At 42.6% G+C, this 72,089-nt stretch overlaps 1 protein-coding gene across 3 annotated transcripts; it reads left to right on the forward strand.

Annotated features, from left to right (window-relative positions):
* Positions 1-9,250: 9,250 nt before the first annotated feature.
* LOC149280826 (gastricsin-like) lies at positions 9,251-38,982 on the forward strand. Of its 3 annotated transcripts, none has more exons than XM_089500062.1 (10): positions 9,251-9,306; positions 10,897-11,053; positions 11,136-11,253; positions 13,377-13,495; positions 21,946-22,145; positions 23,217-23,232; positions 25,569-25,672; positions 29,954-30,101; positions 32,956-33,054; positions 38,830-38,982. In XM_089500062.1, exons 1-10 carry the CDS (start codon positions 9,251-9,253, stop codon positions 38,980-38,982), a joined length of 1,170 nt encoding a protein of 389 aa, XP_089356188.1. The 3 variants fall into 3 exon arrangements, with proteins under 3 accessions (XP_089356188.1, XP_089356187.1, XP_089356189.1); XM_089500061.1 differs by lacking the exon at positions 23,217-23,232 and adding an exon at positions 23,327-23,344 and having other exon boundaries at positions 25,565-25,672; XM_089500063.1 differs by lacking the exon at positions 23,217-23,232 and having other exon boundaries at positions 25,565-25,672.
* The last annotated feature ends 33,107 nt before the right edge of the window (positions 38,983-72,089 follow it).

Genomic DNA, 72,089 nt, shown 5'->3' on the forward strand with positions numbered 1-72,089 from the left:
TCCTAACTGTAAAAAAAAACCCTTTCCTTTGCCTAAGACTAAATCTCCTTTCTTCCAGTCTAAATGCGTGACCACGTGTCCTATGCATAATCCTGTTTATGAATAGATTTCCACACAATGGTTTGTATTGGCCCCGAATATATTTATATAATGCTATCATAATAATAATGTATAATGTATCATAATGCTATCATAATGCTATATCACCGTTTGTCTAAACTAAACAGATTTAAATTAATTAACCTTTATCCATAACTAAAGTGTTCCATTCCTTTTATTAATTTTGTGGCCCGCCTCTGCACCTTTTCCAGTTCTAGAATATGCCCAAAATTGCACAGCATATTCAAGGTGTGGTTTTACCATTTATTTATAAAGGGGCAAAATTATATTTTTATCCCATGAATTGATGCCCCTTTTTATACATGACAATTCCTTACTGGCCTTAGCAACTGATGACTGAAATTGCACATTGTTTCCTAGTTTGTGTTCTATCACAATTCCCAAATCCTTCTCATTTGTTGTTATCCCTAATTCACTACCGTTTAGGGCAGACCTGGGCAAAGCACGGCCCGCGGGCCACATCCGGCCCGCTGAATAGCTCGGACCGGCCCGCAAAGAGTGTCCTGGTGACTCACCAATGAGTCCGGTGTCCCCCCCCCGCCCCGGTCACTTACCTTAAACTCCTGTGTTGGAAGCGTTTGTCTCGGGTGCCGGCGCTTTACGCTGGGCGCCGGCATATGACGTCAGACGCCGGCGATCAGCAGTGAAGCGCCGGCACCCGAGACAAACGCCTCACGCTTCCAACACAGGAGTTTAAGGTAAGTGACCGGGGCGGGGGGGGAGATCCTGAGAAGGGGGGGTTAGGGAGTTAGAGGGGAGATACTGAGAAGGGGGGGTTAGGGAGTTAGAGGGGAGATACTGAGAAGGGGGGTTAGGGAGGGAGGTCTTACTGTGTGTGTGTGTCTTACTGTGTTTGTGTGTGTGTGTGTGTGTGTGTATCTTACTGTGTCTGTGTGTGTCTCACTGTGTCTGTGTGTGTCTTACTGTGTCTGTGTGTGTCTTACTGTGTCTGTGTGTGTCTCACTGTGTCTGTGTGTGTCTTACTGTGTCTGTGTGTGTCTCACTGTGTCTGTGTGTGTCTTACTGTGTCTGTGTGTGTCTCACTGTGTCTGTGTGTGTCTCACTGTGTCTGTGTGTATCTTACTGTGTCTGTGTGTGTCTCACTGTGTCTGTGTGTGTCTTACTGTGTCTGTGTGTGTCTTACTGTGTCTGTGTGTGTCTCACTGTGTCTGTGTGTGTCTTACTGTGTCTGTGTGTGTCTTACTGCGTGTGTCTTACTGTGTTCATAGCTTATTCAGTTATTGTAATAAATATTTTAGCCCATTTTTTAGCTCAAAATATTTTTTCCTTTTTTTTCTCCTCTAAAATCTAGGTGCGTCTTATCAGCAGGTGCGTCTTATAGAGCGAAAAATACGGTATGCACTCCGAAGCCTTGTTCATTTTGTTCACTTCTGTGCTGTGCTAATAGTTATTCAGGCCTTACTTATTCAAGCACCTCTACCAATGACGTAGGCTTGAATAACTTTATTAAACAGCACATAAGTTAACAAAATGGACAAGGCTTCGGAGTTTGTAGTTTGTAGAGGTCTGGCCCTCTAAAACCATTCCAATTTCTCATGTGGCCCCATGGGAAAATTAATTGCCCACCCCTGGTTTAGGGTGTAAGTTACTGTTGCATTCCTTACCCGGAAGTGCATAACTTTGCATTTATCTACATTAAATTTCATCTGCCATTTGTGTGCCCAGCCCCCCAGTCTATCTAAACCTGGAGCAGTTGCCCCACTCGGCTCCATTGTTGGGCCGGCCCTGTTCACCCGTGAGTAGCTTCCGGAACTTTGTTGACATTAACTTTCTTTAGCTGCTGCAGCACCTTGTCCTGAGTCATCCAATCACAATGTGTCTGCAATGTTTTGCAGTAGTCATTTGCATTTCCATTGCCATAGGTTCCTCCTTAATATATACTGAGGAAAAAGTTATTTAAAGTTTCTGCTTTATCTTGGTCCCCGTTAAGTAACATTCCCATCTACGCTGTTTTTTTAATTTTTTATAGAATTTATGTACTTATGTATAGAATTTTTGGGGGTTGGTTTTGCTCTCATTGGCTATCCCTCTCTCATTTTCTAGTTTAGCCCATCTAATCACCTTTTTTGCTTGCATTATTGGCTTCCTTATATCTTACATAGGATGCCTCTGATTTGTTTGATTTAAATACTTTAAAAACCCTTTTCCTATTTTTAATTTCTTGGTTTACTTCCCCACTAAGCCACATTGGTTTCAATCCGTTTCTTTTATATTTATTACCCAATGGTACATACTGAGAAGTGTACCTTTCTAATATTCTTTTGAAGATACTCCATTTTTCCTCAGTAGCAGACATCATCATCTCTTTCTCTTCCTGCAACTTTTCCTCCTCGGACAGCATTCCTGTTTTCCACTGCCAGTCACGTACCCTTTGGATGAATTGCTCCCTGTATTTACTAAAGAACATTCAATTTGATTGCTAGCTTTCCCTTAATCCTTTGATCACAAAGGCATGCTAGCATCGGGACTTTCTTCCATTCCTTTGTGAAGGTGAACTTTTAGCAGATCCTTCATCTTCCTCACTATGGCTGCTATGTCAGGATGTAGAGTGCGACCTTGAACAGCCTCACGGTTTTCAATGAACACACCCATCTTGCTGCCTAGATGGGAGAACACTTGGATTACCTAGCCGGGACTGGCAGTGCTTACATTGTCAGTGGCATCCCTGAATGGTTTAAGGCCTGCCAGTAGCTGGGCGATCACTGTCCAATCCTCTCTATTTAATGGAGATGTAATACCAAAGTTGTGCTCTGATTGCCCTCTGCTGCTCCAAAATCTTCTCCAGCCTATCTAAAGTGGAGTTTCACCGCGTACTCACATCTTATCATAGACAGTGTATGGGAAGACACTCTTGCTCTTACCTCAAAAGCTGGCTATATATATATATATATATATATATATATATATAGAGAGAGAGAGAGAGAGAGAGAGAGAGTAGTATAGGGTGCCTACCCAGAATCCCTTGTGGTTGTGGCAGCACCATGAGATTTCTGAGGGAAAAACAAGCCTTCTGGCTTGTCTGGTATCTGTAGATGGGTGTTTAATAATGTTTCTACTACCCCCCTACATTTTAGTGGAAGGGTTTTCCATCACCTTTACCCACCATAACTTATGTAATGGTGTATATATAAGACCCCTGGTCTTATAATTGGGGTCGTCTTATAATCAGACCTCAAATAGGTCTGACTATGAGACTAAGATCGAGATCCCCGCAGTGCTGCAGGGGACCTGGATCCTCCTGTCTGGTAACCTCCCCCCCAACCTTACCGGTGCTTCTGACTCCCTGGCGTATAGTCGGGGCAGCGGGTAGACGTCTATGCGATTCGTGTAAGTAAGGAGTGCCGTTAGCAGCGGGGGTTGTCTGCGTCCATCGCGCAGACCTTCCCCGGCTGTCAGAGAGGAAAGTTCCCCGCACCGCTGCCGGAGGGTGTATGCGCGCTGGCTGCAGCGGAAGTTGGGGTGATCCAGCCCCACCTTCAATTTGGGAGTGGATCCGGAGGGTAGAGCAGAGACGAGCCCTTGAGGAGCTGATGTGCTCAGCTGATGACAGGTCTGACAAGCATCACCGTCTCTGGTTTCATTGGGTGCAATACCTTTCTAGTCCTGATATACGGCCCCACCTGTCGCCCACGCCCACCTTGTAACTGGCCTGGGATACTGCATCCGGGTGATTCTCCCCCCATTGCCCCCCTTTCCCTCCCCACCCCCCCTTTTTTTTTCTTCTTCTTTTTCTCCTTCCTCTTTCTTTCTCTCGTCCATGCACCCCCTCTCCCCCTGTGTTCCTTGATATCCATCCCTGCCCCCCCTTTTTCTTCCACCCCTTCCAGGTTTGCCACATATGCTGCATACTGATAAGCACTCTATGCCGCCTGTACTGTGATGAACATGGATTGTATTCCTCCCCCTCTCCCCCCCCTTTTGCCTTCTGTACCCTCTCCCCTCTCGTGTTACAAATAACTTGAAAAAGTAATATATTCAATATTGATTTACCAAAAAAAAAAGAAAGAAAATGAAAAAAAAAATCGACATTGGCAGATCTTAAAGACCTACCCAAACTTGGATGATATTCTAGGACCATGTTGAGAAAAATTTTTTGGGGACCACCAAAAATTTAAAATAAGTTGGTGAGGCGTTTACTAAAAGGTGCCTTAATTTAATTTAAAAACTCTTCTGCCTGATGGTTTAAACAATGATTTTGAACTACATCATTTTTTTCTAACTTCCAGATATTCTTCTTTTCCAGACATTTTTTGGATGTGAAATACATATCAGATTTTTAATATGGATATTCGTCTGTACATGAACTGAGAACAACCCGATAAAGAGAGGGACTTTCGCTTTAACTCATTTATATGCTAATTGGAAACGGCACTTATGTCATTCCAAGGAGGACCTGCAGTAGAAGACCTTATATGCACTTAAGGAAGCTGTTACAGAGAAACGTGTCTGTGTGGTACGTGCTGACGTCATCGGACGGGTCATCGGTGTCCGAAGGAGGAAGTACTTGGAGCCACTGCTGATTGATATCTGCCCTTAGCAGGACGCTACTATATGGATTAATTATATGGTCGCAGTGAAATATTTTTCTACTTACCTTTCAGCTTTCTGTCTTCTACGTATACTGCCTTGAGGGAGTCCATATCCTTCTTAAAAGGCTATTCTATGCTCTATATCATATGAGGGTCTGTCTTTGTTGGGGGGGGGTTTGATCCATTTGAGTTTCTTCCAGCACTTCAAACATTTGTTGTGTATGATTTTTTTATTATTCACTCACACATGTGTATTAGCCACCACACAGAGTGAGCAGTTATTTATTGTTTATTTTCACTAACGGTGGATGTTCTTCTTATTGGCACAGTTACAGTACTGGTGGTGGTAACCGTGCCAGTGCAAACAGGAGTAATGGTAGCAGGACTGGTAATATTTTTACTTCTAACAGATTTTGCTGATGGTGGTGGTGGAGAAGGTGGATGCTCAGGGGGAAATTGTGTAATTCGTAGACTGCTCCTTGAGGAATCTGATTCCTGACCACTTATTTCCTCGATTCTCTCCTCCACTTCCTCTGGCTCATAGTCATATTCTTCATTAGCCAGATCAAATGGAATTCCTGCTAGGCTGGAGCTAAGACTGATATCATGACTACTACTAGTAGTAGTATTAGCAGGAAGAACAAAGCCTAACTCTGCACTTGGCCTCTCAGTCTCACTCTCCTCTTGTACCTCGCCACTTTGGGGCCTAGATGGAGTTCCACTACATGTAGCCCTCTGTCTAACTATCTTTACAAAAATATTGTAAAGACTTGGTGCCTTGCTAAGGGTGGTGCTAGGAGGAAATTATGTGGCGGTACTGGTGGTAAAGGTGGTGGTCTTGGGAGGCGGATCACCTTGAACGCCGCATGGAAGAATTCGCCGATGCTCATAACGCACTGGCAGATAGCCAGACCTCGACGCTCTCAGAACTTGCGGCGCTACGTTAAAAAATTATGGACTTAGAAGATCGCTCACGGCGTAACAACATTCGCCTTAGAGGCATCCTGGAGGAGGTGGATCAAGAAGCCCTACCTGGGTTCGTGCAAGAACTCTTCAAACTTCTGCTGAATGACGCCTCCATCACGGACGTACACCTGGATCGTATTCACCGGGCCTCACGCCCGAACACACTGCAATCCAAACTTCCATGAGATGTCCTTACCAGGATCCACTTTTTTGATGTTAAGGACAAAATAATGCAATCCGCCAGACGTAAACGGGATTTACCTCCTCGATATCAAAATATACTGCTACTCACAGACCTTTCTCAATTTACCCTCCAAAGACGCCGATCTTTTGCACCAGTTACGAGCCTTCTGCATTCACATCAGATCCCCTATCGTTGGGGATACCCCATCCGCCTCCTGGTCTCCAGAAACGGGTCCACAACGGTCTGCAACTCGCCGGAAGAAGGCCTTGCCCTCCTGAAAACGTGGGGCATAGACTCTACTGAAGATCCTCCACCTCTCCCCCGAAGAAATTGCGAATAGACTGGTTGGTGAACACCTGATGAGACGCAGACCTCCTCCTCAATCGCTTAATGATAAGTTAAAACGCTCTTTATATTACATTTTAAATTTCCTTGCCATACGGCTGAACCCACTTTTCTTTTACACATATGTGCCTCCATCATCATTTAAATTCAGTCCTTGCCTTCTGCCTTTTCCTCTCCCTCTCCTCCCTTAATGCCGATCCCGGCGAGGCATTCATCACATCACACTTTACACTTTAAATTACCATCATTCTCACATACAAGCCGGTGCCCAGTTCGTTAAAATCTCCAACCCCGGTCCTGGGAAGCAGACCTTTATTAGCCTTTAATATAGGTTTAATCCCTTCCTCCATAGACTGAGCGGACTCCTACTGAGTGAGTCTTTTCTGTGACTTACCTCACACCCCCTTAGTGCTATTTACAGCCTTAGCACTTTCTTTCTGTTTTCCGAAAGGAAAGTTTGTTCTTGTTTTTATTGTTTTTCATATATGATTTTTGTATTTTATTGTTTTGTGCTCCACATGCCTTGGATAATCTTCACAGTGCAATGTATTTTGTGTCGGCCGGGTGTGGCCCTGCTGCTTTCCCTCTCCCTAGATGGGGTGTCGCCCCCGCGGGTCCTTTTTCCACTGTTCACTCACTAAATGGCTGAACTTAAGTTACTCTCCATAAACGCCAAAGGCCTCAATACACCTCAGAAACGCACCCTCCTTTGGAGTGAAGCCAAAAAACTCAAAACTGACATCATATGTGCCCAAAAGACTCATTTTAAAAAATCACACAAAATTCCATTATTTTGTAAACGATATACTTGGCAATTCCACTCCATGGCCATGATTAAAACGGCCGGTATTTCAATTTTACTTTCTAACCATTTATCATTATTACACAAAAGCTTTGACCCGTGGGGCAGATACTAGTATGTATGATCAACTCGATAAAGTACACAATAGTTTTTTTTCACGCTCCTAATACTGCTCAGAAAACATTTTTTTCCTCCTTTCTCCAAAAGTTAGACAAATATAAGCAAGGTCAGGTGATCCTTTGTGGTGACCTTAATGCAACCCTGCACCCCCAACTTGACAGCACGACTCAGAGCAGACCCCCTCATGACAATCACTCACTCAAATTAGGCTCTGATTTGTCTTTTCTACTCCACTCTCACCAACTTTTTGACTCCTGGAGAGTATTACACCCCTCTGATCGAGATTCCACTTTTTTTCCACTCCCCACAATTCCTTGCATAGATTATGTTTTCCTTGAAAAACTCACAAGATATAATTTGTAAAATCAAGGAGCTCGCCCCTGTCACTGATTCCGTCATGCACTGCACACAGGTATTAGATTATAAAAGCTTCACAGGAACTCGTGTAAAATGCTCCTGGAAGGCTGGACAAATTTGCGTGCTTACAAAATGCCCACTTTATTACCGGTAGAAGTGTGTTTTCTTTTTTTTTTTTTTTAAACATCTTCTGCATATGTAATTTTATGTCGGTTGCACTGATAACTTTATGTTTTTGTTCTAACTTCCTAAATTGGCCTAGCTCTTTTAATACATGATCCTTGCTGTATTAAACACACTCTTATCACTTACTTCTGCGTACACCATATTTGTAGAGTTGGAATTGGTTTCTAATAATATCCTTTTAGTTGTGACCTGATTCATTTCAAGATCCCCCTGAGATCAGAAACTGCTTTTGAAAGGAAGCAGTCACTGGAGCATGGTCTGACCGAATATTGAAACCCGCTGTAGATTTAACAGTGTCTTGCAACATACAATATGTTTACAGTGATGTGAAAAAATATTTGCCCCTTCCCAATATTTCAGATAATCAAACTAATTTAAACATTAGACAAATATAAACAGAGTAAACACAAACAAGTTCACCTCTGAATGACTCAAAAGAAACAAAATTAACACTTTGGAGTTGCATAATCAAAGTCCTGATTATAATCTGATTGAGATGCCTGAAAAAGGCAGTCCATACCGAAAAATCCTCTGAAAATGTCACTGTGACTGAATTAAAATAAATCTGCCAAGAAGAGTGGGCAAAGGTTCCTCCAAAGTGGTGTAAAAGACTCAATGACAGTTTTTAGAAACGTGAATGCAGTTGTTGCGACCAAGGGTGGCACAACCAGTTTAGGGGGCAATAACTTTTTTTACATAGGTTTTCATGAACTTTTTAACTTCAATATATTAAATGATCATTTAAAAGCTGCATTTGTGTCTATTCATGTTGTATTTGTCTTATAATTAGTTGGATGATCTAAAACATTTAAATGTGATACAAATTAGCAAGATCATTATAATTGAATTTGGCAACCATGAAAATAAAACACTTGGTGGTAAACCAATTTGTCTACTAGTTCAAACAGACTATTTTTTTATCTATCAAAATGGACACACCTTTAGATTTCATATTTGGTGGTTTGAGCTTAGAAAAATGTGTCACCTATAAACAGTCTATTTATAAAGTCTTTTGCTTTAGATGGGACACTTTTGGCTTTCAGAACTATTCAGGCCCTTTACATTGATTGGAATAATTTAAAGGACATAATTAACAGAGAAACCCAAAATTAATGATAGGATTAATACCCATTTAGAAAACAAATTTTTCAATTTTTCATTAACCTTTGAGGAGAAGCTGAGCACCTCCCCCAAGCACATTGAATGCTCCTTTCAACCACCATAAAACAGAATAAACTACCTTGGTTACTTACCTTTCAGAAATAGTATTTTAGGAGCTGAAGGTCCAGATCTGGAACTTCATAAAATTGAGGTTTGAGTTTTCCACGTCCACTTTATCCAACGAACAAAGATAGACTTCAGGGAAAAACAATACCAAATGTGAAGGTGATTAGAAAACATTGGTTTTGGCAACAAAATGGTATGTGTCCTTTTGTCACAACTAGGCAAATATCTCTTATCATAGAACTGCTGGAAACTAACCTGGAAATCTCTGGCACAGATAGATCAGATGTTTCATTGGTAGAAATGGTGAGAGGTGAAGCACATAGGGGCATTTTTCCACTATAAGAGAGAGCAAGTTCCTTGTCACCTCTTCATCTTCCACTAAGTAGAGGAAACATGAAGTGGTTGGTTGTTACCTTTATCTGCCTCCATCTGGCAGAGGGGCTGGTGAGGTGAGTATAAGCCACTGGATTTTTTTTCTCCCGTGCATGAATCATAGGTATAGAAATAGTTAGATACCAACCTCACCAGGGTAATTTGTAGCACCAGGTATTACAGACAGCTGGGGAGCATGAATCAGGGGGCACCAGGCAACATGTTTTCCTAGTCTGCCCCTGGCCTACTTTGCTCTCACTATTGTGTCTATGAGTTAGACTAGGTCTAGAGTGGCACCTTACAGGGGGTGGCATAATAAGCGGCCATTACCCAGAGCCAGCCCTTACATGGTTCGCGTGGTTCATTCTGGATAGATTCATGGAAAAAGAGGAGTATTTCTGCACCTCTCTTTTTTCTATCTACATTATCGGCCACTTGGTGCACTTCCGCAAAAAGGTAGAAACACGAGGACAGCCACTTACACATGCATGTTCATGCTGGACAAAGTTGGCACGGTTAAGCTTTTTGGGAAGAAACATGGCAGAGACAAACTGTCTAGTGACAAATATGGCACTGGGAAGCTGTTTTGGGACAATGATAGCAGGGGCATGATGTATGGGCAGGAAGATTCTGTTGTTAAGCTTTTTGGGCACAAGAAGGCACTGTTAAGCTATTTGGAGACATATGTCAGAGACAAGCTGATTGGACACAAAGATGACACTGTTAAGATGTTTGGGGTCAAAGTTGGCACTGTTAAGCTGTGTGGGGATGAAGTTGGCACGGTTAGGTTGCTTAGGATGTATGGCTCAAATGGCGTGTGAATGTACAGTAACAGTGGTTGCTGTTAAACTCATAATGCTCACATCATGGACCAACAATATACTAATTCAACCAATTTGAGCATTTGTGATTTTGTGATCTAGTTTAGTTGACATGGAGGACTGATCTTGATAAAAATGGGCGATTTTAATTAAAGATTATAATATTTTAAAATAATAGATAAAAAATTGATATGGTGCAGAGACCAAATGAGGAAAATGTGGCGTTTACAGTGTGGCCTGGGCAGCAAGTGGTGGGCAAATTAAGATTAGGGAGTGCATGAGTTTAGTTATGCCTAGGGCAGAACAAAACCTAAATAAGTCTTATTGATTTGATCTGTTCTTGATAAAATTATGACCTTTTGCAAATAGAGTAGTGGACTTCAATGGTAAGATTTAAGTAAGAAAAGACAGATTGAAATATTCAATATGTTATTGCATATGTACCTTTATGGATTTTCTATGCTTGCTGAGACACGTGGACAATCTGACTGACCTGGTTGTATATTAGTACAACTGGGTTGCTGCAAGCTTCCAGTTTTGTTAAAGGACCATCAGACAACCTATATTTGTGCCCAACAGATATCTATAGTGGAACATAGACTATTCTTGTCCTCAAGAATATAGGTCTCTCAAATATCTCCATCAAATCTTATAATGGAAACATGGATATATAAAAAGTAAATGGCCAAGTGATAAGAAGAGTGGGTAAGAAATCACTAAAATATTACATGAAATGCAGCACAAAAACAGTCTCAAGAAACCACAGTGACCCAGTGAAAAATAGTTTAACACCTTCCTGAAACTGTCCTTCTTTGTCTCATTGTCCTCTTTCACTTTTGTCTAAAGAGTTCCTCTAAAAAGATACAAGTCAGCCAGAGAAACTATGCGGGAAAAAGGAATTTTGAATGAATTCATGAGGACTCACAAGAAAGATCCTGCCCTGAAGTACAACTTCAACCAGAAATATGATTTTGCTGTAGCCTATGAGCCGATGTACATGGATGTGAGTAAGACATGGGTATAGGTACATTGCTATGACCATTTAAAAGGTGTGCATATTCAGTTCTTCTCTACACTCTTTCTAGACTTACTACTATGGTGAGATCAGCATTGGAACACCACCTCAGAACTTCCTGGTTCTTTTTGACACTGGATCATCTAACTTGTGGGTGCCATCAACTTACTGTCAAAGTGCAGCTTGTGGTAAGTATTGTTTCAATGTGTTGTAGCATTTTTAAAGTTATAAAGTTTTGCAGTCTTTATTTATGGCAATGGCAATAAATTATTGAGAGATAGGAACTGCAACTTGTGCAACAGAAAAATTATAAGGATTAAATCAAATCCTAAAAAGAGATGGTGCCTATATGTAGAGCTGGTGGAAGGACTTTTGCCACTTTAGGCAAAACCTCATGTTGCTGCTTCTTAGTTCTCCTAGTATCCTACCCTTGGGGGTGGAGTCATGTGAGTGCATCATACACGTGACTTGCACCCCTGTGTTGATGGCATCTAAGTTTCCATCTCTCCTCGGTCCTGGAGCTGGGAGGATCTAGATGTATAAAAAAGTAGCTTTCTGGCACACTAGCCGTTGCATCACTCATTTGGAATGGCAGGATGCTTTCGTGAAGCTTCCTCATTTAGAGCGCTGCCTCCATCTCCTCTGTGTCGGGGACTTGCCCAGCACCCAGGTTGCATCCACAGGATTTGCCCCATCACCCAGATTACATCCACAGGATTTGCCCCATCACCCAGATTACACACATATGACTTGCCCCAGCAACCAGATTGCTCACAGTCTCAAGACTTGCCCATATCCCATCAACAGGACTCTCCCATCACCCAGGTTGCATCTACAGGGGTTGCCCACCACCCAGATTGCACCAACAGGATTTGCTCCAGCAACCAGATTACACAAAGACATGGGACTTGCCCAGATTGCATCCACAGGATTTGTCCACAGGAGTCTTAGGGCTCCTCTCAGTCAGGCTGCTCTCAGTCTGGTTCATCGGCATCCTTTATTCATTTTATTCATTTTATACCCTTTAGGACAAAAACAGTAAAAGTAATGGGTAGACTACATAATCAAAACACACACATATACTCTGCACTTACAAATGCCTGCCAATGCACACATATATACACAAGCACAGTCACGCTTACCCCTACAGATAAACATCCTGGCTTTCACTTGCCCTTTGCATCCACACACATACTTTATTTATTTATCTCTCCCCTTTCTCATTATCACTCTTTTCTTTTTATCTTTCCCCTTTCTCGTTATGTCTCTTACTTCTCTTCAGGTCTCCCATTTGTCCCTACCTTTTCACTTTCACTTTCTATTTATCTACCTTGTCTTTGATCCCCCTTCTCCTTTATCTCTCCCCTTTGTCACCATCTCTCCTCCTTCTCTCTCCCCTTTCTCCCTATCCCTTCCCCTATTCATTATCTTTCTCCTCTCATGTTATCCCTGCAACTTTTCTCCATCTCTCAACTTTCTCATTATCTCTCCCCTTTCTTTACATCTCTTTTCTTTCTCACTTTCCCCCTCTTCTCCCATCTCTTCTTTTTTCTCATTGCCCCTTCTCTTCTATATCTCCGCTATATATTTGACTTATTCACTCCACTTTTTACTATCTCTCCCCTTTCTCATTATCTATCTTACCCCTGTCTTGCTATCTACCTTTCTCTCTCCTTTCTCGGTGTATATATATATATATATATCCGCTTTCTCCCCATCAGTTACCTTGCAGAGGTCCTGTCATGGGAGCGCAAGGCCACTGTCTCACTGTTTTGTCGCAATGAGAGTGGCTTCCATGCTGAGCACTGGCATATGATGTCGTATTCTGCCCCTCAGCATCAATCACCGGCATCACAAGGGAGCAGTGAGACAGAGGCCTCACGCACCCACCACGGCAGTCCTCCTCTGTACTGCGGCAAAGGAGACATCCCCACGTAGATCTGCTCTATAGGCCAGCACCTACCTTGCCTATAGATAGCGGCGTCCCTGTTTATATGTTAAGGTAGGACAGACTAAACAGAAATAGACTAAATTAGACTAAAATAGACTAAATTAGACTAAACAGAAATAAGGGAGGGTGGACAAGAATAGTATGTACTGTGTTAATAGCCATGTCCTAGAAGCAGATAGTGGCTGTGTTGACTTTGTTGGTCAGCTTTAGGGAATTTTGGGATCACCAATTCCCAAGCTGCTTATAGTATGATCAAGCTGATTTAAGCCATATTAAGTCTACTTAAAGGTATACTTTTGCCATCAATGGTTTTGAATATGATTATCCAAGATACCAACGCATATTGTTTTTTAAATGCAGGCAATCACAACCTATTTAACCCCAGCCAATCTTCCACCTATACTTCCAATGGCCAACAGTTTTCCATGTCTTATGGAAGTGGCAGTGTCACTGGTGTCTTTGGTTATGACACAGTATCGGTGAGTAACTTGCATTTATGTTTCTAGGACGGTAGGGATAAAATGTGTCTTTAAAAGGAAAATGGGACAGTTTTCATTACCAATATTTTTTTTGTCTACTTTTCTGTTTTAAAATAATTCTATTTTCCAAGAGGCCTACACACATACATATAACTGCAACAAAACATTCTATACTAGGAAAACAAATATGTGCACGCTACACAAAAAAAGCTCCTCCTCATTAGTATTAGCATTGTCATAACAAGTTAGAACAGTGTCATAGTTGAGCAGGAATGAGTCATCCAAAATAGCCACATGAATACCAAGTTACTGCATTCAAAATCACAGTACAATGTCCCTGACAGCCTCAACTAAATAATATGTATTCTTTCAAAATAAATAAAAATAGAAATTAGAGCTGCAGCTCCCTTCCTTTGTGGTCCAAAATGTTTTGCCTCTGATGTGAGATACTTATTTGTGTATTACTTATTTTTCAGTTGAACACATCTCCTACCATGTGATATACCTACTATATGTCAGTTCCAACACTGGCTCTGTAGCATTACATTTATTTATATAGTGCCAGCAGATTACGTAATGCTGCAAGAGGGTTCTAATGAGATCCTCTTTGTATATAAAATAACACATCTCCTGCATAGACATAGTAAGGGGGGTGGGGGAAGAGGGTACACATTTGAAGAGACCTCTCACTGGATACAGATGCCCAGTATCTGTGGCACCCAGCGAGGTCAGGTAGAGGTGGCAGCAGCACAGTGTAAGTGTATGGTGTTTGAGTAAGTGTGTATGGTGTCAAAGTGAGTGTGTGTTACTGCATGGGGATAGAGTATGTAATAGTGTATGGTGTGAGCATGTGTGTACATGTTACTATATAGTGTTTGCTAGCGTAGGGCATTTCCATGAGGGGTGTGTGTTAGTACCGTATTTGCTCGATTATAAAACGACCCCCCAAATCTGAATATTAATTTAGGAAAAAAGAAAAAGCCTGAATCGGAGACAGGAGGATCCAGGTCCCTTGCAGCTCTGCGGGGGATCTGGATCTTAGTCGTCTCATAGTCAGACCTATTTGAGGTCTGATTATAAGGCGACACTGATTATAAGACGAGGGGTATTTTTCATAGCATTTGCTCTGAAAAAAACCTCATCTTATAATCGAGCAAGTACGGTATTTGGTGTGTGCGTGAGTGTGAAGGTGTTAGTATGTGGTGTCCAGCATCTGTGTGTGTCTCAGTACATATATAGATATAATATATATATATATATATATATACACATATAATGTATATATATATACTAAGGTGTTCGATGGGGTTGAGGTCAGGGCTCTGTGCAGGCCAGTCAAGTTTTTCCAAACCAAACTCGCCCAATCATGTCTTTATAGACCTTGCTTTGTGCACTGGGGCACAGTCATGCTGGAATAGAGAAGGACCTTCCAATACTGTTCCCACAAAGTTGAAAGCATAGCATTGTCCAAAATGTCTTAGTATGTCTCCTTCGCGGGGGGGGGGGCGGATGACTAGCTTCATATTAATGTCTATGTATTTAGAATGCGATGTCATAAAAGTCCCTGTTGGTGTAATCATCAGGTGTCCCAATACTTTTGTCCATATAATGTACATATATATGTGAGCATATTTAAAGAGTTAGAATCAATGTCTGTGTGTTCTAGTGTGTGCTCGAGAAAATCCAGCTGCCATAGTGCACATTGGCACCAATGACATGGTAAAAGGAAGATGGAGAGTCCTAAAAGGTAATTTTAGGGATATAGGGAGTTTCTGTGTTCTGATTCTGTGTTTCTCATTTTGAGCATCACTGCTCACTGCCCTGGCTGCCGATCTTACGCGGGTCGCACCTCGAGGTCTCGCGGGCCGCATTTGCGGCGTTTCTATTGGGGGACCCTGGGGGGGATTTCTTCATTATCGCCCCCACCCGCATGAGTTACTGGGGGGGATCTGTCCCCCCCGTCCCTCCCGGTTCCTACGCCCATGTCTGCAGTATGCGTGTTAAATGGCAAACTTAAGGACATGTCTACAAATGCTCACAGTTTAAGACACAGAGGGCAAGAAAGGGGGAGGGGTTGCCCTATATGTAGAAATAAAATGTAACCTTACACAAGCTAGTGAGGATAGCATAGAGTCAGCTTGGGTTACACTACAATTTGATAAAAGTACATTAACCTGTGTAGGTGTGGACAAGTAGAAGAGTTAGATAATTTACTAGCTGAGGAAATAGCTAAAATGACATTCAAGGAGAAAGCTATAATCATGTCCAGTTGCAGCTGGTTGTGCCAGGAGTACAGATATTCTTAATTCCCTACTCTGATTATATTTAAAACAAGTAGCTGAGAAGCCAACTCAAAAGGAGGCCATATCAGATTTTAGTATTCACAAAAGGACATTTGATATAGGATAGTACTGTAGGGATTTAATGATCCTCAATCAGTGTGATTTAATATAAGAACAGTGACTGAGTCGCACCACACAAAAACAAACGTTTTATATTTTAGAAAAGCTGACTTTTCTGAAATGAGAATATGTGTAAAGGAGTCATTATCAGACTGGCACAATTTAAATAGGGTGTAGGAGAAATAGGAATATTTAAAAGTTAAATTATTGAAGGCAAAGACAAAATTGTATTAAGCTTGTCAGTAAGAGCAAAAAATTTAAACAAACCACTGTGGTACTGTGCAGAAGTGGCCAGAATAGTAAAAAAAGTGAGCATTTAGTAAGTACAAATAAACTCAAAGTGAAAAAGATAGAAAAATCTATAAGATTAGGCAGAAAAAGGCAAAGCAAATTATAAGAGCTGTCAAAACACACGCAGAAGAAAGAATTGCCCAGTCAGTAAAAAGGGGAGATAAAAAGAAAGTGAAACAAGGATTAATTAGATTAAAAACAAAAGGAGTGTATGTAGAAGGGGATTAAGGACTAGCTGACTGTCTCAATTAATATATATATGTTCAGTTTTACAGATTGAAATAAAGCAAAGGGAAATTAGCAAAAGTTGTGCCCATTCACAAGAAACCCAATAGGGAGGAGTCCGGCAAATACAGGCCTGTATACAGTATTTCACAAAAGTGAGTACACCCCTCACATTTTTGTAAATATTTTATTATATCTTTTCATGTGACAACACTGAAGAAATAACACTCTGCTACAATGAAAAGTAGTGAGTGTACAGCCTGTATAACAGTGTAAATTTGCTGTCCCCTCAAAATAACTCAAAACACAGCCATTAATGTCTTATACCTCCCAACATTTCAAAATGTGAAAGAGGGACACTTTTAAAAAAAAATCTCACGGAACTCACCGATACAAGCAATTGCACTTTACAATGTCGCGCTCGCATCGCCACTTAAAACACACTTTGTTTTTGTCAGCAGTAATGCATATTAAATATAACCAACACATTGAATTGAATTCCCATGAGGCTCAGCCAGACATACTACTTCCATGATGCTGGATGATAAGAAGTGCAGCAACAGTAAAGCTGCAGATGCTAGCTGTGAACAAAAATTCCCATGATTCTCAGCCAGCCATGTATCCACCATAATGCTGGCTGAGTATCATTGGAAGAGTAATCCACAGCAGCAGAGATTTTTTTAAATGAAAAAAGGCTAATGTTAGCCTCCCTCCCAGTACACTTACACACATCTGCCCACAAACACACGTATACACATACACTGCCTTTACACACACATATCCCGCCCTTACACACACACATATGCACGTACACTGCCATTAAACACACACATACATGTACAGGGCCCTTACACAGACCTCTCCATAAACACACATATACACGTACGCTGCCCTTACACACGCACACATATACACGTACGCTGCCCTTACACACGCACACATATACACATACACTGCCCTTACACACACACACATACATGTACACTGCCCTTAAACACACATACATGTACACTGCCCTTACACACACACATACACATGTACACTGCCCTTACACGCACATATATATATATACATACACTGCCTTACACACCAGCTAACAAATACCTATACTGCTGTTACACACACCGGCCCATACACACACACAAGCTTACAAACACATAAATACACTGCCCTTACCCCTTTTCTCCCCATCTCTTACCTCTTCCACCATCCACCATCCTTCTGCCTTCTGTCTTCTGCCTCCATCCTGTTTCCTGCGGTGGGAGCGCGAGGTCTGTCACTTCACTCGCTTTACTACTCCCTCATCACTACGCGCCGGCTATTGCTGCCGAGCGCATGGATGACGTCATTATTTGCCGGTGCATAGTTATTAGGGAGTAGTAAAGTGAGGTCTAAAGTGACAGACCTCACGCTCCCTAATGTTGTGCGTACATGCCTAAGTGGAAATGTCCAAATTGGGCCCAAAGTGTCAATAGTTTGTGTGGCCACCACTTTTTTCCAGCACTGCCTTAACCCTCTTGGGCATCGAGTTCACCAGAGCTTCACAGGTTGCCACTGGAGTCCTCTTCCACTCCTCCATGACGACATCACGGAGCTGTTGGATGTTAGAGACCTCCCACCTTCCGTTTGAGTATGCTTCACAGATGCTAAATAGGGTTTAGGTCTGCAGACATGCTTGGCCAGTCCATCACTGGCCAAATGGGCCCAATTTGGACATTTCCACTTAGGGGGTGTACTCACTTTTGTTGCCAAGGTTTAGACATTAATGGCTGTGTGTTGAGTTATTTTGAGGGGACAGCAAATTTACACTGTTATACAGGCTGTACACTCACTACTTTACATTGTAGCAGAGTGTCATTTCTTTAGTTTTGTCACATGAAAAGATCTAATAAACTCACTTTTGTGAGATACTGTATCTGTAGTAGGGAAATTAATGGAAACTATGTTAAAGGATAGACTTGATGAACATCAAAAATTACATGGGTTTCACAGTCAAAAACAACATGGATTTACTTCATGCAAAACTAATCTTATTGATTTTTTTGATTTGGTGATTTCAGTAAGGCTTTTGACACTGTCCCACATAGAATACTTTGATTCCAATATTGTTGAATGGATTGGAAAGTGGCTGAGTGACAACAGAGGGTTGTAGTCAATGGAGTATATCTGGAGCAAGGTCTTGTTATCAGCAGAGTACCTCAGGGATCTTGGACCTATTCTATTGAATATTTTCATTAGTGATATTGCAGAAGGTCTTGATGGCAATGTATGTCTTTTTACTGATGACACAAATATTTGCAAAAGGGTTGATGTTCCTGGAGGGATAATAAAATGGCAAATGATTTAGGTATACTGGAAAAATTATCTGAGCTGTGACAACTGACATTTGATGTAGATAAGCGCAAGATAATGCACCTAAGGATACTATCCTAACCTCAACATCTGAGGAAAGTGATTTAGGGGTATATTAGACAATGCAATAGACCATAAGGATATAGATACTTTGGAGAAGGTTCAGAGAAGGGCTATTAAAATGGTTCATGGATTGCAGGATAAACCGTACCGGGAAAGGTTTAAGGATCCCAATTGTAAATGTGGAGCTGCATGTAAAGGTGTTTAAAAAATCAGATCCTCTTCAATCCTAATTTTTGAAACATCATTTTTGAAACACCTTTACACGCAGCTCCACATTTACAATTGGAGCTGTCTTTCTGAGTGTAACCATTTATTGTCTATTGTTTGCATTTTTTTGTTTGACAATATTACACTATATATATATATATATATATATATATATATTAGACTTGTGCATTCGTCTTTGGGCGAACATGAAAACGAACACGAAGAGTGCGTTTTCGTGTTCGTTCCGAAGACACGCCGAAGAGAAGACAGCGGCGGTAAAACGTAGACGAAGACACATACCACGAAGATCTTCGTGATCGTCTTCGTCTTCGTCTACCACTCTCCCCGGTCCCTTCCCCTTCTAACTTACCTTGGCATCGGGGCAGTTCACGTAAGTGGAAATCCGCAGGTTCGCCGTCATGGGTTACAGGGCAGTGCGAATGAGCCTATTGGTCGCCTACAGGAACCTCCTCTGGCATCAATCAATTGGTTGATGCCAGAGGAAGACCCTGCAGGTGACCAATAGGCTCACTCGCACGGCCTTTGTAACCCCCGACAGCGAACCTATGGATTTCCGCTCCTGTTGATCCAGGGATTTATTCTGATTGCCATATTTGGAGTCGGGAAGGAATTTTCCCCCTGGTATGGGGCAATTGGCATCTGCTTCATAAGGGTTTTTTTGCCTTCCTCTGGATCAACACAGTAGGGACACAATATGTATATAGGTTGAACTTGATGGACTTTGGTCTTTTTTCAACCTTATGAACTATGTTACTATGTTACTATGTTACTATGTTAACCCCTTCAATGCTGCGTTACATAACGGGAGCGGAAATCCGTAGGTTAAAGGGCCGTGCAAGCGACCAATAGGCTCACTCGCACAGCCCCTTAACCCTTTAAGGTTAGGGAGCCTAAAGTTAAAAGTTAACCCCTAATGAAAGTTAAAAAGTTAACTCCAATGCTGCAACTTACCCGGCAGATCCCACTGGCCTCCCTGTTCTGTCAGTTAAATGTCCGTACGAGCGACCAATAAAGTCGCTCGTACGGACATTTAACTGATAGAACAAACAGGGAGACCAGTGGCATCTGCAGGGTAAGTTGCAGCATTGGGGTTTTAAAAGTCTGTACGAGCGACCCTATTGGTCGCCAGCAGGGGGCCAGAGCTGCTGCGGTACGCGTTAACCCCATATTAACCCCTTAACCGGAAAAACGAAGAAAAACGGAACACGAAGAATGTCCACGAATATTCGGCCGAAGAGAAGACAGGAACAGGCGAATATTCGCGGAATACGAAGATTTTTTTTCCCACGAAGACGAGCACGAAGACGAACACGAAGAGCCACCTGGTGCCCAAGTCTAATATATATATTTGTTCTTATCCTTATGGTCACTTTTGAGACATGTTTTTGTAAGTAAATATTTTTGCTTGTCTTCACATGGTAAATGTGTGTATCACGGATTTGCGCAAGGTTCAGTTGATTTTCTGGTGTATTGTTTTAATAGGTGATTGTGCCCTATTTGTGTACCGCGTGCAGAATTTTTTGGACACTTGATATTTTATTATTTTATATTTTAAATCTGTCTTCTATTTTTAATTGGCCGCCTTACAATTTCTTTTTTGCACATGTTAACATATATAGCCTAGAAAAAAGACATGATAGGGGGGATATGAGAGAAACATTTAAATACTTTAAAAAAGGGAATACTTTAAAAGGGAATCAACATGATACGTTTTTATTTTAAAGAAGAAATACTACCACAACAAGAGGACATAGTCTAAGGCTAGAGGGGCAAAGTTTTAAAAGTAATATCAGGAAATATTACTTAACTGAAAGGGTAGTGAATGCATGGGATAGGCATACATCTAAGCTAGATATAAGATAAGGCCAGGGACTAAGGAAAGTATTGAGAAGTTGTGCAGATTATGTGTGCCAAATGGTATTTATCTGCTGCTACTTTTTATGTTTTTATGTTAGTGTATGTTGTTGCAGGGCTGCACTGGCACCTTAAGGCTGCAGCCGCACATCATGCATGTGTCTTGATGTCAGCATGTATGTGCGAGTGTCAGCGTATGGTGTTGGATGTGTCAGGGGTGAGCCTAGGTTCGTCTTTCCTCCCATAAGGTGTGCTTATGGAAGGATCATAAGGCAGGCGATGGGTGGAACATGGGCGGAACAATGGTTGGTTCAAAGCGATGGACATTGGGCAGGCTGATGGGAGGGGCATGGGGGCCCAGGCTTCAAGTCTGTACTAGGCCTAAAGATTTGTGATGGTGGCCCAAGTAATCTCACGCAGCGCAGGCAGTAAATATCACATTACTAATTACAATGACAACCTCCATTCAAATGAAGTAAAATGAAGACAATAAAAACAAATTTTTTTCACTTTATACTATCTACTACTATATTTTCTGTATCTCACTGTAATTAACTCTCAAATATCTTTTAATTGAACCATATGTCCATACCTGGGCGCCGGGTGAGCGCTGCTTCTCCGGTTCAAGACCCGAATGCTCCGGGTCGCGGGAGTGGGGTCTTGACAAGCCCCACTCCCCGCCCATTTCCCCTTTAAATGGGGGTGTTTCCCGCTGCTGCCATGAACTCCCAGGACCGCCCACCAACGTCAGCGAGACCGCCCGCAGACGTCAGTGTGCAGTCCTGGGCGTGTCCCGCAAGGGAAGGCTCCGGGTAGCTGGAGCCAAGAAGTTCCCAGGTATGTATATGTCTACCAGAATAGACCATAACGGATAATACATTTGAAAGCAGGAACAACTAGAAATTAGTAATGAATTATTGTCTGATGGTGTTGTGTGAAATAATAAACTATAAGTATGTTGTCTGATTCTATCTAATACTCTTTTTTGTTCATCCTTGAAATATAATCTACAGATTCCTATATTCCATTATACAGGTTCAGGGACTCACTCTTACTAATCAGGAGTTTGGTTTGACATACACAGAGAGTGGAAGTAGTTTCTACTACTCCAAGTTTGATGGAATCTTTGGTATGGCTTATCCTGCTATGTCTGCAGGCGGTGCCACCACTGCCATGCAAGGCATGCTGCAACAAAATCTGCTGAACTACCCGATCTTCAGTGTGTACATGGGCAGGTAAGCCCAAGGAAAAATACTTATTTCTATTTCTACTAGAGTATATGTTTGTCATTAAAATTACATATACGTTTTGTTCTTTCTTTTTCTCTTTTCCTCTCGCTTTGCCCTTTTCCACTCTTCCTTCTCTCTCTCTCCCTTCCTTATGCCCCAGTCTTTTCTATCTCCCTCTTTCTTCTGTCTTTCCATCTCCCTTTTTTTCTTGACCCCCTGATATTGAGGTGAACAGATTTTTAAAATGAAACCCGGGGACATTTTTTTAATTGGCAAAGGGTAAAAAACTATTTTATAAGCATATTTTCTTCAAACTATATATGGAGTGTATTTGGTATGTGTTTTCTCACATTTTGACCATTAGAATCTTTTGGGCAGATTGAGAGTATCATGGGCCTGGTGCCGAGGATTAAAATAGACAGAATCTAATGTAATGTTTCTGTTGGTAAATGCAGGTAAGGAATCCAGTATGCAGGAAAGGTAGCAACAGGAACGGTTCGGACAGAGTCCAAAGAATAGTTGAGCGTTCATCTGACAATAGTGCAATAACCGTATGGATCTTTATATAGTCCGATGAGTACGTACTTGGTCTTAGATTAAACATAATTTGGCAAGACATCATAAAAGTAGTGTATTTCTTACGGTCACCGGAGAAACGTTCAGGCATAGGAATTTGAGGTTCAGGTGCAAATGCTCCTTGCAGAGTCATGGATTCAGGTGCCATAGAAGGAGCCGAGAAAGGATCGCCTTGAGCGTTAGAGCTGCCTTGCCTCTGGTGCATCTCCTGGCGTATCTGAAGCTGTCCTGCTTGAACATCTTGCAGTGACTGATTAAACACGGCCATTTGCTGGGTAAGTGCGGCCACAGCCTCAGCCAAACCTGCGGATTCCATAATGGCTTGGTTGTTATGTAATGTTTCTGTTGGTAAATGCAGGTAAGGAATCCATTATGCAGGAAAGGTAGCAACAGGAACGGTTCGGACAGAGTCCAAAGAATAGTTGAGCAAGCTGGGTCAGGAATGGAGAAGGTAACGTAGTCAGGAGTAAGGCAATGGTTCAGCAACAGGAGGATCCTCAGACAAGCCGGGTCAGGAGTGGAGAAATCAGAGTAAACAGGAACAAGCCGAGTCAGCAACGAGAGGGTAATCAGACAAGCCGGGTCAGGAGTGGAGATATCAGAGTAGCCAGGAACAAATCAAATCAGGAGTAAACGCAATATGCAGCAGGGAACAGCTCAGCTGGGAACAACAACAACCGAGCACTGAATGAGTGTCAGTGCTCAGGTTTTAAACTTGCCGCCTCTCCAAGCCCCGCCCCCAGCTGATGACGTGGAGCTGTGCGTGCAGCGTGATCTCCACTGAGGCATAGAGAGACGGAGGGGGCGTGGCATGTGTGCGTGCTCCTCCTCCCTATTCTGGAGGGGCGGCATGGGGAGCAGCAGACCCCGAGTGCCCGCCAGACGCGGGCACCGAAGATTGGGCACCGGGGAAGGTAAATGGCGAGTACCCGCTATCCGCGGGTACTCGGGAGAATGGCTCCGCTGCGGTTCGGGACGAGAACGTCCCGGATCGTGACATCTAAGCTTCTCGGCATTAATGTGTACTGGATAAAGAAATCAGTGCGAGGTAGATAATATAGGATAGAATCTTATATGATGGAACTGAGAGTACATCAGTACAATAAAAAAAGGACTCCTGAAATCACAATGTAGTGCTAATCCTTTTTAATAAAATATGCAGATTAAAAAATGAATAAATAACACAAAACTTTTACTTTTCATCTCACTGATTTCTGGGCCTAGAAAGTTTTGTCCTCTGAAGTGACTACAAATTCCGGAGGGGGTTTTATCTCTGGATACATAAAAATTATATAGTTCTTTGCCAGGAAACAGATTACCAAATACACACTAGGACAGGCTCTGCCACACCGACACCCAAACACACACACCAGGACAGGCTCTGCCACACCGATACACAAACACACACCAGGGCATGCTCTGTCACACTGATTCCACACTGCTTTGTCGTTGACCCCCCTTTTGTGTTTTTGCCCCCCTGTGTATCGTCCCCTGCCAGCACTATGTATATTTATGCCCCTAGCCTGCCCCTCACTTTAGTATTGATTTATGTAATGGCCCCCGCTGCCCCCTTGTGTATCGATGCCACCAGCCCAGATAAAATACTGCCCTGTGTATATCTGACTAGTTGGTTCCCTTCCATGGGTCTATACATTCCTCATACTGCAGGGCAGCATTTTATTTGGGCTGGTCATCAATATGTAAAAGTTATGTGTCCTGGAAAAAATGGCAAATGAGGTCACCCTTGTGTATTGCCCCCAGCTAGCCCCACATTGTATATTTATCCCAACACCAAGCCCCCCTTAAGTATTGATTTATGTGATGCCCCAGCCAGCACCCCCTTGTGAATTAATGCCCCCATACCCAAATGCAAATATTGCCCCCCTTTAGTATCATGTCAGCCATGTTACCCAGATTGGAAGCAGGACCTGCCCAACACCTAGATTGGAATCATAAGACTTGCCATCCTAGCCTCAAATAGCCTTCCTGTGCCATGCCCCCCCACTTAAAACATTAATTCACTCATTCATATACTCATTTACAGATACTCATTCATTCCCTCATTCAAGCATACTCGTTCATACACCCTCCCCCACCTGTGAGCACTTCTCTTGTACTGCCCAGGGGAAGCAAGAACGCAGTGGAGTCATGTGACGTGACATAAGTTCACTGACTCAGCTGGGTTCCTGCTTCCCTTGGGCGGATTCAAGAGATGTTGCTCGCACCACAGGGTAAGCAGCAGGGCCCCTGCGGAAATTAATCCGGCCCTGCATCCGGGGACATGTCCAGAGACATAATTCGTCTGTGAAACCGGGGGCATCTGGTCACCCTACCTTATATCTGATACCAGCCCAGCAGAGATTTTGTTTGCGCCCTTTTTTATTTCTTTTTCTATTTTACACTTAAAAGAGAAGTGAGAAGAACCATAGAAACATGTGTAATCTGCCTAATTACAAATCTGTCACTGTATCCTACTAGCACATCCTAACCATATTTGGCTCCTTATTGAAAGTCAAGCACAAACTAATACAATAAAAGGAAAAATAAATATGACATGCACAATATGTTGCTCCCAACTATCTCTTTTCTTCTCTATCCTTGAAACTGTTCTTTCACTAACGTCTCATGCTGTCCAGCATACAAAGTGACTTGGAAAGCAGGAATTTAAAAAAATTATGTTATAAACAAAGTAAAATGTAATCTGTTATGTACAGTGGAAAGGCATTTGTAAAATTTGTGTACAATCTAGAAGCCATACATTGCATTTCTTCAATCTCACATTATGGTTTGTGTTAAATAGTAAAAAAAACACATGTGACTTTGTGTAATTTTAACTTCTCTCTGTTTAGCCAGTCTGGAGAGGTTATCTTTGGTGGAGTTGAAAACAGTTTGTACTCTGGACAAATCCAGTGGGCACCAGTAACTCAGGAGGTATACTGGCAGATTGGAATTGATGCGTAAGTTAACCAAACCTCTTTCTTATGAAGACAGGAATTGAGTACCTCAATTAAATAAGTAATACATTTGCTAGAACTTTACACCAGAATAAAATTGTATTAGAATACACTTGTAGATGTGGGTTGAAATTTGATTAACTAAATGCTTACAATTAATAATCCTTGTAGATGGGGAACATAAAAAAAATAAAAGGACAAAATATCTATTTGGTTAAGACAGGAAAATAAGTAAGACCATCTATGCAAGATTTGCATATATGAAAAGAAAACTTTTTTTAGGTTATGTATGCTGGAGTAATACATGCACTGATAATTTTGGATGCATTACCAGGCATTGAAAATGTGTCATGACTTCATGTGTAGCTACTACCACGTGGTGCTTAGTGATGCTATTGCTAAATATGCTGTTCTGAAACATTAGTTACTTGGTTATCGGTTATTTAAACATTCCAAGTTTGTACGTGTCTGGTAACCATAGGGTAGCAATACTGGAATTTTAGTAAAGCATGGAAAAACATTTAGCACATTAAAACAGATCTGGACAACTGTCTGTGGTACATTCACTAAAGGCAGAGTGGATAGGAGAGTTGTGGTTTTAACATTTTTTTTTACTAATCATTATGAATATCCAATGTAAAGGGCTGAGCTGATTGCAAAATGCATAACTGAATGGTTGAGGAAAGGTTAAAGTAATCTCCCAGATTTAACTACACATTATACGTGGCCAGACAATAGTTTCCTGTAGCAGATGCTCACTGGGACTGGCTCATCATAGTGTATAGTGAAGTCAAAAATGGGAATTTTTATATGATGACTGAATCCTCTTTGTGTTTTTATGTATTACCTTTCTTTTAACCCCTTCGTGACAAAGGCTGATTTTACTTTTTGTACCCTTCGTGACAATGGCCGTTTTAACATTTCTGCACTGCTCGTGTTTAGCTGTAATTTTCTTCTTTCCCGTTTACTGAACCCACACACATTAGATATTGTTTTTTTTCAGGACAAGAAGGGCTTTCTTTAGATGACATTGTTTTGATTGTATCATATTATTTACTATTAAAAAAAAGTATAAAATATGGTGAAAAATTTAGAAAAAAATGTTTTCTAACTTTTAGTTGAAAAATCTTTTACTCATCTATAAAAGGTAATAAAAAAACCTGCTAAATAGATTCTACTATTTGTCCTGAGTTTAGAAATACCCAATGTTTTTATGTTTTTTTGCTTTTTTCAGCACGTTATGGAGCAATAAGTACAGGTAGTGTTTGCTATTTCAAAGCCATTTTTTCCAAATCTGGTAATTCTTCCCCCCATGTGCCATTTCGGGTATCTTTGAAGCTGGCCAATGCAATTTACCCCATCAAATCATATATTTTTGAAAACTAGACAGCCCAGGGTATTCCAAATGCTGGTATTTTAACCCTTTCCAAGCACTTATTCTACCATCAGCCTTTGTCAAACTTTATGGTAGTAATTTTTTTGCATTTGTTTTTTCACACACATTTTAATTTAGGTATGAATAAACAGGTTCTGGTATATGTCACTATCACAAAACACCCCAATATGTGTTCAGCAACATCTCCTGAGCGCAGTGATACCCCACATGAATGATTTTGCCTGGGTGTTTGGGGGCAAAAGGGCCACATTTGGGGCATGCACATTTTTCAATGTTGAACTTTGGCATTTGGGGATCCACTGCCCATCCCCTATTTGGTACATCTTTGAGCCGGGCCATTTCAGTGTGCCCAACAAAACCATATATTTTTGAAAACTAGACACCCCAGGGTATTTTAAATGCTGGTATTTTAACTCTTTGCATGCACACATTTTACCACCAGCATTTTTTCAAAGTTTGCAGTAGTATTTTTGTGTGTGTATTTTTCCCACACACACCTACTTTATGTATGAATTTACAGCTCCTGATATATGCCGCTGTCACACGACACCCCAATATGTGTTCAGCAACATCTCCTGAGTACAGTGATACCCCACATGCATGGGTTTGAACTAAAAGGCCACATTTGGTACGTGTGCATTTTTCTAATTGGAAATTAGATGTGTGGCCATCCTTCCCCACGTGTTAATTGGGACCTTGTTGAACCCGGCCATCAAATCATACATTTTTTAAAAGTAGACACCCCATGGGCATTTAATATGCCAGTATTTTAACTCTTTCCATGCGAGAATTGTTTTAAGCTAATATGCTAATTTTAGGACTTGCTCACAAAAATATATTTTTTATATATATTTATTTTTTTGCCTTTTTTTTATTTTTTTAACATTTTTTTTCAACTTGAAGGTTCCCCTGATACTGACATCAGTGGGAAATTATTTTTACATTTTACTGTTTTTTTACTATTTTTTTTCTAATTATTATTAATTTTATTTTTAATTTATTTTTTCTAATCACACTGTGATTAGAAAGCTGAGCTCCATTGACTTGCATGGTTGAATGCAGTACCTATATTCAACCTGCAAGTGGAGCCAGAGTTCTCTAGAGGGTCAGGAGACCGTCTAGCGAACTTTTTAGACTTTATTGTTTTTCTTTATTGAATTTTCCCGGACCGCCGCCATCTTGCTGATGGCGAAGATCACCGGCAGCTGCGGCTGTGACCGCTCTCCGGAGCAGTCACAGTCCATCCCCAGGTAAGTGTTTGGTGTCGCTGGATGCCTCCTGATCGAGGCATTCCAGCGACACCATTTAAGTTTAGGAGTCTAGAGAGAGAGAGGCAGGGCTAGAATGGGATTTAAAATTATCCCTTGCCCTTTATGGCCAGTGGCAGATATACAATGCCTGTTCTGCTGGATATGCATCGTGGCATGTTATACTCTTGCAGGGAGTGGCCGTGTTTATTCATTGAGCAGATTCACACTGAAGGACCAGTTCTGCCAATAGCGTCAGCAACTCCTGTTGGCAAAGTGTCTTTGAGACAGCAATCTGCCAATGTTTTTGGAACCCTGCTCCTATTTTGTTGTATTTTTCCGCAGTCCACCGTGTCAAAACAAAAAAACCCTTACGAAAAAATTACTGCAGTTTTTCAACAAATTTGTGTGGGATCTTCCCTTACGAAAAAATTACTGCAGTTTTTCTGAAGTAATACTGCAGTTTTTTGGACATGAAAAAACTGCAATACTGCACTTAAAAAGTGCAGTAAAAGTGCAGTATTGCAGTTTTTTCATGTCCAAAAAACTGCAGTATTACTTCAGAAAAACTGCAGTAATTTTTTCGTAAGGGAAGATCCCACACAAATTTGTTGATGATTCCTTTAAATTAGGGGCAACCCAGAGGACCTACCATGCTGTCCCTAATCTTGTAAATACAAAAAGCAAACCAATATCTGGTGTCACTTTTGCACAACTTCTTGAGGATTTAATATTGTTTAAACCCCAGTTTGTCTTTGTATTCAACGAGGGACTCATCAATAGATACTGTATATTTTTTCTGGTGTTTACATTTCTACAAACTTTGCCTGAAGTAAATAAAAAGAGATGTATCTTAAATAATTTGTCATTCATGGGGTGATTATCATTGTGCATTAATTTGAGCAGTATTAAGTATCTACTTCTTATTTTAGCAACAATTGTGGTTGAATATACTGCATCTAGTAAGTTCTTTACTGGGCGGTTTTACCATGCCCATAAGCATAGTTAATGCTCAACTTTCCTGTGTTAGGGACCAAGAACTGGACAGTAATCAAATTTGTCTGGAACAGTATCTCTCAACATTGAAGGTTTCATAAATTGGATGAGGATTAATTCTGTCATATTTACCCTGATTATAAACAAGGTAAACAGAGGGAATTTCCAGGATTTAACTAAACAAAGCCACTCACTCTCTTCTACCTGCACCAACGAAGTCTAAGTCTTATTATTTGTTCCCTGGCACTTTGCTCCACAATAAAGCATTGAAGCTTTTCAGAGCAGGAAGTCTCTATATTCTTACTTTATTGGTTTGCTGTGAAGAATTTGGCGGATGAGCTGCCAGTTGCAGGATCAGAGGTGTGTGCAGTTCAACAGCCTGTATAGGAATATTGCTAGAAAGGAGAAGGGAGAGGACTCTAGGACAGGAAGTTAAATGATATGCTATTTCATTGGTCACTAGCACTGGAGTTACATATAACATACTGCTCCTAGAAAACTGTTATGGTGCACCATAAATAAGATTATATTGTAAATCACATTCATTTCAATTTATAATCAAAGAACTATCTAGTCTATTTCCACTTAACTTTGTTGATTTGAGGCGTAAGGCTGGCTTATAGCTTTTGCAATATGTTTTTGCAGATTTTCCATAAATGGACAAGCTACAGGATGGTGTGGCCAAGGATGTCAGGCCATTGTAGATACTGGAACCTCTCCTCTCACTGTGCCGCAGCAATATATGGGAACTCTCTTACAGTATCTAGGAGCACAGCAGGGCCAAAATGGAGAAGTAAGTTAATATTTAAACATTTTAATGGCTACAGAACGTAATAAAAATTGATTTAAAATATGCTACACAACTGCTTGCTGGCTCTACAGTTGTGGCTAAAAGTTTTGAGAATAACACAAATATTAATTTCCACAAAGTCTGCTGCCTCAGTTTAGATGATAGCAATTTGCATATATTCCAGAATGAAAATGAATCCCAAAAAAACATTTCCACTGCATTTCAATCCTGTCCCAAAAGGACCAGCTGACACCATGTCAGTGATTCTCTCACAGGTGAGAGTGTTGATGTGGAGATCACTTTGTTATGCTGATTGAGTTAGAATAACAGACAGTAAGCTTTAAAAGGAGGTTGGTGCCTGACATCATTGTTCTTCCTCTGTTAACCATGGTTACCTGCAAGGAAACACATGTTGTCATCATTGCTTTGCACAAAAAGGGCTTCACAGGCAAGGATATTGCTGCTAGCAAAATGGCACCTAAATCAACCATTTATTGAATTCAAGAAATTCTAGGACAGAGGCTCAATAGTTGTGAAGAATGCATCAAGGCACCCAAGAAAGTCCATCAAGCACCTGGATTCAGCTGCGGGATCGGAGTGCCACCAGTGCAGAGCTTGCTCAAGAATGACAGCAGGCAGGTGTGAGTGCATCTGCACGCACAGTGAGGGTTTTGAAGGATGGCCTGGTGTCAAGGAGAGCAGCAAAGAAGCCACTTCTCTCCAGGAAAAACATCAGGGACAGATTGATATTCTGGGGATTGGACTGCTGGACAGGGATTGGACTGCTGAGGACTGGGGTAAAGTCATTTTCTCTGACAAATCCCTTTACAATTGTTTGGGGCATCCGTAAAAAAGCTTATCCAGAGAGGACAAAGTGAGCGCTACTATCAGTTCTGTGTCATGCCAACAGTAAAGCATCCTGGGACCATTCATATGTGGGCTCACTCACAATTTTGCCTAAGAACACAGCCATGAATAAAGAATGGTACTAACACAGTTTGGTGTCTAACAATGCTTTTTCTAGCATGATGGAGCACCTTGCCAAAACTAAGAGGAACAAAACATAAAAATGTTGGGTCCATTGCCAGAAAACTACCCAGCCCTATATCCTATTGAGAACTTGTGGTCAATCCTCAAGAGGTGGGTGGACAACCCAACAACCACAAATTCTGACAAACTCAAAGCATTGATTATGCAGGAATGGGATGCCATCAGTCAGGATGTGGCCCAGAAGTTTCATTGACAGCATGCCAGGGCGGATTGCAGAGGTCTTGAAAAAGAGGGGTCAACACTGCAAATATTGACTCTTTGCATAAACGTAATGTAATTGTCAGTAAAAGCCTTTGACGCTTATGAAATGCTTATAATTATACTTCAGTAAACATTGTGAAGACCAAAACTTTTGGCCACGGCTGTATCCTAGGGTGGACTTTTCGTGGAAAACAAATCTGGTTTCTTCTGTTATCTACTGATTTTCAGATGTTATTACACTGCGTTACATGAGACCTCCATGTTCTAGCCTTTTGCTCCTGGCCGTTCACACAGTGGCCGTTCGCACAGTATGTGTGGGTGTTAGTTGTTAGAGTCAGTGTTGTGTTAGTTTGAGTGTGTGTTAGCGTGTGGGTGAGTGTTAGAGTGCGTGTAAGTGTGTGTTGATGTGAATGTGTAAATGTGCATGTTTGTGTTAGCATGAGTGTGTAAGTGCAATTTAGTGTGTATTTGTGTTAATGTTATTGTCAATATGTAAGTGTGTGTTAGCATGAGTGTGTTTCTGTTAGCATGAGTGTGTAAGTGTGACTGTATATGTTTGTGTGTTGGTGTGAGAGTGAGTGTGTAAACGTGTAAGCTAGTGTGTATTCTGTGTAATTTACCAGAGGGTTCAAGGGGCCAGGGGTAGTGATGGGAAGTTCGGATCATTAAAGTGAATCGGATCATTTCGATTCGTTCACTGAAATGATCCGATTCATGATCCGAATCTTCGGATCACTCAGTGTGACTCACAGGAGTTACTGTTTTCCAGTAACTCCGTGCAGGCACACTAACGATTGGCCCCGCCCCTTTCATTATGAATCCTCCCCCCTGCCTCCAGTGATGTCAATGAAGGCAGAGAGTCGTTCAAAGATTCGGATCTTACAGGGATCCGAATCTTACAGATTCATTTGAATCATTTGAATCTTCGGATCATTCGACTCTTCGGATCATTTGAATCATTGAACGAGTCTCTGACTCTATGAGTCATCGTTCCTCTGTGAATTAATGAGCTGTAACCTGACCCCAGAGTCTGTGTCTGAGTGCTCTGCAGATGACTCACAGCTCTAGGATCAGGTTACAGCTGCATGATTCACAGACTGAACCACTACAAATGAATCGTTCAGTCTACTGAACCGATTCATCCGGATCACTAAAAAGAATCGGATCAAATGAACGATTCGTTCATGATCCGGACATCACTAGCCAGGGGCACTTCCCTGCAACCAGGGTGAGAAGGTGATAGCTCTCCCCTGGGTATAGCCGAGCATCATGGTAAATGCAGTTCCACAAAGATACCTGTTGGTATACCAACATTTGCAAATTGCTAGTAAATGCATTGAGAAAATGTATTTTGCTTAAGACTTCCATTGATATCATTATAAACTGAATAAAGTTTCCTTACATTATCAATGTTTTTAAAACAAACTAACAAAAAAGATCCTTATTAAAAAATGAGGCTCCCATAGAATGTAATATACTTTACATCAAAAATTATATATTGTCTTTTGTAGACTTGTTTTTTTGTAGACATGTTGCTCCATATTTGGTATTGCAAGGGCATATGACCTGTTTTGGAATATAATTCTGTTTGTTCTTCTCTAACTAGTTCCTAGTGAACTGTGACTCTATACAGAACTTGCCAACTATTAGTTTTACTATCAACGGATTCCAGTTCCCTATTCCACCCTCTGGATACATTGTTCAGGTACTCTCATGCCATGTTATCAATATGTGTGCTATTGTGTGACACCCTTTATTGGTCTTCACATGCAGATGGTGATTCTTGCATTGAAAGAATCAAGACCACATTGCAGACTGACCGAGGATGAGGTTAGAAGAAAAATATGCTGAGTTGTATGAATTAATGAAAATAATTGTTAAATATAGTATGAATATGTAGGGGGGCATAATAATGTAGAGGTATTAAGATGCTGGGGAAATAATAGGTGGGTATAGATATGATGAGAAGTTATGTAAGAGTGCATGATGGAGGGGGATGACTGTGGTACAATGTCGAGGCATTCAGCAACACCAAGATCAGCATCCCTGGGGCGTCAATGTCCGCCATGCAATGATCACCTCCTAAGCTTCAATGGTGTTGCTGAAATGCCTCGATAGAGAGGTATTCAGTAGACTTGGGCACCAGGGGGCTCTTCGTGTTCGTCTTCGTGCTCGTCTTCGGGGGAAAAAAAATCTTCGTATTCCGCGAATATTCGCCCGTTCCTGTCTTCTCTTCGGGCGAATATTCGTTTTTTCTTCGTTTTTTCCGGTTAAGGGGTTAATACGGGGTTAACGCAGCTCTGGCGCCAGTACTTTAAATGTGTGTATCAGCAACTCCATTGGTCGCCAGCAGGGGGCCTCCTGCTGTCGACCAATGATCACAGTACCATATATAGCTAATATATTCTCGGGCAGAATATTCTGCTACTCAGTGTAAAACCAACAGAGGGCAGCATTCTGTCCGAAGATATATTAGCCATATGTGGCAGTGTGTTAATTTTCATTTATTAATTATTTAAATAAAATATATTTCCATGATCCGCTGGTCTCCCCACTGCAACAGTTAAATGTCCGCACTCACGGACATTAATTTTGTCGAATTTACAAACTCTTTTTTTCTATTTATTTTGGGTTTTTTTGTATTAAACTGTTAGACGAAAGGATCATGGGAATAAATGCAAATGAGCACACGGCCCCATATGGCTTATATATCTTTGGACAGAATGCTGCCCTCTGTTGGTTTTACATTAAGTAGCATATGTTTGAAATCCAAAGTTATTCTGCTACTCAACGTAAAACCAACAGAGGGCAGCATTCTGTCCGAAGATATATTAGCCATATGTGGCAGTGTGTTCATTTTCATTTATTAATTATTTAAATAAAATATATTTCCATGATCCGCTGGTCTCCCCGCTGCAACAGTTAAATGTCCGCACTCGCGGACATTAATTTTGTCGAACTTCCAAACTCTTTTTTTCTATTTATTTAGGGGTTTTTTTGTATTAAACTGTTAGACTATGGCTAATATATCTTTGGACAGAATGCTGCCCTCTGTTGGTTTTACGTCGAGTAGCAGAATAACTTTGGATTTCAAACATATGCTACTTAATGTAAAACCAACAGAGGGCAGCATTCTGTCCAAAGATATATAAGCCATATGGGGCCGTGTGCTCATTTGCATTTATTCCCATGATCCTTTCGTCTAACAGTTTAATACAAAAAAAACCCAAAATAAATAGAAAAAAAGAGTTTGGAAGTTCGACAAAATTAATGTCCGCGAGTGCGGACATTTAACTGTTGCAGCGGGGAGACCAGCGGATCATGGAAATATATTTTATTTAAATAATTAATAAATGAAAATGAACACACTGCCACATATGGCTAATATATCTTCGGACAGAATGCTGCCCTCTGTTGGTTTTACGTTGAGTAGCAGAATAACTTTGGATTTCAAGCATATGCTACTTAATGTAAAACCAACAGAGGGCAGCATTCTGTCCGAAGTTATAGTAAGCTATTTATACTAAGTTAAATGTCCGTACCGGCGACTTTGTTGGTCGCTGGCACTGACATTTAACTGACACAGTGGGGAGACCACTGGTGTCCCTGCTGTGTCAGTTAAATGTCCGTACCAGTGACTTTGTTGGTCACTGGCACGGACTTTTAAGTTAACTGGTGCAGCAGGGTCCCAGGTTGCTTTTTTTTTCTGCCTAGCAACTAGTGGTAAGGGGCCGTGCGAGTGAGCCTATTGGTCGCTTGCACAGCCCTTTACCCTACAGATTTCTGCTCCCATTATCCAACGCAGCATTGCAGGGGTTAACGGGAGCGGAAATCAGGAATTAAAAAGGCTGTGCAAGTGAGCCTATTGGTCACCTGCAGGGTCTTCCTCTGGCATCAACCAATTGTTTGATGCCAGAGGAAGACCCTGCAGGTGACCAATAGGCTCACTCACACTGCCCTGTAACCCCTGACGACGAACCTTCTGATTTCCACTTCAGTCAACTCCCGCGATGCTGTGAAGATAAGGTAAATTAGATGGGGGAGGGACCGGGTAGATTAGTAGACGAAGGCGAAGATTCTTCGTGTGTGAGTCTTCGTCTTCGCCTACGTTTTACCTGCACTGTCTTCTCTTCTTCATGTCTTCGGAACGAACACGAAAACGCACTCTTCGTGTTCGTTTTCATGTTCGCCCGAAGACGAATGCACAAGTCTAGTATTCAGCGACACACAGAACACCCACCCCAGGACGCGCTGTGACTGCTCCGGAGAACGGTCTCAAGCGCCACTGCGAGAGACCCTCCTGAGAAATATGGCTCCCCTTGCAGGTTAAATACAGATACTGCACTCAACCATGCAAGTCAATGGAGCCCAGCTTTCTAATCACAATGTGTAGTAAAACATATATATTTTTTTTAATTTAAAAAATGAAAAAAAAAGCTAAAAAAATAATAAAAAATGTGGTAACATTTCAAAATAATTATGCAGTCATGTCACCATAAGGAGAACCATCCATTTCCAGCAAAATGTAAATCCATACATGGAAAAAATACTGTCATGCCCCTCTCACCCTTACCTGCTCTCCCCAGCTGTCCTCCGTCACTGCATGCCATCCAAAAGCTCTGCGATCGCGGAGTAGGCCAAAGCGTGGTAGACCAAAACTGCGGCCAAAAGTTTCAGCAAACCCCAGGTGTTGCCCAAACATCAACACAATGCAGTACACCTGTAGAGGGGAAGTAATGCCTGTAATCCCCATTAACCCCTTAAGGACAATGGGCAGTCCCTAAACCCATTGAAAACAATGCATTTTGAGCATGTACATGTACAGGCTTTGTCATTAAGAGGTTAAGTATCCACCAATGAAGGTCACATACAGAACTAATGAACCAGGTGCTATGGATTTACCCCTGCCTAGTAACCAATCCAGTAAGGAGCTTGTTCAGCACAGGGGAGGAGTAGATACCTGCAGCACTAAAAAAAACCCTCCCAACTGTGAACACTTTACTCCAGTGTTCCAGAACTTTGGTTCCTGTTTGTCCGTGGGCTTCAACTTTCTGTTCTCCTCTGCTTGCTATAGACCCTCTATTGGATTCTTCGTTACTTGACCTTTGGCTTCCCTATTGGACTACCCCGTTTGCCTGTTACCTGACCCTTGCCTGGACTACCGTTTACTCTGATTGCCACCTGCCCCTGACCTATTGCTTTATTTACTGACACCGCTTTGGACTATCCTCTGCTCTTACGCTCCCAGCCCAATCCTGACAAATACCATCATTTCAAATGATGATGGGGTAAATGGCAGTGGCCGAGTTCAGAGATGGGCACAGACTGACCAAAATGGAAAAAAGCGCACTTACCAAATGTGTCTTTTTATCCCCCAAACAACCAGACAAACCCATGCATGGGTGTATCACTGTACCCAAGAGTTGCTGAACACATATTGGGGTGTTTGATAGTGGCGTATTCCTGGAGCTATAAATTCATACATGAAATACAATTCTTGTAAAAAACAAACAAAAAAATTACTACCACAAACTTTGGCAAAGTTGGTAAACTGAATTGGCCAGGTTCAAAATGCCCCAAATAGGATGCAGACTGACCAGATGAAAAAAAAAAGTGTGCACTTTCCAAATGTGGTCTTTTAACCCCAAAAAAACCCAGAAAAACCAGGCAATGGTGGTATCTCTGTACTCATATTGAGGTGTTTGGCAGGTGTTTGAGGTGTTTGACACAAACCAGGAGCTATAAATGCATACCTGAATTACAATGTGTGTGAAAAAGCACAGAAGCTTTGACAAAGGCTGGTGGTAAAATTAGTGCACGGAAAGAGTTAAAATAATAGCATTTCAAATACCCTGGGGTGTCTAGTTTTGAAAGATATGTGGTTTGATGGAGGAAAATGTAATTAGCTGGCTTCAAAGATGCCAAATAGGACATGGGAGCAGGATAGCCAGATTTGAAAAAATGGTTTTGAAACATTAATCTGTTACTTGTACTTATTGCCCTATAATTTGCAAGAATGAGGACAAATATTAGAATCTATTTAGCAGGTTGTTTCTTTGGCTTTTGTAGATGAGTAATATATTTTTCAAATAAGTCAGAAGAGGTGTTTATTTAAGTTTGCACCATATTTTATACTTGTAATGTAAATTAGATTATATGATCAAAATATCGATATCAAAAGAAAGTTCTTAAAAAAACCAATAGATAGTGGGTGTGGGTACACTAAATGAGAGAAGAAAATTACAGCTAAACAGGAACACTGCAAAAAATTTTAAACAGCTTCAGTCACAAAGGGAACAAAAAAATAAAAAACAGCTTGGTCCTCAAGGAGTTAATACCAGTAACTGGCAAGTATTATACTATAGGCATGTAATCTGTCAAAAGATTTCTTTATTTTGTTATATGACTTCTCAGTGTGCCCATTAAAGTCATTATTAGAGTGAAATTATACATTGTATTTGCTCGATTATAAGACGAGGTTTTTTTCAGAGCCATTGCTCTGAAAAATACCCCTTGTCTTATATTCGAGGCCGTCTTATAATCAGACCTCAAATAGAGCTCTCACTATGAGACTAAGATCCAGATCCCCTGCAGCGCTGGAAGGGACCTGGATCCTCCTCTCTGGTAACCTCCACGGCTGCCGGCACTTCCTCTGGGAGCTTCTATGATGGAGCGCCGGCATGATCTTCCGGTGCTCCATCATAGAAGCCCTGGTGCATATCGCGCAGACAACCTCCGCTGCTGCCGGCACATCTATGATGGAGGTCACGTCACGCCTGTGCTTCGTCGTAGGAGCCCCAGCGGAACGAACGGGCAGCAGAGGTTGTCTACGCGCATTGCGCAGTTGTCTACCTGCTGCCTCCACTAGACACCAGGCAGTCTGAAGTACGAGGAACGAGTCTGGGGAAGCATTGGTAAGTTGGGGGGGCAGAGTGGCATATGGGGGGTGATGTAAGGCATTTCTGGGGGGGCAGAGTGGCATAACGGGGGTTAAAAGGCATATCATGGAGGCAGAGTGACACATAGGCAGGTATAAGGCATATCATGGAGGCAGAGTGGCATATAGGGGTGTATAAGGCAAATCTGGGGGGCAGAGTAGCAAGCCGTGGAGCAGATGTGCATAACTGGGGGGCAGGTTGGCAAATAAAAGGAAATAAAACAAAAAAAAATTCTCAATCATAGTTTTTATTAAATAGGAAAAATAGTTTACATGTGAATTAATATTTACCAGTAAAACATTTTTTCTATAGGGTAGTCTTATATTCAGGCTTTTTTTTTTTTTCCCTAAATTAATATTCAAATTGGGGGGGTTGTCTTATAATAAATTATAATACAATATAATATAATATTTTGAATTTCACTCAAATAAATGCACAACAATGAATAATGTTCTGCCTTTCTCCTGCACACTTGCTTTCTAGCCAGCATTTCTACTTCTTGTAAAATTCCAGTCTAACAAATCCTCTTTCTTTTCTTTCAGTATAATGGTTACTGCACAGTTGGTGTTGAGGCTACTTATCTCCCATCACAAAATGGACAGCCCCTGTGGATTCTGGGAGATGTTTTCCTCAGGCAGTATTACTCTGTGTATGATATGGGCAATAACAGGGTCGGCTTTGCTCAGGCAGCTTAAAGTCATCTTTTCTATGCTGCTGTCTGAAGTAGAACATATTCCTTCAAAGTCGTTCTTGCATTGGTGAATCTCCTTAAGGCATTAACTGTAACAGTATATCAATAAATTATGAATTCCAGTGATAACTGCATACATGTGTACAGTCACGTATGTTATACGCTACAAAAGGGGAATATCAAGTTGACTCACTAAACACGAGTTCTCAGGTATTGGCCAAAAAAAAGCCATCAATTACCATGACATTTCATAAAAAAACTGTAACCTAGTGAATATGTAGATACAAAAGTTATATACCGTATTGGCTCGATTATAGGCCGCACCCAATTATAGGCCACACCCTTAAAGTTTGGTGCTATTTGAAAAAAATTTTTTTAAGAAAAAATACCCAAATACATAGATATTCCCCTATTCCCCTCTGCTCCCCTGATATGCTTTATGCCCCCAGATATGCCACTCTGCCCTCCAAGATGTGCTTTATGCCCTCGATAATGCCACTCTATCGTGTTTCAAAACACTCATCATTAAGAACATGTGATTTCCTAGTGTTCAGTACAAATACCCAAGAACTCTCACTGACAATCCAGAATACACCTGTGACTACGTTTTAAAGGGATAGCAACACCGTCAATCTCTTGAAACTGGAGATATTATATATAGCCACATGTTTCAAAATGTTTTTTCATTGGAGTTTTGGGGCCCTAGTCAGAAGCCAATCTGTTCACTAATCCAGGATTGTAAAGCAAGTATTGTATAATCAACATATAGCGCAAATGGCATGTGATAACACAATATGCATAATTAGTATTACATCTGCCAAACAAAGTTGCTGTAATGCCTCGATATCAAGGCATTCAGTAACATTGAAAACTGCAGCAGGGGCCCCGTCTGACCACTCCACAGAGCGTCAATGTACGGCATAAATATGGAGCTCATGTTACCAATCACAATGTGATTAGTAAAATAAATAAAATAAGAAAAAAAAAGGTAAATACAAAAATATTTGGTAACATGTAAAATAATTCCCCAGTGATGTCACCACCCAGTACCAACAAAATATAAAATTTATATACACTTTATTAGGTACACCTTGCTAGTACAGGGTTGGACCCTCTTTCCTTCAGAACTGCCTACATTCTTCGTGGCATACTTTCTACAAGGTGCTGGAAACATTCCTCTGAGATTTTGGCCCATATAACACATGATGACATCACTCAGTTCCTGCAGATTTGTCGGCTGCACATCCATGATGCGAATCTCCCATTCCACCATATCCTAAAGGTGCTCTATTGGATTGAGATCTAGTGACTGTGGAGGCCATTGAAGTACAGTGAACTCATTGTCTTGCTCAAGAAAGCAATTTGAGAAGATATGAGCTTTGTGACATGGTGCATTATCCTGCTAGAAGTAGCCATCATAAGATGGGTACACTGTGGTCATAAAGGGATGGACATGATCAGCAACAATACCCAGATAGGCTTTCGCGTAAATTGGTACTAAGGGGCCCAAAGTGCACCAAGAAAATGCCCCCCACACCATTACACCACCACCAGCCTGAACCATTGCTAAAAGGCAGGATGGAGCCATGCCTTTATGTTGTTTACGCCAAAGTCTGACCCTGCCATCTGAATGTCGCAGCTGGAATTGAGGCCAGGCAACGTTCTTCCAGTCTTCCATTGTCCAATTTTGGTGAGCCTGTGTGAATTGCAGCCTCAGTTTCCTGTTCTTAGTGGCACTCAGTGTGGTCTTCTGGTGCTGTAGCCCATCTGCTTTAAGGTTCGATGTGTTGTGCATTCAGAGATGGTATGCTGTATACCTTGGTTGTAACATGTGGTTATTTGAGTTACTGTTGCCTTTCTGTCATCTCAAACCAGTCTGCCCATTCTCATCTGACATCAATAAGGTATTTTTGTCCACACAACCGCCACTCACTGGATATTTTGATGATCCCAGTAAAATCCCAGTAGATCAGCAGTTTCGAAAATACTCAGACCATATATATATTTTATTTGAAACTATTTTAAACTAGTGTTGCATCTCCTTACAAAACCTGCCATAGAAGGAGTTAAAATATTAGCATTTGAAATACCCATGGGGTGTCTATTTTTCAAGAATGTATGGTCAGATGTCCCAATAGGACATGGGCACAGACTGACCAGATGTTAAAATTCCAGAAATATGCACCTCCACAATGTTTTAGCCCCCAAACAACCTATGCATGGGTGGTATCAATGTACTGGATATGTTGCTGAATACATATTTGGGTGTTGTTTGGCAGTGACAAATACCATAAGCTGTATATTTATACCTAAAGTAGAATGTGTGTGAAGAAAAACACACAAAACGATACTACTGCAAACTTTGACAAAGGCTGGTATCATATTCCAACATGATCTAATGGCTTGAAAAGCCTCCAAGGTAAAATATATGTTTAACACTGTTCCTTTAAGAATCTCTGATCTGACCTCACAGCATTATAAAAGCTTGGTTCACCTGTGCCTCGGGGCACAATTAATGTGTTGAGAGACTGACAAACGCCTGAATCTGCTCCTGAGAAACCTGAAATTAATCATCCGTTCCAAGACCTCTGAAAGGTAATAACCAGGGGAGGGCTGGCAGCCTAAGGCCTGGGGGGCAAGTCAAGTGAAGTGGCCCGTTGTGCCACGAATCAGCCCACCATACATACCCATCTTTTCCTGAACGCATATTCATTATAAAAATACAAATATGATTCAAATGTGGTTCAACATAAGTAAATTTAATAGCAACAAAGGATGGTAAAAAAAAAAGCAAAAGCTAATGTCCTCCTGATGCTCAGCCAGTTAAATGCCCCCCATGATACTGGCTGAGGATTATGGGAAGTATAGTACACAGCAGCAGGAAAACTGTAAAGGCTAATATGAGTACCCTACCAGGATCATACCTTAAAGTGATTGATTGATTGATTGGGGACAGAGCTGACACTGAAGAGCTGAATGGGGACAGCAATGACACGGGGGCTGAAGGGGGACAGAGGTGACACTGGGAGGAGCTGATTGGGGACAGAGGTGGCAATGTAGAGCTGAATGGGGACAGCAATGACACGGGGGCTGAAGGGGGACAGAGGTGACACTGGGGAGCTGAATGGGGACAGCAATGACATGGGGGTCGAAAGGGGACAGAGGTGACGCTGGGAGGGGCTGATTGGGGACAGAGGCGACACTGATCCTTTTTTTATTTATTTAATATGCCGGATCGGCTTGCCATATTAAAAATAAATAAAGTATTAAAGTAGCGCTGGCCGGCAGCATCAGCACCCAGCGGCCGTTTAGATTCGATTTCCAACAATCTGATGGCCGCATAGTGATGGGAGCAGTGTGAGGGGTGAAAGGTCCGTGCGAGGGGGCGGAGCTTTCACCCCTCACGCTGCTCCCATCACTTGGCGGCCATCGCATACGGCCGTTGGGTGCTGATGCCGCCGGCCGGCGCTGCTTTAATACTATTTTTTTTCCATTTAATAGCCGATCTGGCTTGCCAGATTAAATTTTAAAAAAAAGTATTAAGGTAGCGCCGGCCGGCGGCATCAGCACCCAGCGGCCGTTTAGATTAGATTTCGGGCGGCCTAGGGGGCAATTGCCCCCCTGCCCAGCCTGCCCCTGGTAATAACACCCTTATCAGAACATCTTGACTGTTCTGAATTTGGACTGTGAATTTAACTACCCATTTTGGATCAACTCCTGTTTTTTCTACTCTGGATACCAACCTGTACCTTACACAGTCTCTATGGACTGTCTGCTGTTTTATCTTTAATGAGATTCTGAATTTACCCTGCCTTATCGGATCAATTGGAGATTATCAAATCAACATTTCTTCTTCGAATTCAATTGACTTTACCTGTTTGCCACATTAATCTGACCCTGTGTTCTCTGAGAGACTGAATTATATTTCAAGCCTACTTTATACACTTCTCCGCTGAAAATAAATAAGAAAAGATCTATTCATCTCATAGAAAGTGATTTAGTGAATTTATTTTGGCTAAATAACCTGTCGGTCAGCTCTCAAATGACAGCTGGTGGTAAAATGTGGGCATGGGAAGATTTAAAATACCAGCATTTGGGGGGGCGTGGCCTGACCGCGGAGCTGGATGGCGGCTTAAGTGAAGAGCTCTGCCTGCGTGTCGGCTAAAAAGCGGCGATAAAAGCTTTCCACTGCGGATTTTTAAGTTGCTACAGGTGGGCTTGTTCCCTGAGACACCCCTGCGATGGCATCTAAACATGCCAAGCGAGGTTCCAACCGACTACCTCAATACTTTGAGAGGCGGGCACTTGCTGGCCCTTCCATCCCAAGATGGCGACGAGACCTCCCTCGTGTCTTCGCAGCCGGACCTTGCCACTGACGACCTATCTTTACGGGAAGATCAACAAGTTACCTCTGCACTTCTTCAACATATGCTGGAAAACTTAAAGACCTCTATGACAGACTCTATCAAAGATATGCTCTCTGACTTTAAGCAGGACCTAGTCCAACTTGGGTCGCGGACTGATCACCTGGAACACAAGTTTGAGGAATACACTGGGGCCTATAATGAGCTAGTTGACCGCCATAATGACCTGGCAGACACCGTTCTCCAACTCCAACTCAAGGTGGCAGATCTTGAAGACAGGTCGAGACGTAACAACTTACGGCTTCGTGGGGTCCCTGAGGAGCATGGGCGTAGGAACCCCTAAAAATCTGGGGGGGACAGCATTTTCCCCCATCAGATCCCCACTTTCTCCCCATCTCTCACACTATCTACCCCCTCTCCGCCTTCTCACACTTTCTTACTATCTACCCTCTCTTCTCACACTATCTACCCTCTCCCTACCCCCTTCTCACTAGCTACCCTCACCCTACCGCCCCCTTCTCACTAGCTACCCTCTCCCTACCCCCCCTTCTCACTAGCTACCCTCTCCCTATCCCCTTCTCACTAGCTACCCTCTCCCTACCCCCCCTTCTCACTGTCTACCCCAGGGGTGTCCCAAGTTTTTTCTGCAGTGGGCCACTTAATCAGACTTGTATACGTGCGCGGGCCGCACTTATTTTTCACTGTGAGAAAATATGGCCTTTAATAAAATATGCAGATTAAAATAAAGTAAATGACACAAAACCTTTACTTTTCCTCTCACTGATTTCTGGATAATTAAAAATGAAATAGTTTTATTTATTCTGGACCAAAACATTAACGGTTCACTTAGCCAAAACCGAAAATAACCCCCCACCTTTAAAAATAATAATAAAAACTCAGTTTTAATAAAAGCAACACACCATAATTGGACAAAAAAAATAGCAATATGACTTGGCATGACAGGAGTGTGATTGCTTTTAGCAATCACACTCCTATCATACCCAGGCAGCCAGTACATGCTGGCCAACCAGTAAATGCTGGAACCTAGGCATGATGGGACTGTGATTGCTGTTAGCAATCACACTCCTATCATGCCAGGTCAGCCAGTACATGCTGGCACAGGGTGGTTGTAAGTGATGTGCAGACCCCATACTGCTGGCAGCATCAATACACAAGGGGGGCAGCTAGCTAGGTTTCAGCATGTACTGGCTGACTTGGCATGATAGGAGTGTGATTGCTAACAGAGGAAGCAGGATGTGATGTGATGTCACGTGAACTCTGCTGGGTTCCGCTTCCTCTGTGCAGTACAGAAGACCCTCCCAGGTAAGTAGCAGGGCTCTTGTTGTAGCAGGGCTCGAGGTGTGGACCGCGTAAGATCGGATGCCCTGGCTGCCGATCTTACGCGGGCCACACCTCGAGGTCTTTTCTATTGGGGGGGTTCCTACGGCCCTGGGGGGGATTTCTTCATTATCGGTCCCCCCGCATGAGTTACTGGGGGGGGATCTGTCCCCCCCGTCCCCCCCCTGGTTCCTACGCCCATGCTGAGGAGGTCTCGAATAGCTCTCTTGAGGAGTTCGCTAAGGACTTTTTCCACTCTCTCGTGCCAGAGCTTTCTGCTACTGATCTCCTTATAGATCGCATACACCGGCTCCCGAAATCGCTCCCTGTGTCGGCCACCCGTGAAGTGATCCTCCAGCTGCATTATTTTAAGGTGAAGGTGTCTATTTTGTCTGCCGCCAGGAAGAATCCATTGTTTCCTGCGCCATATGACAATATCCAGCTGTTTTCTGATCTCTCCGCTGCGACCTTATTTGCTCACCGTAAGTTTACATCACTTACCTTGTTATTACGCGAACACTCCATCCAGTACCGTTGGGGTTATCCGACGAAGCTCATTCTGTTCCGAAATGGTGTCCAATCGGTGGTGCTGTCTCCGGCTGATGGTTTCCGACTCCTCCGTTCTTGGAATGTCCTGTCTGCGGCTGATGACCTACCTGTGGCGGATGTTTCATCTTCTCCACCGCGTCACATCTCCACGGAATGGGAACTGGTGAGGACTCGGCGCCCGAAGACTGGACGGTCTCCAGTACCGTGACTGCTTCTTTCGCCGTTCTGGACTTTGTTGGAGTCTCCGGTTGTCTGTTGACTGCTCCGGGAGTTCCTCTGAGCTGTTTTTCTGGATCCCGTGAGTGCAGCCGTAGGACTGCTTCGTGGTCTTCTGTTTTATTTTGGGGTTTGTTCCCCTTATCTTACACATGCTGATGTTTTATCCTTTTCTTTGTTTATTGTTTGTATTTATACATTGCGCTTACTGATTTCCCATGTCTTTAACGTATTATGGGCGTACGAGCTCATTGCTGCACACACACACGTACACTTTTTTTTTTTTTTTTGTCATTACACGCGTTGTGGCTGTGTTCCCTTAGTGCTAGGGGCCCCTAGTGTACCGGTCTCTGTGACTGGGTGCCCTTGTGGGCTTCTTGATACGCGGTTTTTCCTGTGTTCCCTCACTACATATTGCTTAATTGCCTTATACCACATGGCCTTTATTGCGCATCTGCTCGATTGTATCCCATATTTTTGGGTTGTTATGTGTATATAGACCCTTTGCTGCATTACACGCACACGTACAATTATTTTATTTTATTATTCTTATTTGTTTCTCACATATTGTGGCCCTTTACTACGCGCTGCATAGCTGCCCTATATCACATGACTTTTGGTGGCTCTGGACATGGTGGTCCATTACTACATCACACACACTTTTCATATAGTTCTACACATATTAGGGGGGACTTAATAACTATGTATAAATATATAAGGGGACAGTACAGAGATCACTCCCAGGACCTATTTATACCCAGGACTGTATCTATAACAAGGGGACATCCTCCACGGCTGGAGGAAAGAAGGTTTCTACACCAGCACAGACGGGGGTTCTTTACAGTAAGAGCGGTGAGATTATGGAACTCTCTGCCAGAGGAAGTGGTGATGGTAAACTCAATAAAAGAGTTCAAAAGGAGCCTGGACGTGTTTCTTGAAAGCAATAATATTACAAGTTATGGATATTAGATTAATAGGGACAGAACGTTGATCCAGGGATTTATTCTGATTGCCATATTTGGAGTCGGGAAGGAATTTTCCCCCTGGTATGGGGCAATTGGCATCTGCTTCATAAGGGTTTTTTGCCTTCCTCTGGATCAACACAGTAGGGACACAATATGTATATAGGTTGAACTTGATGGACTTTGGTCTTTTTTCAACCTTATGAACTATGTTACTATGTTACATGCTTCTAATGTGTTTTTGCCCTCTCTTGTGCCTTCCTGGCATTCATATCTGACTGAGTGCTTTTTGCCTTACCTACTGGTTACTTTCCACTCAGGTTACTGATACATTTGCATTATGTTTTATTGTCACCTGTATTATTACATCAATGTTACTTTGTTTTTGCCAACACGCAGGCTGCCTTCTGCTGGTTTTGTTGCTCCCCCCTATTGGAGTGCACTGCGGCGACACTTTTTCTTCGCCTGTCAGTTCACACCATTTTGTGGCTCTTTGACGCCTCGTCTCTGACGGTTTGTCTGAGCCTTCCTCTTATCCCGTTTTCTCCTTCTCCCCTTACCTTTCCTCTCTCTCTCTCCCTTCCTCTCTTCTTTCTCTCTTCTATTTTCTAAAATGAGCCTTACCGTTCTCTCTGTTAACGCCAAGGGCCTCAACACTCCCCATAAGCGGCGCATGTTTCTCTGTGAGCTTAAATCTAGGAGGGCTGACATCGTGATGGTTCAAGAGACACACCTTCTGAAATCTAGCGGCCGTTGTTTTAACTTTAAGCTATATCCTACTGAATACCATGCTATGTCTGATGCCAAGACGGCCGGGGTGGCTGTACTTATCCACAAGAATGTCCATTTCCAGCTCCACTCTAAGCTCTCTCATCCTAAAGGTCGTTTCCTCCTACTCACGGCTGATCTTAACGGGACTCCGTTCACGCTGCTCACTATATATGCTCCTAATGACAACCAACTGTTTTTTTTGGAAAAAACCTTCCTGAAACTTCAAAGGGTCTGAATGGGCCGCACAATTATTGGCGGGGATTTTAATCTTCCTCCTGTCCCGACGCTAGACTCCTCTGCTACCATGTCCTCCAAATATTTGAAGGCGCTTACATTGCAAGGCAACCGTTTCCATCACCTTCTTCACCGCTGTGGACTGTTTGATACTTGGAGAGTTCTTCACCCCCTTGGAAAGGACTATACGTTTTACTCCAATCCTCACTCCAGCTACTCTCGCATCGATCTTATTTTGGTCGATAAACTTACCTTACAGTCTGTCCGCACCGCCTCCATTGGCAATATCACATGGTCCGACCATGTGCCGGTTTGGATATCCCTTTCGCACGGTGGCCTCGATCTTCCACCACCCCTTTGGCGATTAAATGACAGCTTACTTCAGCAGTCCCCTGTTTGTGCTGAGACCGAAACAGCTTTGAACCAGTATTTCGAATCCAGCGCGACCCCAGACCTGCAGCCTTCCACGCTCTGGTTAGCCCATAAGGCGGTGATCCGTGGCCACTTTCTTAGGATTGCCTCTCAACAAAAGAAAGCTCGGACGCACTCACTTTCCACTCTCACCACCCGGCTTACAGCTCTCGAACTCACCGGTAAATCTTCTTGGTCTCCTGCTACTCACGCTGAATTGCAAACATTGAAAGATGAAATTCACGCACTTAACCTTCAGCACACTGAACTTGCTTTGCGACGGCTTCATCAAACATATTACTCCAAAGGCAACAAGGCCGATACTTTGCTGGCGTGCAAGCTTCGTTTACATTCATCGTCCTCGACGATTCATTATTTACAAACACCAGACGCAGGTCGGATCTACAATCCTAAACATATCGCTGACCAGTTTGCGACCTACTATGAATCTCTCTACAACCTACGGTCCCACCCACACGTGCCGCAGCCGCAAGACCAACATATTAGACGTTTCCTGGAATCTCTTCCTCTACCTCAGCTTTTGGAAGATTGTTGGGACGATCTCACTAAGCCCCCTACAGTGGACGAAGTCACTCTAAAGATTGCTGCCCTCAAGCCTCATAAAGCGCCTGGACCCGACGGTCTGCCTAATTCTTATTATCAAAAGTTTAAGCATATATTGTCTCCCCACCTCTGTGACTTATATACTCATTTGATGGGGCCTTCCCCGCTTCCCTCAGAGATGGCTGCTGCGCATATTACTACAATACCCAAGCCAGGGAAGACCCCGACTGCCTGTGCAAATTATAGGCCAATTTCCCTTTTAAATACGGACACAAAATTGTATTCTAAGATTTTGGCTGACCGCCTGAACCATCTCCTACCAACTCTGATTTGTAATGACCAAGTCGGCTTTGTTATGGGTCGCCAGCCATCGGATAACACGCGGAGGATTACGAACATCATCCATCTCGCCTCCTCTCGTCGCCAACCATGCCTTCTCCTCTCCTTAGATGCGGAGAAGGCCTTTGATAGGCTCCACTGGGGCTTCCTTATGGCCACTCTACGTGCGTTTCACCTCCCGGATGCCTTCATCGCAGCGATTGACCGGTTATATGTTCGTCCTCATGCAAGTGTTCATGTTGCCGGCTTCCTCTCCCGACCTTTTGACATTTCGAATGGAACGAGACAAGGCTGTCCCCTTTCTCCGTTACTCTTTGCGCTAGCCATGGAGCCTCTTGCTATAGCGGTGTGATCGTCTCCGGATGTCAAAGGTTTTTCATGCCATTCTGTCGAAACGAAACTTGCCTTGTATGCTGACGACGTTCTGCTAACCATTACAGATCCTCAGCGCTCTCTGCCGGCATTGCACTCTCTCCTCAAGGAGTTTGGCACTGTTTCCTATTATAAAATCAATTGGGGCAAATACCAGGCTCTGAATCTTGGCTTCCCTGCGGCGGTGATTGCCCAAATATCGACAATGTTCCCGTATGACTGGAGATCTGATTACCTTACTTACTTGGGAATTCGGCTCACTAAATCTGTCCACACTTTGGCTAAAGTGAACTACCAACATATCTGGCGAGCGATTAAGGAAGATCTCCTTCGCTGGTCCAAATTTGAATTGTCATGGACGGGTAGGATTGTCTCCTTCAAGATGAACTCTTTACCGAAGCTACTCTACCTGTTCCGGATGTTGCCAGTCCCTATATCGCATCCCCTTCTCCGCGAAATTCAGTCGACTGTTTCCACATTCATCTGGGCCAACAAGAAAGCCTGGCTCTCCATTCGTCTCCTTCAACGACCCAAAATGCTGGGAGGCCTGGGAGTCCCAGATGTTAAGAAATATTATCTGGCTGCTGCCCTCACACAGACTCTCCAACTGTTCTCTGCTGCGGCGCATGTGGCGTGGGTTGACCTTGAAAATGCTTTCGTTCGACCGTGGGCCCTCAGAGACTTACTTTGGCTCCCGAAGTCTGTTCGTCCACCGCTGCCGCATCTTTTACCCACCTCAAAGTTGTGACTGTCCTTGTGGGACAAATACCGTACCACTCTTGGGTTTCCATCTACCTTATCTGCACATGCGCCCATTACGGTTTTACGCTCATTATTGCCTCATGTCTCCGTTGACTCCTGGCTGCAGGCTGGTGTCCTGACCATTAACCATTTTATTTCGCGAGGTCATGTCCGCTCTTTCCAAGAATTAAAAGCCGATTATTCCCTCTCCAATAAGGATTTCCTAAAGTTTCTACAATTCTGCAACGTCATTCAGAAATACTGGAAACCCACCCCGTCTACGGCCTCCATGCCTCCAATTATTAAGCTTTGTCTTCAGGCTCCCATTGTTCCGCATGCCATTTCCGTTTGCTATGCGGCGTTGCTGGACTGTGCGCCCGATTGTAAGCTTCCGTATATGGAGGCTTGGGAAAAAGAGCTCCACTGTTCCTTTGATGTTCAGGATTGGTATACGGCCTTGGAACAGATTCGAGGTGTGTCCAGAAATGCTACCCACTTTGAAACAGATCGTAAAGTCATATTCCATTGGTATTATGTCCCCACCAACCTCTCCAAGATTTTTTCGTCTACCTCCCCTTTGTGTTGGAGATTGTGTGGCCACAGAGAGACGATGGCTCATGTGTGGTGGGACTGTCCTCTGTTGTCTACCTTTTGGTCTGAAGTTTTCGCACTCATTAACCATTTGCTTCCAGTCTCGATTGTCTCCTCTGTCTCGGTCGCCCTCCTAGACATGCTCCCATCTGACCTAGATTCACCATGTCATAAACTCCTCATGCATCTCCTCCTGGCTGCTAAGGGTTGTATTGCTAGGAAGTGGAAGAACCCTACACCTCCATCCATACGTGAGGTGCTCTACTCTGTAGCCACTACCCATACGTACGAATGTATGGCCCACTCAGCGATGGGTACCTCTCATGTTTTCCAGGCTACTTGGGATAGATGGGATGACTTCTATCTTACCTCTTTTCGTGACACCCCTCCTGGTTTTCTGCTCCATGACATGCGTACTCCATGGAGCTTGAAGGCCGTTCATTCGTTCTAGGCTTCTCTCTCTCTTTTCTTTTTCCTCTCTATTTCCTCCCTCCCCCTCTTTCCTGTTTTCACTCGTCCCTCCCTTCCATGGACAGGTCATACGTTGTCCTTATTCAGACGCAGCATGCCACTGATTGTGTACTCCTCTCGTGTATATGGCTACTTTGATATTCACTGCATTTCCTTTTGCTCCTTTGATTATTTGACCATGTACTTGTATTGTGCTATGTTTTACTAGCTACCTGGCCAGGTTCTGTTACTCCGCTATGTGGCACATTGTACTGCATTGGTCTGATGTTTGCTGATTTCGGTACCGTCTTTCTCTCATGTTTTTGTCCATGCATTTTCTTTTGTTATGAAAACCAATAAAATTTCAAGTGATAAAAAAAAAATAAAAAATACCAGTATTTGAAATACACTGGGGTGTCTAGTTTTCAAACATATATGGTTTGATGAGGGATAATTTGAACTGACCAGCTTCAAATATGTCCCAAATATAACATTGGGGCAGAATTACCAGTTTTGAAACAGCAATGTGCTACTTGAATTTATTGCCCTATAATTTGCACAAAAGCAAGAAAACATAGAAACACTGGGTATTTCTAAACCCAGGACAAATATGAGATTATTATCTATTTAGAAAAAAGGGGTACTAGATAATAAACAGATTCATTCATTGTAATGAATACAGGGATAACCAGATCAACTAGATACCAAAAACAAAGAGGAAAGAAAGGGTTCAAAGTGCAAAACCTAGATATAAATAATATAATAAAATAAAGCTAAAAATAAATGAATGTAATGAAACAATGAATAAACCCTCCCTAATATATATGGAATCAATCACTAAACCCTGACATGACAAAAGTGCATGTGGCTAAATGCACCGAGTGTATAATCAGGGCTACATTGCCATTAAACACCCAAATACTGAAAAGCATACTATGATTCCCATAGCCAACCATTGTAATAGAAGAAATATGTAAGATACATAAACAAAACTAATTATTAATATGAATTAGTAAATAAATAGATAAATGACCTGTAATGAAAAGAAAAAAGAAAAAACTAGTCTGCTACCAGACATCAGACCAAGCATCAGCGCCAGGTTGTGAATGGCCTTATCAGAACAGCTTGCCAGAGGCACTGCCATTAAAAACTATTCTAAAGTAAAAGAAACAGATAGGTCAGGTAGGCAAGAGGGGAGAACGACCTACGCGCGTTTCACCCGAATGACTTTATCAGGAGCTAAAAAGTGCCATGTCCCTCAGAGATATTTAAAAGACTCAAAACTAAGGAGGAGTCCCATAGAACTGATCAGAGTAGTTAACCCTAAATGTATCGCAGTGGAGGTGTATGAAACTAATTAACTGCAAATGGTGGGTGTCACGGAAGCCTCCGTGCCATGGGCTCCAGAAGGGGCCTGAGTGCCAGCCTCCTCCCTACAGACTATGGGCCCTGATAAGGAGTGCCACATTATCTCAATCATAAGAGACCTCCATGACCAATATTTGCACCTGGATCTGATATCCAGCAGGTTCCCTGGAGCCACCCATATCTCAGCTTCGGCCAGCCACAGTGACGGTGCAGCTCTCCCTTACAAAAAAATTACTGCAGTTTTTTCTGAAGTAATACTGCAGTTTTTTGGACATGAAAAAACTGCAATACTGCACTTTTACTGCAGTATTACTGCAGTTTTACTGCATTTGTACTTCACTGTACTGCAGTTTTACTGCAGTTATTTTTGTAAGGAAGTACAAATGCAATAAAGCTGCAGTACATTGAAGTACAACTAGGTTTGCAATATAAAAAAAAAGTGTAGTAAAAGTGCAGTGAATGTGCAGTAATACTGCAGTAAAAGTGCAGTATTGCAGTTTCTTCATGTCCAAAAAACTGCAGTTTTCTACAAACAAACTGCAGTATTACTGCAGTAATTTTTCGGGGGCTGCTAGGATCACTTACTGTTCTTTTCAATACAATAGCCACACGGTGTAGCTCAGTTTTGGCTAGCCGCAGTGGTAAAGTAGCTCCGGTGCAGCAACTTCTCTCTGCAACGCAGGTTCTGTCTGGCGGTAAAGGGGTTAATTGTTAGTGTCCTGGCAGGAGGAAGCAACGTTTGGCGGGAGTACCCAGTCAGGGTACAGGTTGGTCAGTACCCCAGTCAGTGGGCTCGCCCATATTGACCCAATCAGATGTCAGTAAGCGCATGTGACTCAAAGCAGAGTAATGTATCGGCGCATACCAGATCGGTTACTTAGTAACCCTTTTAGTACAACCGTATCTAAACAGTGATTCTGAAAGAAGGTGAAAAGCAGAGCATAATATATGATATGGCACTGATTAATCCCATATCCAGAGCTCATGTATATCAACTCAGTGTTGATTAATTATATTAAAGAAAAAACATGAAATATTTAATAATGATAACAATTAATTTATAAGTTCTGTAAGTTATAAAAAAGAATAGTCCAAACCTTCATTTAGACCATCTGGAGATAGTGTTTTCATCTAATAGATCCATCTAGATTCCAACTGAAGTAAGCAACAGTTATAGTTCCCTTTCCTTGGGGATTCATTAAGTTGATCAATTGCCAAAAAACTCAGACATTCATTTTGTCCATTATGATGTGTGATGACGCGTCTGGCGTAAGGAACCAGCAACCAGACAGACACAAAAGGTAAAATATAATAACACCTTTAATAAGGCAATTGCAAAGTACAAAATTGAAGTCCAAAACATATTCAAGCCAAGCCAGGTTCCTTAGCCAGGACGTATAGTCAAACGAGCCAGGTTCAGGGAAGTCCGTATATAATAATAGCCAGGAGAGAAGTCAGACGAAGCCAGGATACAAAATAAGGCACTTGGAAGCCGGAACAGACACAAGGGCAAAGATGAGATGGGACTGGCTGTTTAAATAGCCAGAAATTGCCTGATAGCAGCCAGGTGGGTAACTGGTAATTGTGAGGCAGTATGTTAGACATCAGCTGAGTCAGTCATAACACAGGTAGTAAAGGCTGCTCATTTGAAATCAGCAGAGAACCGTGACATCTGGAAACTGGAATCTCAATCCCATTTTTCACACAATTAATATGCTCAAGAATGTCTTCTAAATTCCCTACTAAGATGATATATTTATACACCTTTCAGCGTCCACATCTATAACATCCATCGACAGGTCTTAACAACAACTGCGCCAGTTCACATTGAAGCATGCTGTGAACCAGCATGAGCCTCAGGTTGCGTCCTCTCCTCGTTGTGATAGATACAGTTGTAGCGCTTTCCAACAATGTTTCTTATTTAAAAAAAATATCTTTGTAAAATAGTTTTGCCTGATGACCAACCACTGTCATATGTAGCAATGCAGCGAATAGTCTGTAAGCATCTTTTTAGTAAAAAATGTATTTGTACGATCTATACCCAGTGCCCTATGATATGCTTTTTTCAAACATTTGGATAGCTAACCTTTGGACCTAAACATATGCCTTAAATTATCAGCTTCCCTTTGGAACAACTCCAAGGAGGAGCAATTACGTCTCGCTCTAAGGTAATGTCCAAAGGGAATGCTTTTGTTTCCAACTGTAAAGGATTACAACTAGACTTGGGCAAAGTCTTCGGGGAAAAAAATCTTTGTATTCTACGAATATTCGCTCGTTCCTGTCTTCGGTTCGGGCGAATATTCGTAGACATTCTTCATGTTAATTTTTATCTTCGTTTTTTCCGGTTTCCTAGCAGGGGTTAATACGGGGTTAAGAAACACATTGCAGCAGCAGCTTTGGCGCCATGATTTAAAGGTCTGTGTGTGCGACTGTATTGGTCACCGGCAGGGGGCTCGCCTGGCATTCACGAATGAAGTGCAGATGCACTAAATTTGTTGATGCCAGACGAGCCCCCTGCCGACGACCAAAAGAGTCGCACACATGGACCTTTAAATCATGGTGCAATCCGGGGTGCTCTGAAGTCTACATTGCCCTAAACTGAAATCCCTGTTCCTCCCAGGCCAAGTTGCTTAGAGCAATTGTCTGAGACGTAGACAAACGCTCTGAGCAACTTGGCCTTGGAGAAACATTTATTTATCATATAACATCCATAGACGTTTAATAAAAGAATAGGGATTTTAATTATATTTGAGACCACTTTTACATACTTGCCTAACATTTGCTACTTATTTACAATGGCATACTTTCCAACAACCCATATTTTACGGGAGAGGACTGAAAAAAATCAGGACTGTCCCGATAAAGTAGGGTCTGTTGGCAGGTATGCGGATGGAAAAATGTGGCACAAGAACTAAAAATAGCTTAGGGTTAATGTACGGTTATGTTTAAGAGTAGTAGTAGTGCACTGGTTTGGTTAAAGATGTATTATTTCTAAATAATAATCTAATTTTAAATTTATTTTATTATATTATAAAAGTTTTTTTATTTTATTTATTTTTACTTACTGTAGGGAAATGTGGAACTGTTGGAAGGTATTTGTTAGAAGAAAGAGGGCCAAAAACCTCCAAATATCATCTTAGGGTTATAGGGTGAAGTGTGAGTTATAGCGTTAATTGTAGGCTACTGAGTGTAGAAGTAAAGGCCAGGGCAAATAACAGGAAAGGTCCTTGTGAATTGTGCATGTGTGTGTGTTATGTTTGGTTGGTTGTGAATCAAACAGAAGAAAGATGGAAAAGGTGAATAAGTGGGCAATTGGTGACCCACTCACCTGTTTCACTCCAGAGCAAAGCATCCAAGCACTGTCAGTCCATGGCATTTGGCAGCGGACTTCCAGAGCTCAGACACTAGGCCCTAGCGTAAGTTGGCTACACTAGCGGAGGTAGCAGACGTTGCCACATAGCACACAGATGCAGCCAGGGGGAGAAACTATCTTTTCCATTAGGGACATTTAAGGCATGACTTTAGCAAAAGATGCTGGCACCACCACAAGCAGAAGCAGCATTGGAAACGGAAAAGTTGAATGAGTGGGCAATTGACGACCCGCTCACCTGTTTCACCCCACGGCAAAGCATCCAAACACTGTCAGTCCTTGACGTTTGGGAGCGGAATTTCAGAGCCCTAGCTTAGGCCCTAGGATAAGTTGGCTACAACCAGGGGAGAGAAACTACCTTGATCATTGGGGAAAATTTACTTTCCAAGCTAAGAGCTGGGTAACCCAACTTGGGCAGATTGAATTTAAGAAAGGCAATCAGCTCCATCAGATGAGGTGCCATGCGTGAGCGCTGTGGATAACACACGCTAACTTTGAACAGTGGTTGGCGGACGTGATAGTAGCTGCTGCGCAACCAATGTGAGTGCAGGCCACACACTCTTCTTTTTATCCCAGTAGCTAAGAGGATCAACATTAGGTGCAGAAGGAACTTAACAGAGGTAAAGTTTGACCATTTCAGCAGCACTACTCTCCTTTCTGCTGCTAGCTCTGTCAGATGGTCCATCTATACTCCCAAGTGCCTCTTCCCAAAACACAGCCGCTCCACTCAGCTGCGTTGTGCTGCTTGCGGCACTGCTGCTGATGCCGCTGCTAGGAGTAGCAGACAACATCATCTCTTCCTCCTCCTGCACCTCTCCCTCCTCGGACAGCATTCCCCTTTTACGCTGCCAGTCACACACCTTTTCAAAAAGCTACTGAGAACATTGAATTTCATTGCTAGCTTTCCCTTAATTCTTGGATCGCAAAGGCATGCTAGCATCATTTCAGGACTTTCTTCCATGCGTTTGCGAAGGCGTACTTTTAGCAGATCCTTCAGCTTCCCGACTATGGCTGCTACATCAGGATGTAGAGTGCCACCTTGAACAGCCTCACGGTTTTCAAGGAACACATCCATCTTGCTGCGTAGATGGGAGAAGACTGGGATTACCTGGGCCAGACTGGCAGTGTTTGAGTTTAAATTTTCTGTGGCATCCCTGAATGGTTTAAGGACTGACACTAGCTGGGCGATCACTGTCCAATCCTCCCTATTCAATGGAGATGTAATCCCAATATTGTGCTCTGAGGCAAGATTATTGATTGCCCTCTGCTGCGCCAAAATCCTCTCCAGCATGTCTAAAGTGGAGTTCCACCGCGTACTGACGTAGATAAGGTATGGGAAGACCTGCCCTCTCTTGCTCTTCCCTCAAAAGTTGGCTAGCCTTAACACTGGAAGTACCCGTTGATACATTAGTTCCTTCTGACATTGCTGCCTAGACTATAAGATGGATGATGTGGGCTGCACAGCGCACACCAACAATATGACAATCTTGCAGCGCTTTAACCATGTTTGCACCAACTTCAACATTGGTGCCCGCCTCTGCTCCCACCCAAAGGCAAAACATTTTCCTTATTGCATGCAGAATATTTTCAGAAGTGTGCTTTTCATCCATCACTTCTGCATGGAGAAGCAATGATCGGTAGCCTGCGGCAGCAGCTTCCTTAGGCACACCGGGCTGCCACCAGTGTGCTGTCAAGGAAAGAAAGGTATGCTGCCCGCTAGGTGCACTCCACAAATCTGTTGTGAAATGTACACAATGACCAGCAGCCTTGGAAAGCTCCTCTTTCACTGCTGAAACACAGGACCAATACAGTGAGGGGACAATATTCCTACTGAAAGTGGAACGTGACGGAACTGTGTATTGTGGAGCCACAGCCGCCATCAATTGTTTGAAAGGCTCCCCTTAAATCATGGAGAAGAATGCCCCTCCAACAGCAATGAACTGACCAATAAGTCGGGTTATTTTATTGGCTTGCTGTTTGTGAATTGACCTCCTGAAGTGGAATGCCCCAAATTCTTCGGGTGGGCTGGACATGTTGCAGTGCTCCAACCTTTTTTGGTCTTTGGCTGCCAGCACTAGCTGTAGCTGCCATTGGCTGAGAAGCAGCTGTTGGGGTTTCTCCACACTCTCTGGAGATGGTACTAGTTGTTGTTGTAGTACCACGGCCACCAGCTATGCTGTCTGCCCTACGTTTTTCTACATCTTTGCCCAATAGCACATGTGTTGTGTTGAGTGCTAAGGTGATGCTTCATGCTAGCACTGGTGAAATTCCCAGATAATTTCCCTCTGCTTATTAGCTTCCCACAATGTTTGCACTTTCTATAGCACCCTTCTTCTACACTTTCATAGTGCTCCCAATTTGGGGCGCGGAGAGCCTTGGACTGTGCACTTTTGGGTGCTGCTTCCACTGCTCTGGGTGGATGAGCAGCAGCAGAACTAGTTCTGTGAACACTGGGAGATGGTACATTAACCTCACTCTCCATCTCTAGGCTCTCTACACTGCTACTAATAGTGGCTGTTCTTATTGGCACAGTTACAGTACTGGTGGTGGCACTGGTAACTGTGCCAGTGCAGAGGCGTGGCTTGGATGGCAAAGGAGTAAGTGGCAAGATCATGGAGCTCCTCCAGGTTCTGTTCATTATACATTAATTATACAACATTTTTGGAACTTGGTTTGTGTTTTTTCATTTGATACCCAATTTTGAGATGTCAGTGAACAAAAGCAGACCGTCGGCTCACAACTTACCTGGCTTTTTTGAGCCTAAACCGAAGAGGAAATCGACTTCCCGGCATTTGACATCTACTCATGGGGGTGAGGAGGAAGAGGACGCCATGCTGACTCCTGCAGACGCTGCTCTCCCACCACACTCTCCTACTCCTTCCACTGAGGATCCTGAAAACCAAATTGTCACCATTACATCGATGAAGCTTCTGCTGAAAGACACAAGTTTCGTCAGACATTGACGACACCTTCTCCGCAGTCCAAACAGACCTACAGGATTTGGGAGACCGCACACAGCATTTGGAAAATAAGGTGCAGGACTTCTCCACCGCTCATAACACCTGCAATTCCCTTCAATCAGAGGTGGAGTCCCTCCGTCTTAAGCTCAGTGATTTAGAGGATCGTTCACGCCGGAACAATATCCGTATTCGGGGCATTTCTGAGGATATTTCACCTGACCGCTTACGGGCCTATGTCATCTCCTTCATTCAGGAGAATCTTCCACACTCGGAAGACATCAACATTGACCTTATCCATCATTTACCGCAACCTAAGTCACTACAAGGCTCTCCCCCACGGGATGTTATTCTCCGCATTCACTTCTATGAGATTAAAGAGATCATGTCGAAGGTGAGGCTCAATCAGGACATTCCTGACCAATACCGCCATTTGTAACTCTTTAATGATCTCTCCCAATATACGCTACAACAGGGGAAAACCCTCTCCATTGTTACCGCTACACTACGATCTCATAAAATTTTATATAAATGGGGCTTCCCCACTCGCCTTTTGATTACGAAAGACGGTATGACCCACTCGGTTCGATCTCCTAAGGAGGGCAAGGCACTGCTAACAGAGTGGGGTCTGGATATGTTGACACCGAACATTGCACCTATTCAGCCGACGACTCGCTCCGCTACATCCTCACCTAAACGGCTGGCTCGTGAATGGACCGTGGCGACCTCTAAACGCAAGGATCCCCATGCTTAACTTACTCTCATCTTCTCAAAACAAAATCACCCCTTTTTTTTTTTTTTCCACACATGACACAAGAGGGGCGAACTGCTGGAGACTACATATATCGGAGTCCACAGGTGGACGGCGAAAGATAACTACAGTTTCTCCCATGATGGTCAAGTCTACATGAGACTACCAGACGTCGTGACAAAGCTGTTATATACTTTCCTAAGTCCCTATAACTCGGTTTCTCTGGATTGGCAAGTCTGAAGGAACTTTTTGCTGCACACTTTCTACTGCTTTGGAGACCATATTTCCCATAGTCCACAAGATGTCATCACCGAGTAGCTGCGGGTATATACTCTCTGTATATACTACTTCTGTCTTCCATTTGCCCCCTTTTTACACATATGTTTTATTTCTACTTCACTTTACACTACAAGTTCGCTCTCCTCTGTTACATCGCATTCAGAAAGCTTAGGGCCATTAACCTGGGCACATTCTTCAGGTGCATCTGGTCATCCTTGCACTTGTCGCACTGCTGACATCATCTCCAGACAATTTTGGTGGCCTAATGTCTCTTCGGATTGTTGGTCTTGTAAATTTCCATTTTACTGGATATCCATTATTTTGTAAAAAAGAAAGTATTTGCCCCTCCTCCATTCCATCTATTTTTGCTTATTTGTCGCATTTAAATATTTCAGATCATCCAACTAACATCATTTACCAGATGTAACAGGGCCCATGTCTTTCAAAAAGTGCCACAAAAAAGTGCTGCAACGTTGTGACGGAACCCTCCATCATTGGTGCCCCTGGAGAGGCCTGAGAGCCAGCCTCCTCCCTACTGACCATGGGCCCTGGCTTTGTAAAGACTTCTGTGTGTAGGTACAGGGGGTCCGTTTCTACTAGACTTGTGCATTCGTATTCGGGCGCACATGAAAACGAAAACAAATTTTTGGTGCGTTTTCAAACTGAATACTAAAGAAACGAACATGGCGGCGGGAAAAGCGAGCACGAAGACAAAGTCAAACAAAACAAAGAATCTTCGTTTCTTCATGCCCGTTTTTTTGAGGGCTCGTCCAATATCTGTGCTGCGAGGAACCTTTCCACCATCGCAATCATCTCGTCAAATGAATCTGGAGGCGATTGTCCTACCCGTAGTGCCATGTTCAGATGAGAAGTCCACTATGCAGGATCTGCAGGTTTATACAAGGATGACACAAACTCCAGGAGGAAGATCAGACAGAAAACCTGGTGGCGAGTATTCAACGGAGCAGGGCAAACCAGAAAGAACGTAAGAAGGAACTGGTTCAAGAAGACTTATCCAATGCTTTATGTGTGGTGAACTAGGACATATAGCAGCACAGTGCCCCAGTTCTCAGGAACATATGCAGGTGAACTGGTCAGATGCCTGCCCTACTTTGGGACTGGTAAATGTAGTTGTGTGTGTTTCGGATACTAACCAATTTGTGTCAAAAATTACGATACATGGTAACGAAATTGAGGCATTAGTAGATTCAGGTAGTGCGGTCACCTTAGTCGCTGGTCAGCTAGCGAAAACATTGCCTGAAAAGCCTGTGGGGAGAACAGGGATTTCTTGTGTTCATGGGACTGTATACTTTCATTGTAATATTATGCTACCCATGGAAATACACGGTAAAAAGGTTATGGTTACTGCTACTGTTATACCTAGATTACCATATCCTGTGTTACTAGGAAGACATTTCGCTATCCTATTACTAAAAACTACCTCTCGAGTTAACCCTGCACCTAATGATGAACTGTTTCAATTTTCCTCTGACCTGTTTTCTGGGGTTGGGAAATCTAGGAAGTCCAAAAGGGAGAAGAGGTTAGACAAAAATTATGTTTAATGTTATTCCCAAAGTATTAGTGGGGGAACCCACAAGTAATGAAGCTGAGGAATCTAATATACAACCTAACCAGAGTGATGGCCATGAGGCCATACCCAAGGTCCAACCCCTTAGGTTAATTGATATAGACACCTCTGGGAGAAAGTTTAGTATTTTGTCAAGCCAATGACCCCACATTGGTGAATGCTAAGAAAGAGGTGGTGGAAATACATGGCAAAAGCGTGACCGGAAAGCAGAAGGGAACTGGTCCCTATTTTATGTTAAGGGATGATCTCTTATACAAATTAGCTCAGCAGCCAGTCATAGGAGAGTAGTTCTAGAGCTAGCCCATTCCCATCTTTTTGGAGGTCATCTTGTAGCAGAGAAAACCTGAGATAGATTTCTAGAGCAATTTTATTGGCCAGGAATTTATGAGGAAGTAAAATGCTATTGTGACTCCTTTGCATTGATTGACTTGGGTCCCTTTTAGTCTGCTTGCAGCTATAGCTCCTTGTACTTTGTTCTGATCTCCCGAGTATAACTATGCCGCCCTTAGTCACAATGAGAAGGCTGAGGTTCTTTTCTCACAGATGTTTAATGCACGTATCAGGTTCCAACAAAGACATTTACATCAACACCGTTGAACTAAATAAAGAAGATGAATATGAAAGACAAATCATCAGACATACAGTCAACTACATGAAAAAACACAACTTGAAACTCATAACTAGACAGAAATAAATCTACATACCACTTTTGCCTGCTTGTGAGCTAAGAGAGGTTTGTATCTTGAAGATTCTTCTTTTCTCAGAGAAAACTTTAAACCTTGCAATGACAACACTATTCAATCTTTGTTGGTACAAAAAGAAAGAGGAAGTGACCTGTAATAATGAATGATGGGAATAAAATAAGAGCCATCTTGTGGAAACATTATAGACACAGAAAACTTTGTGAATGCAAACACACTCCCACCATCACACAACATGTGATCCCTAAAGGAGCTGAAGTTATAACAAATAACTTAACATGAACCTATAATGAACATTTAGAGGAAAAGCATTTTGTACACATTAACCCCTTAACGACAATCCACATACATGTACGGGGTGATGATGCAATGTGTTAGCGACAATGCCCGTACATGTACGTGGTATCGTTATTTGCCGCGGATCGCAGCGTTTTTGCCGCGATCAGCGGCATTGCGGTTTTCCTCGAAGCCTCACAAGTGAGGCTGTCCAGGAAAACCCCAAAAAAAGTTTTTCAGACCTTCTGACCGCCGAGATTGGCGGTTTAAACAACAGACCAATGTTAAACACGCCTCTGAGCCAGATGCAAATCTGGTGAGGGGCATTCCAAGCCTGCAATGCCCCAGAGGGGGCTTCAAAACCTCCTGATCCCCGTGATTCACAGTGAATCATGGCGATCGGTGAGATCACTGGTCTGTCAATCACGCCCCCCCCCCCCTGAGCCCGATGCAAATCTGGTGAGGGGCATTCCAGGATGCCCTTTTTTTTTTTTTTTAATTTATATATGGTAAAGTGCAAATTTATATATATATATAATACAAAAATGTTTGACTACCATAAAGTTTGACAAAGGCTAGTGGTAGAATTAGTGCATTAAAAGGGTTAAAATACCAGCATTTGAAATACCTTGGGGTGTCTAGTTTTCAAAAATATATGGTTTTATGGGGTGAATCGCATTGGCCAGCTTCAAAGATATCTGAAATAGCCCATGGGGCAGAATGACCAGCTTTGGGGAAACTTATTGCCCCATAACATGCAAAAAAACATAAAAACATTGGGTATCAACCGAAGTCCACGCGCGGACTTACAGATATTATCAAGCTACTCACTTACTGCGCGAGGTGGAATGGAACGTGGCGGGTCCGGGACGGAAACCTTGGGTCGCGTTAGAACTAGGTGACTTACGGGGCAAGGTGCTGCACGCCATTTGGGGCCCTAAAGTGGGGGTTCGAGTGGGGTCACATCCCTTTGTGTCGGCGACTGTCGGTATGGAGGGCTACAGGGCATAAGGCCAAACTCTCTTCGTCGTCTATGTTGCCTCTCTGGGACAATCCGGACTTTGCTCCGGGTCGATTTTGGGGGACTGGGGGGTACATGGGGCTCCCCTTACTCGTCCGGGCCCGGGAGCTGCTAACGGTTGGGGGGGTTGTGGCACTGGAGGATCTGCGGACAGGCGCTGACTTTTCCTGGTCTGACCGATTCACGCACCATCAGGTTACGCACTACCTTGACACACTTCCCAATCGCCAATGCTTATACAGAGACCTGACCTGTTTCTCTACTTTACTCATCCTGACTTCCACGCACACTACGAGGCCCTCCTTCTGCTCGAGATGGTAGTCTTTGAGTGACGCGAACCTTACAGATTGGGACTGGGAGAAGATATTTATTTTCACGCACAAAAGTTCTAGGGCAACTAAGACACAGGAGACAAACTATAAGATACTGACACACTGGTATCAAACGCCTCAGAGGCTACACCTCATGTTTCCAGATTCTGGCGATGTGATGGGGATGTGGGTACAATGCTGCATTTATGATGGGACTGTCCCCAAATACAGCCGTACTGGAAGGAGGTCCATCGTGTGATCTCAGAGCTATCGGACTCCCCTATCCCTTTTTCAAGCATTGCCAATGCTTTTGCACCACACTTCCCACTTTATCTCACATTACAAGCGACATTTACCTGATGCGGCCAAGGGCCTCGTTCCTCTATATTGGAAGCAAACCTGCTCTCCGCCTATCAGGGAGTGGATGTTGAGAGTTGAGGACATTAGGAGGATCGAAGACCTCTCCGCGGTTTCCATGAAACAAAGAGAGGGGTACACGGCCACCTGGTTATATTGGCTTTCTTTTGTGTCCCCGTTTGACTTATAAACTGTGCCCTTCTTACATACACCTCACGCGCTCTGCGATCTTCATTGATGCTGTCTGTGTGATTATTTTTTTTTTTTGTACAATGTACTTGGAACCGTTATATACTCTTAGACAACTGGCGATGCTCTTCCTACTGCTATTGCATACCTTATATTCTGTTGTACTAGTGCTAAGTATGGACAAGTATACCCCGACCTTTCTTTCCCTCCCCTCTTTCCTTCTGTATCCCTCCCCCCGTCCTACTCCCACAAAATTTCAACAAAATTCAATAAACATTGATTTTGAGAGAGAAAAAAAAACATTGGGTATTTCTAAACTCAGGACAAATAGTAGAATCTATTTAGCAGGTTTTTTCTTCGTGTTTGCAGATGAGTAAAAGATTTTTCAAAGAAAAGTGAGAGTCATTTTTTAACAGAAAATCACCATATTTTATAATTTTTTATAGTAAATTAGATGATATGATAAAAATAATGGTATCTAAAGAAAGCCCTGTTTGTCCTGAAAAAACCCAATATATAATGTGTGTGGGTGCACAAAATGAAACGAAAATTACAGCTAAACAGCAACACTGAAAAATGTTAAAAGAGCCTTTGTCCCAAAATGTACTACGAGAAAGGAACAGTATTGTCATTAAGGGGTTAAGCTTGGTGTTTCATCTGCTCTTGTTTCATTTACTTCTTTGTTGTAAATTCAACAGATATTCCTTCCTCCACCTGGTCTAAAATTTACCGTATTGGCTCGGATATAGGCCGCCCCCGTATATAGGCCGCACCCTAAAAGTTTGGTGCTTTTTTAAAGAAAAAGTTTTTTTCTTTAAAAAAGCACCAAAAAAACATGCTGCCACTCTGCCCCCCCCCGAGATATGCTGTCACTGTCCTCCCTCCCCGAGATATGCTACCACTGTCCGTCCCCCCCCCGAGATATGCTGCCACTGTCCTCCTCCCTCCCCGAGATATGCTGCCACTGTCCTCCTCTGCCCCCCGAGATATGCTGCCACTGTCCTCCTCTGCCCCCCGACTTACCGGAGCTGACTCCCGGGTGTCTTGCGAGGCCGGCGGGGGACGCGTATTGCGTAGATGTCCCCCGCCGGCCCCGCAAGACACCCGGGAGTCTGCTCCGGTAAGTCAGGCGGGGGGCCAGAAGGAAGTGCTGGCAGGGGAGGCTGTCTGAGCGTATCGGGGAGTAGGATGCAGGTCCCCTGCACCGCTGCGGGGGATCTGTATCCTAACCCCGCTGCCTGCCCGGCGCCCGGGACCCCCACTTTAAAGACTTAAAGTGGGGGAAAAAAGTGCGGCCTATATCCGAGCCAATACGGTATTTGCCAAGAACTGAACTCTCTTCCATCTCTTCTGAAGATAGAGATCCTCTCTTACAAACTCTCCAGGTGGTGGTGCAATGATAGTGGATTTAATTGTTAGTATATGATTCGGTGTTAATGGTTCCGGTCCCACTGGTTCTGACGTTAATGGTCGACTATTCACAATCGCCACTGCTTCGTACATAAATGTTCTTAGGATGAACTGTCCAGTCTCCTGGAGGACTGGTCTAAGATGGATGTTAGAACGTTTCTCACAGTCCTAATCTGTCTCTCATGTGACTGGAAGCAGGTGGGTTCATGACAAAACTACAGCCTAACTCTTTCACACATTCTTGGTCTATTCCCTTCATCAATTCCATGAACTCTCTCTTTCCACATATAGAAATAAAGCAACGCAGCCCATTAAGGAAAGCATAAGTACTAAGATCATCTAGTACCTCAAACACATGTAGGTAAACAGGAGGCCATATTTCTTCAGCTCTTTCCTTGCATCCCAGTCCGAAGCAATCCATACCACTGTAAGTGAACAGAGGGGTAGTGTTAGATTATTCTTTGTCTAGAATATCTAAATTTTTCCAGTGACCAAACAGCAATCAAGACCACAGCTTCTAAGTCTTCTTAAGCAGGTTTATTCAATAACAAAGTACCGTATTTGCTCGATTATAAGACGACCCCTCAAAATCTGAATATTAACTTAGGAAAAAAAGAAAAAGCCTGACTATAAGACGACCCTAAAGGAAAAAAGTTTTACCAGTAAATGTTAATTCATGTAAACTATTTTTTTAAATAAAAGCTATGATTGAGGAAAATATTTTTTTTGTTTTTATTTCCTTGTATTTTCCAACCTGTCCCCCAGTTACGCACATCTGCCCCCAGGCTTGCCACACCAATATGGCACTGTGGCCCATGGTATGCCTTTTGACCCCCTATGTGCCACTCTGCCTCCAGAAATGCCTTATACCCCTATATCCCATTCTGGCATTTAGGGGGTTAAAATGCATATTATGGGGCAGAGTGGCATTAAGGGAGTTAAAAGGCATTGTATAGAGCACTCTGCCTCCACAAATGCCTTATACCCCTATATGCCACTCTGGCATTTAGGGGGTTAAAAGGCATATTATGGGGCAGAGTGGTATATAGGGAGGTATAAGGCATTTCAGGAGGCAGAGTGCTCTATTAAATGCCCCCTTAACGCCACTTTGCCTCCTGAAATGCCTTATACCTCCCTATATGCCACTCTGCCCCATAATATGCCTTTTAACTCCCTAAGTGCCAGAGTGGCATATAGGGGTATAAGGCATTCCAGAAATGCCCTATGCCCCCATTTAACACACACACACACTTACCGGTGCTTCCAATTTCCTGCTGTATTGCCGGGGCAGCAGGTTGACGTCTCCTTCCGCTGCAGCCGGAAGGAGGTGGAGTTGGCAGCGGGGGTTTGTCTGCGTCCGTCACGCATACCTTCCCCGGCTGTCAGAGATCAGAGTTCCCCGCACCGGTGCGGCACTTGGTCGTATGTACCTGTGTCATTTTGAGCTCCAGGTCTCTATCATCAATTTCTCCCACCATAATGTCTTCTTCTTTAGGTAGTTCTCTTATGACTCACAGCAATTTCATCTTCATAGCCACTGTCAGAGTTATTATGTCCAATAATGCTCCAACCTAACACAGATTTCTGTGCAAATGGCTGGTCTTCTTTACCGCTGAGAACCTCTTCCGGGCATTAAAGCTTGAGGACAGTTGTAACCTATTAACAACCCTACTTTACAATCAAGTCCAGTAGACATTTCATCGGCAAGATGTTCTAGATGTGGCCAATTCCTTGGGGTGTCACATGTGGGTATATGTGATCTATTGGCAGGTATGTAGTCCCTGGTATAAGTTGTTGGTAGTTTGATTCTTATTTCAGACTTGATGCCTCTTACTTGTAGCCCATTCAATTCGTGGCTGGATATAACCTTTGTTTTAGAAGTTATTGAAGAAATTTCGAGTTTGACTAGCTCTCTCTCTTAAAATCAAGTATTTCAGTTGTCTCCTTTAAGATGAAGGTAGTGTCGCTCTGGGTGTCGAGTAAGGCGTACAGTAGGATCTCTTTATTGGGTTTGGCTATTGTTGAGATATATACTGGAATAATTGATGAGATATATGAGTTACTTCTTGAATAACTCGGTTGGAAGTTACTTGCTTAGACTCTTGTATCCTCTGTAGTTTAGCTGTTCTTTCTGCAGGCCCTTGATTGATTCTTGACTGCACTTGATTGGTTTTAACTCTTTGTTCTTGATCTGCCGATCTTGATATAGGCATGTTGGGTGACGCCATTCACATTTATCACACACACTTCTGGGGGGTGCAGTTTTTGGACTTATGACCGGTTTTAAGGCAGTCAAAGCATACATTTTCTGACTGTACAAACTTCACTCTTTCTTCAACTGGTCTTTCCATAATCGTACGGCACTTATGAAGAGTGTGACCATGCCTCTTACAAAAGGCACACAGGATGCTAGTATTCTTCCTAGAACTAGTAGTGAATGTTTTGGCACTTGAGTTGAGGTTGCATTGAGACTTAAAATAATCTTGATCGGTTTGCTTAGATCTTTCTTGTTCTGTTAGCTTTATTGCTTGCAGTGAGGTGATGGGGTTGCACACAATTCTGGCTTCTGGCTAACTGAAATCAGGGAATGCTTTGTGTTCATCTCGGAACTTTGTGACAGCTCTGTTCCAACGTGAACTCAACCAGTCTGGTAGTTTGGCTGTTATCCTTTGACTTTCAACGTAGTCAGTTAAAGTTTATAAACCTTGAACATAAGGCATGGCTAATTCAACACTGCTCTATAAATTCACGGAGATCTTTGCTGTCTTTGGTGGCAATCTTTTGCCATGCTTGTATTTTGTGACAATATGACTTTCCAACTACGAATGGATTTCCAGATCAAGTATGTCCCAGGCAGCATGATAAGCGGTTTCTGTTCCCACCAAGAAGTGCCCTTCAATAGCTCTCTTGGCAGGGCCACTTACATACTTGCATAAAAAGAAAAGCTTTTCTTGGGTTGGCAAGTTCTTGAGGCCAATTAATGTCTGGTCATTATACTTCAGAGGATCTCCAAAGAAAACAGCAGGTTCTGGAATTGGAATCCTATTGGCTGTAATTGCTTCAGCGAGTGCTTTCACAAGGACATTAGAAGCTTCATATGAGGTAGTAAATATAGCTGATTGAAAGATAGGATCTTGGGTGAATTTAACCCTTTGGGGGTATAAAGGGGTTGGTTTAAAGGAGCCCTTGCTTAGGTGAGCAGGAATGGCTGAGGAAGAGAAATTGGAGCACTTGGTTGAGAAACATAACCTTCCTTTGTTTGTTGAGGAAGAGAAGCTGAAAGCTGTTCTTCATCTTCACCTTTGATACTTTCAGCATACACTTGTAGCCTTGCTTGTGCTGCATTGTGCCTTTTTAGTTCCTCCAATCGTTCCACTTCTTTCTTCTTCCTTTCCAACTTAATTTTCATACTGTTGCTTTTTGATATAAATTGAGCTCTTTTTCTTGCATTCTCAGCTTCTAGTTCCCTTTCTTGAGCTTCTCTCTCTCAGCTGTTAACCTTGCATCCTCTGCCTCAAATTTTCTAATTTCCTCCTCATATTGATGTTGAGTCTTCATTATTTTAATTACCTCTTGCTTCTTGTCTTTTCTGCAGTGACTTGTGGGAAGACTGACTGGACATCTTAGAACCAGAGCTTACTGGAGGTTGTTAAGATGATGCTGGACACAGTGGTTTCAAAAACTGACTCTGAATCAGGCCAGGGTATGTCTTCCAGATCTTCATTGAGCGTTGAGCCTTTTCGTTTGCAGTGCTAGTGATTGTGAAATACGTGTCATTTCTCCAGATTTCAGGTTCAGGGCTTGAGATAGTTCTTATGTCATCATAAATATGGTCGACCTCCGACTGAGTGGCATTAATGATGCTCACAACTTCAATAATCAATTCTGCATTATAACTATTCTTAATGGCTCTTTTTAACCTATTTATGTGATATTTCCATCTTCTATATTTCTGTTCAAAATCCTTTTTTAGATAACTTTATTTGATGTCTTGTAGAGCTTTACCTCTTTCGGTGAATGTGCGTGTACGTTGGCTTCTTCTAATGTCTGGTAGCTATGTATCAGCCTGCTGTGTTTTGACAATGTCTTGAGCAGAAGTGTCTGAAGGTGTAGCACTGAATTTTCACTTGTGTTTGACATGTTAAATCTGTTCAGTAATATGTAATGTAATATTCAAAGGTAAAGAAGTTCTAGTGTAAGCAATTGTAGCAATGCAATATAACAATAAATGTCAACACACTTGAATAAGCTATGCAAAATAAAAATAATCAAATGTGACACTCAGAAAGGTTTAACTCTTAGTCTGTTCTAACAGTACCATATGTACATTTACTTATCAAGTTAGTCTTTATAGTTTCTAATAAAGCCATCCAGTGAAAGAAAAAGGTCCACTGTTGTCCTTAAAATGAATATGAAATACCAGCACAATTAAACTTCAGTAGCAGTTAACAAGTACTTCTGCTAATTCCACTACACAACGTAAAGGTGCTTGCTTGTTTAGCCTTTACTTGCTCACTGGCTGCTTCAGTCATTTAGCAAACATGTGGCATCTCTTGCTGGCTGTCTTCTGCATGCAGCTTTATCATCTCAAGGCCTCCACTGATGCAGTGAAGTGTTCTACTATGTTGCCCTTAATCATAATGAGAAGGCCGAGGTTCTTTTCTCACAAATGTTTCATAGTTATATAGGCTGAAAAAAGACATGCGTCCATCAAGTTCAGCCTTTCCTATATCTGTTACTTTTTTGCTGTTGATCCAAAAGAAGGCAAAAAACACCAGTTTGGCTCTTTCCAATTTTGCACTAACCAGGGAAAAAATTCCTTCTTGACCCCAAAATGGCAGTCAGATTTCTCCTTGGATCAATAAGCCGTTTCCCTGAATATTATGTTTTTCCAAGTATTCATCCAGTTGCTGTTTAAACGTCTGTACAGAATTCCACATCCTTACCATAAAAAAACCTTTCCTTTGCCTTAGACTAAATCTCGTTTTTTCCAGTCTAAACGCATGACCACATGTCCTATGCATAGTCCTGTTTATGAACAGATTTCCACACAATGGTTTGTATTGGCCCCCGAATATATTTATATAATGCTATCATATCCCCTCTGAGGCGCCGTTTTTCTAAACTAAACAGATTTAAATTTGTTAACCTTTCTTCATAACTGTACTGCTCCATTCCTTTTATTAATTTGGTAGCCGCCTCTGCACCCTTTCTAGTGCTATGATATCCTTCTTTAGAAAAGGTGCCCAAAATTGCACAGCATATTCAAGGTGTGGCCTTATCATTTATACAGAGGCAAAATTATATTTTTATCCCACTAATTGATGCCCCTTTTTATACACGACAATACCTTATTGGCCTTAGCAACTGCTGACTGACATTGCACATTGTTGCCTAGTTTGTTCTCTACAACAATTCCCAAATCTTTCTCATTTGTCGTTATCCCTAATTCACTATCGTGCATTCCCTACTCCGAAGTGCATAACTTTACATTTATCTACATTATATTTCATCTGCCATTTGTGTGCCCAGTCCCCCAGTCTATTTAGATCCCTCTGCAGAAGAGTAATATCCTGCTCACATTGTATTACTTTACCTAGTTTAGTGTCATCTCCAAACACAGAAACATGACTTTCAATGCCTATTGCCATGTCATTTATAAATATGTTGAATAAGATTGGTCCCAGAGGGACACCGCTTACCACTTTTGTCCAGCTTGAAAATTTACCATTTATAACAACTCTCTGTACTCTATCACTAAGCCAATGTTCTACTCAAGAACAACAATTTGCATCTAGACCAATTTCCTTCAGTTTGAATACTAACCTATTGTGTGGAACCGTGTGAAACGTTTTGGCAAAATCCAAGTAGATTACATCCACTGCCACACCCTGATCTACACTGTTTTTTTTTTTAGAATTTATGTAACATTACTGTAACTGAATGGCCTTTAAAGCACAAGGAGTTGGTCAGAGATCTTTCAGAGTGACTTGTCTACTAGGGTAATGTAAAAGCCAATTCCAGATAAAAATTAAATATTTATTTTCTTCAAATCAGCAGCTAAACAAAAATACAACATAAACAAAAATAAACCCTTGTTCATCTGAGCACTAATTAACCCCTTCAATCCCCTATGGACGTACCGGGACATCCAAAAAACACCTCTTAAGAAACCCCTATGGACGTACCGTTACGTCCAGTCCTTCTTGCAGCGTCAGGGACACATCCACAGCCTGGACTCCCCACTGACAGCAGAAGCCGGCATCGCTGGCTTTCTGCTCTCCGATCTGATGTAACAGCTTCCGGGATGAAAGCCGGAAAGCTGTTACATTTCAAACTGCCCGATCGCGCGAACGGGCATTCCCTTCCGGGTTGCGTCACTGCTGACGTAACCCAGAAATTCGTCAGGGGATATCCTGTCCTCCGATGAGGCACAGACGCTGCGATCTCTATGCACGTCTGTGTGGACCTGCATAGAGATCACAGTGTTATCAGTGCAGGGGAATCGCGCGTCCTGAAACAGAAAAGGAGAAAAAAAAAAAAAAGTTTATTCATTTAAAAAATAAAAAAATCATTAAAATAATAAATTTAAAAAAATAATAATGTGAGCTAAGTGATGTCATTGTGACAT

Source organism: Sceloporus occidentalis, unplaced genomic scaffold, assembly GCF_023333645.1.
Source record: "Sceloporus occidentalis isolate IW3139 unplaced genomic scaffold, rSceOcc1.0.p SCAF_146, whole genome shotgun sequence".
NCBI classification, from domain to species: domain Eukaryota; kingdom Metazoa; phylum Chordata; class Lepidosauria; order Squamata; family Phrynosomatidae; genus Sceloporus; species Sceloporus occidentalis.

Coding starts and splice junctions, on each gene's coding strand:
- LOC149280826 (XM_089500061.1), top strand. CDS start 9,251: ATGAAGTGGTTGGTTGTTACCTTTATCTGCCTCCATCTGGCAGAGGGG. Junction 13,496..21,945: donor TTGGTTATGACACAGTATCG/GTGAGTAACTTG, acceptor TCCATTATACAG/GTTCAGGGACTCACTCTTAC. Junction 30,102..32,955: donor AGCAGGGCCAAAATGGAGAA/GTAAGTTAATAT, acceptor TTCTCTAACTAG/TTCCTAGTGAACTGTGACTC.